This window comes from Lynx canadensis, chromosome B2 (genome assembly GCF_007474595.2).
Source record: "Lynx canadensis isolate LIC74 chromosome B2, mLynCan4.pri.v2, whole genome shotgun sequence".
In the NCBI taxonomy this organism is placed as follows: Eukaryota; Metazoa; Chordata; class Mammalia; order Carnivora; family Felidae; genus Lynx; species Lynx canadensis.
Window position 1 is genome coordinate 71,799,619 of NC_044307.1, and position 72,089 is coordinate 71,871,707.

Sequence of the window (72,089 nt, forward strand, 5' to 3'; positions counted from 1 at the left end):
ATTCTTTTATTTGAAGCATATACATCTGTTTCCTCATTTTGACTAAATTTTTGGATTTGTTTCTATGAATTAGGCAAACAACTACTTCTATATTTGAAGGGATGTTCTTACGTATGGTCATCCCCTATATAGACTGTGTGTGCTGGTGATTTTGGTTGGCTGGCTGGAGCCATGGCTGGTGTGAACTGGGGAGTCCCCAGACACTTCATGCTGGGCCTGCTCTGGTAGGACAGCCAGAGCTAAAGTGGGTGTGTGTGTGTGGGGGGGGTGGTTTTGGTGTTCTCTGCACAGAGGATGCCCTGGCAATATGGCTAAAGCTGAAGCAGGCACAGGCTGGGAAAGGCTCAGGGTTCTCTATGCAGAGGGCATCATGGTGGTGTGGCAGGAATTGAGGCAGAGCACAGTCCAGGTGGTCCTGGGCACTCCTCACCAGTGACACTGGTGGGGCAACTGGAACTGAGGCAGCACAAGGTGGGGTTTTCTGGGTGTTCCATCCAGGGTGCACCCTGGCATAACAGCTGGAGTTGAGGCAGGCTGGGGTTTCCAGGGTGCTCTGCACTGGAAATGCCCTGGCAAGTTGTCTGGAGCTGTGTGTTATGGGCCTGGCATGTTTCAGGATGCTTTGTGCCTGTGTCACCTTGGTGAGATGGTTGGAGCTCACTTGGTGAGCTCACTTGGTGAGATGGTTGAACACTGACCAGGACTGGTATGTGCCGTGCTAGTGCCACATTCGTGGGACAGCTGGGGCTGGTGTGGGCTAGGGATCTTGGGCTCATTGAGCTGGTAGGCTGACTATGGTGCCCAGATCCTGCTCCCAGCTGTACTATCAAGGTGGAGGATGAGCATCAACTATCATGCTTGCCAGCCTCTCCAACCCAGAGAGAGTTCTGGTGCCTCCCTGCTGTTTCTCAGGGCCTTAGGGCTGATTTCTTTATATTCTAGCTGCCCTTTCAAACTGGCTTTGTTTTTTCTGTGACCCAGGGCAGATGAATCTGCTCATGATCCCTCAGTACTATCACTCCCTACTGCGATTTGCAGCATCACGGGTGGGGGTTCTCTTTGTTCCCGTGTCTCCATCTCTCTGGTTCTCTATGTGATCTATCTACTGTTGTGCAGAAGCTCTTCAATCAGCCCTCGGTTCTTTTTCAGAGAAATTCCTCCATAAATAGGTAAAGATTTGGTGTGTCTGAGAAGAAGGTGAGTTCACGGTCTTCTTCCTACATTGCCATCTTGGACCAGAATCTGTTGTGTCCCATTTATGGAAATTAGCTATATGCTACTGCACAGATAGAATCTATCTACTTAATTTAAAAAAGTGCAAGTTAAAATATTGTTGATTAAACATTAAAACAAAAATAATTTTGCTACTCAACAGCAAATGAATATCTGAATAAAAGTTATAAAAATGGTGAAATGTTTATTTAGTTAACACAACTTATTGAAGTGGCGTTATTTAAATTTTTCTTCACCCATAGACAACCAGGTCCTACCTACCAATTCAAGGGTAGGTCAGTCTATTTATTGGTCTGGTTTATCAACATTAGAAAAATACCAGTCTCATGATGAACACATGCTTACTGCATTGACACAGCCAAGTGAATATAGTGAATCTTGCCATGTTATAAACTAGAAATTAGTGAGATGATGTAAGAAAACTCCTGGACTGGGTTTCTAGGCCTGCTTTACCATCTCTTTTCTCTCAGTATAGAAAAGTACTTAAAACTCTACCATAAATATAACAAAAAATGTTGTGACTCATATATCCTGTTCTAGGTACCACCATATTATTCTCTTTTTTACTCTTTATTATTTTGCTAGGGCTGCCATAACAAAATACAAAAGACTGTGTGAACTGAACAAAAGAAATTTATTTTCTCACAATTCTGGAGAGTAGAGTTCAGGATCAAAGATGTTAACAGGTTTGGTTTCTGAGGCCTCTCTGGCCTTGCAGATATTTGCCTTCTTGCTTTGTCGTCATATACTTGTCCCTCTGTCTGTGTCCTAATCTCCTCCTTTTATGAGGACACCAGTCATATTGGATTAGGGCCTACTTACCCTGATGATCTCACTTAATCTTAATTATTAGAGGCATACCTTAGAGTTATTGTGGGTTTGGTTCCAGACCACTGGAATAAAGTGACGACCACAGCAAAGCAAGTCAGATAAATTGTTTGGTTTCTTAGTGCATATAAAGTTATGGTTATACTACGCTGTAGTCTATTAAGTATGCAATGGCATTATGTCTGAAAAATGCACATACTTTAATTTAAAAATTACTGTATTGCTAAAAAATGCTAACCATCATCTGAGCTTTCAGCAAGTCATAACTTTTTGCTGGTGGAGGGACTTGCCTCAATGTTAATTGCTGCCGACTGATCAAGGTGGTGGTTGCTGAAGGTGGGGTGGCTATGGCAATTTCTTAAAATAAGACAACAGTGAAGTTTGCCACATCAATGAACTCTTCTTTTCATGAAGAGTTAATTGATGCTCTTTCTTAGTAGCATTTGATGCTGTTTGATAGCATTTTACCCCCAGTACAACTTCTTTCAAAATTGGAGGCAGTTCTCTCAAACACTGCTGATTTATCAATTAAATTTATGTAATATTATAAATCCTTTATCATTTCAACGATCTTCACAGCATCTTCAGGAGGAGATTCCATCTCAAGAAACCACTTTCTTTAATCATTCATGAGAAGCAATCTCTTGTCCATTCAAGTTTTATCCTGAAATTACAGAAATTCAGTCACATCTTCAAGCTCCACTTCTAATTCTAGTCGTTGTTTTTGTTGTTTTTGCCATTTCCACCATTTGCCATTTCCATCTGTAGTTACTTCCTCCACTAAAGTCTTGAGCCCCTCAAAGTCATCAATGAGGATTGGAATCAACATCTTCCAAACTTATGTTAATGTTGATATTTTGACCTCTTCCCATGAATCACAAATTCTCTTAATGGCATCGGGAATGGTGAATCCTTTCCAGAGGGTTTTCAATTTACTGTGGCCAGTTCCATCAGAGGAATGACTATCTATGGCAACTCTAGCCTTAAAAATGTATTTCTTAAGTAAGACATGAAAGTTGAAATTATTTCTTGATTCATGGGCTGAAGAATGTGTTAGCAGGCATGAAAACAACATTAATCTCATTGCACATCTCTATCAGAGCTCTTGGGTGATCAGGTACATTGTCAATGAGTAGTCAGAATTTAAAAGATGTCTTTTTTTTCTAAGGAGTAGGTCTCATTTGGAAGCTTCAAATATTCAGTAAATCATGCTATAAACATGTGCTGTCATCCAGGCTTTGTTGTTCCATTTGTAGAGCACAGGCAGGGTAGATTTAACATAATTCTTAAGGATTGTAGGCTTTTCAGAGTGGTAAATGAGTATTGATTTCAACCTCAAGTCACCAGCTGCCTTAGCCCGTAACAAGAGAGTCACCTGTCCTTTGAAGCCAGACACTAACTTCTCCTCTCTAGCTATGAAAGTCCTAGATGGCATCTTTTTTCCAATAGAGGACTTTTTCATCTCCATTAAAAATCTGTTGTTTAGTGCAGCCCCCTTCATTAGCTAGAACTTCTGGATAACTTGGTGCAGCTACACCAGCACTTGCTGCTTTGCCTTATACTTTTATGTTACAGACATAGCTTCTTTCCTTAAACCTCATGAACTAACCTCTGCTAGTGTAGTACTTTTCTTCTGCAGCTTCGTCACCTCTCTTAGCCTTCATAGAACTGAAGAGAGTTAGGGTCTTGATATGAATTGGGCTTTGGGTTAAGGGAATGCTGTGGCCGGTTTGATCTTCTATCCAGACTGCTAAAACCTTTTCCATATAAGCGATAGGACTATTATACTTCACTATGTGCGTGTGTTCATTGAAGAAACACGTTTAATTTCCTTCAAGAACTTTTCCTTTGCATTCACAACTTGGCTACCCATTTGGAACAAGAGGTCTAGCTTTCATCCTATCTCAACTTTCAACATGTCTTCCTCACTAAGCTTAATCATTTCTAGCTTTTGACTTAAAGTGAGAGACGTGTGACTCTTTCTTTCACTTGGACACTTAGAGGCCCCTGTAGGGTTATTAATTGGCCTAATTTCAATGCAGTTGTGCCTCAGAGAATAGGAAGCCTGGGCATAGAGAGATAGTTGGGAGAACCGTGGTCAGTGAAGCAGTCACACAACATATATCGATTAAGTTTACTGTCTTATATGGGCATGATTTGTGTTGCCCCAAAACAATTACAATTAGTAACATCAAAGATCATTGATCATAGATCATCATAACAAACACAATAATAATGAAAAATTTGAAATATGACAAAAATTACCAAAATGTGACACAAAGACACAAAGTGAACAAATGTTGAAAAAATGGCACCAATAGACCTGATGCAGGGTTGTGACAAACCTCCAATTTGTGAAAAATGCAGTATCTGAAATGCAGTAAAACATGACATATCTGTAGCTATTTAAAGAGCCTATCTCCAAATACAATCACATTCTGAGACACTGAGGATTAGGATTGCAAAAAGGTCACCACAATACCTTGTTAACATTAGTCACCATACATAATTATAAGATTTTTCTTTTTTTATGATGAGAACCTTTAAGATTAGTCTGTTAGCAACTTTCAAATATGCAATACAGTATTATTAACTACATCCACCATGTTGCACATTGCATCTCCATGACTTATGCATTTTGTAACTGGATATTTGTACCTTTTGACGCCCCCTCACCCATTTCACCCACCCCTCACCTCTGGCAACCACCAGTTGTTGTAAAGCTATAAAGCTACAGACATGCAACCACCAATTTGTTCTCTGTATCTATGAGTTTGATGTTGTTTTTGGTTTTAGATTCCACATATAAGTGAGATTATATGGTATTTGTCTTTATCTGATGTATTTTATTTAGCATAATGCCCTCAAGGTCCATCCACGTTGTTGCAAATGGCAAGATATTATTCTTTTTCATGGTTGAATGATATTTCATACATTTTCTTTATTCATTGATGGACATTTAAATTTTTTCCATGCCTTGGCTATTGTAAATAATGCTACAATGAACATGGAAGTGTTTACCAACACTTATTTCTTGTCTTTTTGATAATAGCCATTCTAATGGATGTGAGATGATATCTCATTGTGGTTTTGACTTGCATTTTTTTGATGATTTTTGATGATGAGAATCTTTTCATGTATCTGTTGGCCATTTGTATGTCTTCTTTAGAAAAATGTCTATTCATATCTCCTGCCCAGTTTTTATTTATTTTTTTTGTATTTATTTTTTTTTATTTTATTTTTTTTTATATATATGAAATTTATTGACAAATTGGTTTCCATACAACATCCAGTGCTCATCCCAAAAGGTGCCCTCCTCAATACCCATCACCCACCCTCCCCTCCCTCCCACCCCCCATCAACCCTCAGTTTGTTCTCAGTTTTTAACAGTCTCTTATGCTTTGGCTCTCTCCCACTCTAACCTCTTTTTGTCCTGCCCAGTTTTTAATCAGATTGGATTTTTTTTGTAACGAGTTCCTTATATGAATTTTTTTGAGTATGACACTATAAAAAGCACACACCAAACAGTAACTGTAATAATAATAACGCATACTAAATAGAACACAAAAATAATGAAAACCTCATATATGAAACTCCAAAAGAGTCAATGGGATCTGGATAAACTGCATTATCCCCTTTGTTATCTTTTGTCTATTTAGAAATCACCCTGACGCTCTGTTTCCATCAAGTCCCACTGAATGAGCTCCTGAAAATGGCACTAATTAAGAACTTATATAGGTAACTTGATCATAGATATAGGGTACAGTAAAGATGGAGCAGGGGTGCCCACAGATCACTCCTAGGTTTGGTGATTGGCTAAAATTACAGACTGGACTCCGTATATCATTGTCTCATAGCTATTATTTATTACAGCACAAGGATACAAAACAAAATCAGCAAAAGGAAGAAGGCATGTGGGGAAAAATCTGGAGGAAGCCAGGTTGTAGTTGCCTTTCCAAGAGTTCTCTCCCAGTAGAGACACACAGGATATAATTAATCCAGCAAAAAGATATAAAAATACATGAAATGGCTACTAGAGAAGCTCATTAGAGACTTAATGCTCAATGTTTTTATTGTGCCTTGGTCATATAGGCACCCTTTGCCTAGCACATACCAAATTTCTGGACTCCCAGAAAGTAAGTCATTGTTCAGTAGAAATGACATTGTTAGTACAAACAATTTAGCCCCATTAAACCACCTTTATCAGTTAAGGAAACATTTCCCAAATTCAAATTCTCAGATGCCAGCCAAGAGCCAACATTGCTAGCATGCTTTTCTAAGGATAGAAGTTTCAAACCTGCTATGTTAACTGTTTTCTGCAGATACAAAACTCAGAAGCCTGCTCCACGGAGACTGCCTAGCTGACTGCTATTTCTAAGTTTACCATACTGTAAGGAATCACAGGTAAAGGACCCCAGTAGGCTCCTTTTAAACATGTCACTTGGCTTGCTATTTTTGTCCCAAGGTTTTACATTTTAGCACCTTGAACACCTCCATGTTCATTATGGCATTATTTACAATAGTCAAGACATGGAAAGATTTTAAATGTCCATCAATGAACAAAGAAAATGTATATACACTCCTTGAGCACTCTCTTCCTTCCCTTCCCTGCCCTTTTTGCCTGCGGAAGCAGGACGAGAGCTTTACAGAGGGAAATCCGTATTGAAACTCACAGGGGGCTAATATAGCAATGGCCATCTCATAGGAGAAAACAGGGTGGATTGCAAAGCTACAGACATGCTTTCCTGGCATTTTTGATAAGCTCACTCTAGAGTCAGTTCCTAGAGAAATTCCCTCCCTGGCCTGGACAGTGGCCTCCTCGTTGGAATTACTTTGGAGGGGTAGACTGTATCAAACAAGGAGCTCCTCTGGCTGCCCAGCTAAATACCAGTTGCATATAGATTCTAACGTTCACTTGAAAAGTCTGCCTCATTATTTTATAATTCCACTTACCCAGTTTTCCACTTTGAGCTAAACGGAACCCAAGTAATGTGTCTTTTCAGAGGTAAAAGGAGAAAACTTTCGTGTTTTATATCTGGACTCTGAGGAAATCAGACACAAATTAAGCTGCTTCTAAAGTCGTATGCGTTACAACTTTTTTTAAGTTTGTTTTCTCATTTTGAGAAGAAAATTGTTGCTCTGTAAGAGGTCCACCAAGTCACTCCTTCCTCCCTTGGCTACTTCCATGATGTCTCTGCGTGTGACTGAAGAGTTTGCCACCAGAGTTTCATGCATTGCTTTGCCAAATGCTGCCACTAGAATTTGACAGCAGAAAATGGTCCCTGGAGTTTATTAGTATAAAGAGCTTCCAATTCTTCATGTTTCTTCAGTCAAAACAGTAAATATTTCATCTGACATCAATTTTATTTCCTTTCTGCAACATGTAGTAAAGAAAGCTACAAGAGGCCCTAGGAACTTTATGCTTCAGTAACTCAGAATTCTCATTACCTTTTTACATTCTCCATTTCTCTTTGTACCTACAACATTGTTTGTTAGAATAACAAAGACTGCCCCTATTTCTTGCTTTCTTATCTTAAAACAAATGAGCAAAGGTCTTTTGCTGTTTCAAAGTTTTCTTGAACCAGGCTCCTTGCTAAGGAGCAAATGTGCGCAGACAGATCATACAGATCAGCTGTATTTTGTGCATGGATGAAATTAAGAAGCTGTCCTGGAAAATAGGGAACAGGGTGATCTTTGCCGTTAGCTACAGAGTCATCTGTTGATTCTTGCTGCTTCCCTTTCTATGGTACTCTCCTGGTCTCTCTGTCTCCCCTAAAGAAAATGCTGAACTGTTCTCCATGATATACAGATGGTGATAAAAATATGTTAAGTTGTGTTCCCTCTATTTGTTCTCACTGTGATACTTTTTCTTCCAACTGAACCAAGTCTGATCTGATTTGGGTAGTTTTATATATCTTGACTATTTGAAGAGCTTAACAGTTGTTCTTCCTTTCCATCCTTCAGCCAACTCTGATGATACCATTACTTGCACAAAAATTGTAGTGGTTTCCCCCTGCCATCAGAATAAGCCAAAGTGCCTTGGTCTGGCATTCACAGCTGTCTATAGTTGAGCACCAGCCTCCCCTCGCCTTTTCATTTCTATATGTACTATTTTTTTTAATCTCATGCTTGATTGTTTATTGGCATATTCATCTATTCAACAAAATTTTTGAATTGTCTATTTTGTTTTGAGTACTAGCCCTAGTAGATAAAAAGAGAAAAGATATTTATTTCCCAAAGACTGATCATCGAATAAGGAAGACAATCACAGTGGAACTTAATAAGTGCTGCTGTGGAGGTGTGCACGTGAATAGTGTGCATTAAATAATTAATGACAATTAGTGGTAACTTAATTTACTTTGTCTAAAATACTCATCAAACACCTAGGACAATACAAGCAATGGGCAAACATAGAAAGGATCCAAATTAAAGGAGGAGGATCATGGAAAGTTTCTCAGAGTTGCTAATGCTTCAGTTCAGTCCTTTGAACCCCTGAGCGCCCAGGCCCTCTGCTAGTTGTCAAAATGCTCCTTGTAGAAGGCACAGCATGCTTTCTTTTCACTCCATTTCGTCATCTGGAATACTTTCTTGTTTTATTTTTAAAAAAAAATTTTTTTTTCAACGTTTATTTATTTTGGGACAGAGAGAGACAGAGCATGAACGGGGGAGGGGCAGAGAGAGAGGGAGACACAGAATCGGAAACAGGCTCCAGGCTCCGAGCCATCAGCCCAGAGCCCGACGCGGGGCTCGAACTCACAGACCGCGAGATCGTGACCTGGCTGAAGTCGGACGCTTAACCGGCTGCGCCACCCAGGCGCCCCAATACTTTCTTGTTTTAAAACACCTCTGATCCTTCGAGGTCTAACATCTAAATGTATCTCTTCATCCTCTGTGATTTCCCTAGGACAGAAGGAATCCATTTATTACCTTTCTGAATTCCTACAGCACACTGTGCTTTTCCAGTGTCACAACTTTGAAGCTATTTTATTTTATTTTATTATTTTATTTTTAAGTTTATTTCTTTATTGTGTGTGTGTGTGTGTGTGTGTGTGTGTGTGTGTGAGTGTGAGAGAGAGAGAGAGAGAGAGAGAGAGAGAGAGAGAGAGAGAAAGGGGGCAGGTAGCAGGGCAGGGGAAGAGAGAGAAGAGAGAGAGAATCCCAAGCAGGCTCAGCACTGCCAGCACAGAGCCTGATGCAGGGCTCAAACCCACAAACCATGAGATCATGACCTGAGCTGAAACCAAGAGTCAGATGCTTAACTGACCGAGCCACCCAGGCGTCCCCTCAAGCTATTTTATTTATTTTCTTTTTTTCCCTCAAGCTATTTTAAATGAATATCCAAGGTGATAAAAAACAATTTAAATTACATAGATCTATGTATAGCAAAAAATGGAAGAACATCTTTACCCCCACTCTCTGTCCCATTCCTGCCTCCAGAAGGAAGTCCTATCAGAAATTTGTTGTGTGTCCACCCAGAACTTTTGCTTGGCATTTACATACATGTGTGCACGTGTATGCAGGCAAACACATGTAATTGAAGGTAATATTTTTCATAAATTAAATCTTATTCTGCATTGTTTTGGGAATTGCATATGAAGATATGAACATATGGACTGTTCATATCAGTACATAAAAATGTAATCTGTTTTCAATGCAATACTTAAGATGGCCATTTATTTTCTGACATTCTATTGTTAAAAAAAATCCTGCTACATTTAAATATATCTTTGCATATGTATGTGAGCACTTCTGTGGATAAACTTATTGATGTGAAATTCCTGTATCAAAGAATGTACATATATAAAATATTGGTAGATACTGCAAAATTGTCATCCAAATAGGCTATCCCAGTTTAAATTCCCACAAAGAGTCCTCAGACCCTCATTTAATGGCACCTTGCACAAATTTGATCTCCCTTGTCACTGAAAACATAATTTTCTTTGGTCAGGGACTACACCTTTTATGTTTTACCATTCTAGGTGACCTCTGTCACAGAGTAGTGCTTGGCACATAATATAAATTTGATAAATATTTGCAGACACAAAATGAACTGCATAGATGTAAAACACCAGGTTTCTTCTGGAGGCAAGGAAGGTGCTATTTATTCTTTGTGGAAGCTCTCTGATCTGGCTCCTATAGATTGAGATCCTATTTCTAGCCCCTACCTAAGTGTTCAGTTTTTAATTAATGGCATAGTCTACTTAGATGTCTTGTTATAATGAAGATCTTAGATAAGATTTTCTGAGGAGTTAACAGGAAGTTCTGAGAGTAAAGCCCCTGGACCAGTAAAATGCAAAGACCTAGTGGTCTGGGGCCTCCTCTTGGCACCATCAGAATGTGGCTGGTAATCCCAAGTGTACAAGAAGGACATGGGTTCATAGTAATCTGCCAATCGAGCCAGGAAGCCCAAACCGGAAATGGTACCTGATGTCTAATTGCTTTTACATTTGTGCACTTGAAGTTAGAAGATGGGGGTTAAACCCCAGTTCCATGACCTTTGGCACTCTGCTTACTCTTTTTGAAAGTCCCCTTGCTTTTCTGTAAAATGGAAAGAACAATCCTCGGGGTTTTTGTGAGGATTAAGAATGATCAAGTGAAGGAAGCTTGCACAGTGCCCACTATGTAGTAACAGCCTTTTCATGCTGAGTGCCGCCTTCCAGGGCACAGGAAAGGACTGCCTCCAGTAAATACACAGGACTTGCTTAGGAACATTGTTTCTGAAGATCTACGTTTGGATAGTTGTTTTGTCAATTCTTTGCATGAGTTTCAAAGCTGCCTCCTCAGGAAAATAAATCCATAAATCCATGTAACTATTTTTTACTTCCCTGTTTTTATAGATTCTTTTCTATAGTTAAAGGCAAACTTTGGTTCTTGACTCAAAAATCCCATATGGATGTCATGCCCAAAGCAATGAAAAGGGCATATGTAACAATTGGAATGAATATAATGTCCCTCTGCATTCAAGATGAGGAGTCACACATCAGGGGATTCTGTGGCCATGAACCATTTGTGGGCCTTTGGGAAGGCAGGCAGTAAGTGCTGAGAGCCAGCTTGGGTTTCTGGTTAAGTGATTCCCCCCAAATCTACACTGGCACAGCGCAGACTGCCAAAGCAAAGGGTACGTGAATGCCACCCAAACATTAACATGATATCTTCTTTTGCTCTGTGTTGCTTTTGTTCATGTTATTCCATCCTTCTCATTTCTACCTGACAAAGTCTTCTTCATCATTTTAGGGCTATTGCAAGTCTTACAATTCATAGCATTCTTCTTGTATGACATTTTTCATATTATGGCTTCCTGCTGATTTGTCTGTTTTTCCCCCATAGACCATAAGCACCTGAAAGCTATCATTTCATATTTCAATTTCTCTTTCCCATGCTCTGAGCTTTATACAATGCATTGTGCTAAGTACTTCTCCAGTAATACTTTTTAAAGAAAGAATAAATGAAAAGGAGGAGAAATACGGGCTCAGGTATAGTGGGTGGATTTGTGGCTGCTAAAATGTCCCCAAAATTGTTGAAGATATTCAAGACCCACTTCTATCATAGGCAAATTCTCGGAAGTTAAAATGGGACTCTTTCACAAATTTGCATTATCTACCAGCCACAAACATACAAGTAAGTGGAACTTCACAGAGTAAGCCCTTAATCGATAATGAAAAGATGCAAAGTTAAGCTATGGTATATTTTCCTAGAAAATTAAATAATCCATGGGTGGGTCTGTAAACAGTGACTCAGGATGCCTCAAAAGAATGTGCAGCCATCATAGTGGCCTTATTTACAGATCGTGGATAGTTTTCCTATCTCAACGTTCAGCTCCTTTTACTCTATGCAATCTTCCTGGAGCAATTTCCTCCATACCTATGGCTTGCCAGTGATTCTCAAATCTATAATTTCAGTCCAGACCTTCTACCTCAGGCCCAAACTTATGTATTATACTCTCTCCTGACTGCATGGCTCTGGGAAGACTACTTAACCTCTCTGTGCCTCTGTTGCCTCTTCTATAAAATGAGATAATAACACTACCCACCACATAGGGTTACTAAATCAGTTCATATGTATAAAGTGCTTTGAACAGCACCTGACATGTAACATGACACGTGTTTGCTGTTTCTAGTCTCAATGTCTTTATTTGGTTGTTTCAGTGGTACCCAAACCCTACATGTCTGAAATCAAACATATTTACTTCCCAAACCTGCTGTACCTCCAGTACTCCCTGTCATAATCAAGAGCACTACTATTCACATAGTTACAAAAATGAAAAGGTAAGGGCCGTCCTTTATACCTCTTCTCCTTATTCCTCATATACAAATTATCAATAAGGCCTACTTATTTTATTCCTAAATAGGAAAAATAGGATTATAATTGGATTGGATTCTTAAATCTATACATTTTTCTCCATCTCTACTACTGACACCCTAGTCCAAACAGCTTTCATCTCTCACCTGAGTTACTACAGTAGCCTCCTGAATGTTCTCCCCATAAACCCTCTTGCCTTCTCTAAACCTCACTCCATGGAGTGATCTTTTAAGAATAAAGCTCTGGGTCATCTGGGTGGCTCAGTCGGTTAAGCATCCAACTCTTTTAAAAAAATTTTTTTTTCAACGTTTATTTATTTTTGGGACAGAGAGAGACAGAGCATGAACGGGGGAGGGGCAGAGAGAGAGGGAGACACAGAATTGGAAACAGGCTCCAGGCTCTGAGCCATCAGCCCAGAGCCTGACACGGGGCTCGAACTCACGGACCGCGAGATCGTGACCTGGCTGAAGTCGGACGCTTAACCAACTGCGCCACCCAGGCGCCCCTAGCATCCAACTCTTGATTTCAGCTCAGGTCATGATCTCATGGTTCATGAGTTCCAGCGCCATGTTGGGATTCTCTCTTGGGATTCTCTCTTTCTCTCTCTTTCAAAATAAATAAATAAACTTAAAAATATAAGAAAATCTTACTGTGCTTTTTCCCTGCTTTGAAACTTTCAAAGCTTTCCACTGCTCCCTCAATAAAGACTCAACTTCTAAACTGGCCCTTGCCTCATGCCACTCCCATGCCTTCTCTTATCTCTTGACCACGCAGGCTCTATCACTAGCCCTTTGCCTGCAGTGCCCTCCCCTCTTCACCTTGTGGCTTTCCAACTTAAATAGCACCTGCTCAAGGAACTCTCTTGAATCCTTACACCAGGTCAGGTGAGGATTCACACCTTCTATTTTTCCTCCCAATATTTATCATCTCTTATAATAATTTATGTATATGACTGTATAATCTATGTCTGTTTTCTCCACTAAACTGTAAGCCCCATGAGGGTAGGGACCATGGCTGTTTCTCTTACTCACTGTATTCCTGCTACCTTGCAAGTAGCCTGAAATTTAGTGTATGCTTAATATGTTGTTGACAATTGAGTTAAAGAATCCAGAGCCCTGTTCAACATAGCTATTAGTGATTTAGATGAAATCATAAAGATAAACGGATCAAAATTATGGAGGTAAAATTTAAAAAAATTAAAAATAGAGTTACCATATAATCCAGTAATACCACTGGATGTATATCCAAAAGAATTTAAATCAGGAACTTTAAGATAGATCTGCCCTCTCATGTTCATTGAAACATTATTCACAGTAGCCAAAATATGGAAACAACCCGAGGGTCCCCTGAAAGATAAATGGGTAAAGAAAGTGTGGTAGGTACATATAATGGAATAGTATTCAGCCTTTAAAAAGAAGGAAATCCTATCATTTGCAACAACATGGATAGACCTGAAAAGAAATTATATTAAGTGAAATAAGTTGGTCACAGAAGGACAAATACTACCTGATTCCACTTATACAAGATATATAAGATAGTCAAATGAATAGAAGCAGAAAAGAGTGGTGCTTTCCAAAAGATGGGGAGAAGAGGGGAAGTGGTGAGCTGTCATTCAGTGGGTATAAAGTTACAGTTATACAAGATGAACACGTTCTAGAGATCTGCTGTCTAACATAGTACCTGTAGTTAACAATTTGGTGTAAAAAATTATAGAGGTTAAGAAAAAAAAACTGGGACAAGTACAACAAACTCAGGATTCCAAAATATCTTAAAAGCATAAAATAATCCTAGTAAGCAGCAAGCTTTAATAAGGATATGATACAACTATGTATTAAATTTTAAGAAAAGTCTCCGGAAGAAATATAGTATCAGGAAGACTACTAGATAACAGTACGTTTGGACACAACTAAGCCAGGGTGGGAGAGTGCATCCTCGGGGGAGTTAACAATGTACTGGACCTGTAGAACGCTTGATTCCATCCTGGGCTGCACTAACAAGCCAGCCGTCCTGAAAGTCAGGGGGAATATGGATGATCTCCCTTGTCCCTGTTGAGATCACAGCTGACAAATAGTGTTAAACTAGACCGTTGATTACAATACAGTAGAAAGAATACAGGATATTTAATCTGAAGACAATGTGAGTTAACAATTATTTTCTTCAGGCCTATAATAGCCAGTATTTATCCAGCACTTACTACAGTGTGCTATAGGCATTACCTTGATCAAGCCTAATAGTGTAGTATGGATATTATTATCCCATTTTATACATAAATGAAAGTGAGACACAGTATAAATAGCTAGAAGTGGTAGAGCCAGGATTTGATGGAGGAAGCCTGCTCTAGAACTTGCTCTGAGGCCCTCTATGGAGGCCACAGCCCCATTAAGCATATGCTTATCAAAGACCTATCTGGACAAGAGACTACATGCTTTATGTGTTGACTCCAAGATCCAAATCCAAGATATATGACAAAGTAAGCAGATTTGTGTGTAATTTAAGAGTTTTCCAACATGAGAACTTTATAAAATGCTTTCTCAAAGATAAAAAAAAAAAAAAGGTCTAGGTTGAGTGACGTGTTAAACTGGGGCTCCACCACCACCTCTCAGAAATGCTGTGGAGGGTATCCCTGTATTGGGGAAGGGAGTTTGTGCTAGATGACAATTAACTCCCAATTCTAAGCTGCTAGGATTCAACAAATTGGTAGTGGGAAACTCACTTGGCTCAATCTGATGTAATAGAATAGATTATTGGTGAGCAGATAGTCCTTTGACTCCCTCTGCTTGGGGTAGAGTATAATCCCTTAGTCCCATTGACTCTAGGTTTGGCCATGTGACTTGCTTTGGTCAGCAAAATGTTGGAGGATGTGGCTCAAGTAGAGTCTTTATGTACTTGCTTCAATTCTGCTTGGCTCTTGAGCCCCTGTGATCAACTATGAGATGCTTCTAGTAGCATCTTTAGCCTTGGCTCTAGACTCAACACATGTAGAACAGGCCTGAACCCAGCCTGCAGCCAAGATCAGCAGACCCCAACTGATCTCCAGATCCATGAGTGTGAGAATAAATGCTTCTTACTGTAAGCCACTGAGCTGTGGTTTACTCAGGATTTTATGACAAAATCTGACTTGCAAATACCTGGTTCTCCCTAAACTGAGACAGTCCCTTTATCAGGCCCTTTATAGGTAGTGGTTCTCCTTGCCACTCTCCCGCCTTGGGATTCCACCTTGTATAGTTGTATAGGGGCAGAGAAGGAAGGTGAGTGAGTGCTGGAGTTTACAACATAACATAGCCTTGAGGAGAAGGGCCTTCAAGGAACTACCAGGTTGGTTTGTTTTCCACGTCCTTGAAACAACAGAAGGAGAAACTGTGCTATAGTCCTGTACTCTGCCCTTCTCTTTGTGGTCTGCCAGTAGTCTTGTACCATCTTGCTCTATCCTTACTTAGGTAATAGTACTTGGGTAAATCTATCCAATTATGGAATGGGCTTCTTCCTTTCCTGGGCCCCAAGTTTTGAGTCTATGTTATATTGTTCTCTGAGAACTCATTCAGGAAGAATTTAACAGGAAGGTGAAATCCACTTCTGCCCTCAACCTGCCTTCTGGACAAGTGGAAACCAGCCCGGGCTTCTAAGAGCCAGAGCTGGCATAGGAGGATCAAGGGGAGAGATACTGGAGCATGGGCTTGGTAGAAAGGTAGAAACTGGGCACAAAACAGGAGGTAAGCCCAGAGAGATCCCCAAAGGTAGTCACTGGTGCTTTCTCTATGTTATCTGTAGCCTTTCCAGAACTGGATGGTCCTTTCAGATACTTTTCCTTTAAAGCCTTAAATTCTGAAACTGCTTGTGCCAGCTTTCTTTGGTAACCTTTCATTTCTGGGTTCCATATGGTATGTGAAAGAAGAAGAGGAAAGAAAGGGTGGATGTGAGTGACAGTACAAGAAACATTTCCTTTACATTTGGACAGAAGAAACAAGTGGCCACCCTCAGCTGTGCAGGAATCCAGCCTTATTTTTTAGCACTGCCTTGTTTTTTCCCTCCCAAGTCTCCAGAATAAGGTATTTTCACAAAAGAAACAAGTATACTTACAAGAGTAATGAAGGGTGTGAGTTAATGGGAAATGAGAGAGAGAGTGCAAACTATGTGCATAAGGAAGACAGGAAAGAAAGAAGAACAGAATATTTGCCAGACACCATACCCGGTAGCTGACATATGGTTTCTCACTCTCTTCTTATAGTAGTCCTTTATTAACCTCTCTGACATAGAAATAAGGAAACTGAGACAAAGAGAAGTCTAGTAATTTGCTCAAGATCCCACAGCTAGTTGGAGAGTTGGGAAAAGAACCCAGGTAGAGCTAGGATTAGAAGCTATATGTACATCTAGAAAGTGGAACAAAGGACGAATATCATTCAGACTCAACCCTACACACCGATGTTCAAATGTTATGTGATCTGAGAGACCAAAGCAAAGGTCTTCTAGTCCAAAATCTATCTTCTACTCAATTATCTTAATGCCTAGATTTCTACTATTATGTTTCCCTTTTACTGAGCTAAATCCACATTTGTCCAACTAGGTTATACATAGCATGAGGCGGTGTGCTTGGAGATAGTTACAGGAGAATCATGGTATGTTGTTCAAGAACAGTGGTTTCATGCCAAATTATGAGGGAAAAGTTTTACCAGAACAAACATCGATATTTTATAAAATGCAAATTTGAACTGAGTTTAAAAGCTAAAATGTGAGAAACTTCATGTTTGCTTTACATTATAATCCCAGAAGTCCAAGCGTATGAATTCTTTCTATGTGTCCTTATAGGCTACTACTCTGTTGGAAAAGTCTGAGGTGCACTAGTTGAAGGTACCTTGTCTCTGGGAAAACGAAAACATGCTGACTGGTAGTGGTAAGGGAACATTAACATTCCCTGCCAAATATGAGCACTTGAGGACAGACGAATTTATTATTTTAAATTCACCAGGCCAAAGAAAATACTTGAAGTAATGAGACCCCAGAAGCATAAGTTTGATTGAATTCTGGAAGCACAGAAATAATTTCTGTTGAGCAAGAGTAGGTATGTGCCTTGGTGGGATGTCAGAATAATATATGTAAGGGATGGAGTTACTGGAGAGGTCAACTTTTCCTCCATCAACCATTTATTCTCCATCCTACACTCTTTGTTAGAGAACCTTCCCGGGCTCCCTTTGCAGAGAGAATGTTCACAGAGACCTGTTAAATAGGGGGGCTGACCATGTGACACACTCTTTCCTCTGCAGTCACAGCTGACTTGGCTATAGGCAGATACTAGACCCAAAGCAATGCACTTGGAATGTATTTGTGTATATGAAAAAAATCCAGGAATCCTTTTATTCAGGAATATGGAAGTCAGGGTTCAAGATCTGACTTTAGTCAGTGTGAGCTGAAGATGATATAAAACTGGAGATAATGGTAGCCATATGCGTGCTAAAGCAAGGAAAGCCAGTGCGCCAAAGAGAAAAGACAAAACCAGATGTGTAAGGAGAAGCAATCAAGGGAACATGCACCTCTGGAAAGAGAAAAGCAGAGACTCAATATCGGAGTTCTGGCTCCTGATAAAGTCCGGCCATTTGGTGAACTACCTCTGTACCATACCTGTCAATTCCCCTTCTTGCTTAAGCTGGCTAGAGCGGGTTTCATTCTTTGCCACTAAAGTTCCCTGACAAAGACAGAGGGATGTGATCAAATCTCCTTTACTTGGGTATAGAGTTACTATGTAATTTATCATCCTAACTGGGACACTTGGGGCACTGTTAATAATTATACTGACAAAACAGGAAACCAGAATGTACAGCCATCCTTCCTATGTGGTCAAGAAGGGAAATGAGATATTAACTGCTTGTATTTCCCAGGCACTGTTAGCTGTGTAAATACGGGCCATCTTGTCTGATCATCACAACAATCCTACCAAGCTTGGCCTCTCTCAGACCAGGAACTAGAGCTAGAAGGATTACATGTATAGGGAAACAGGTGGAAGAGCCAAGATAGGAGCCCAGGTCGAGCTGACCACAGGTTCTATGCTCTTCTCAGCGGGCTCTCTTCCTCCGTAACAGTTTTGCATGAGGCTCAAGCTGTACTAGCCCAGAGTCCTCAGATTAGCATTCTGGAGTGTTGACAGCAATGACCAGTAAAGAGAAACACATGCAATTATGCTAATCTCTCAGAAAACCCATGCCCCCTCTATGATACCAGGACGATGTCTGTCTAGCCTCCTTCTTGCCTGAAACACCTTTCAGCTGAAAAAGCACAATACAACAAAATCTCCCCTAGCAAAGCAGGAAATTGAAGCAATTTTGAGACAATTTGGAAGCCCCCATCTCCACCTGAGTTATCTGAGCAGTGCAGAACACAAAAGATTAGGGGTCAGAATTTTTCAGATAATTGCTTGTTTTCCTGACCCAGCAGGTTTAACTCGCAGGCTCTCTTTTGTGAGCATGTATTGTCCTCACCACACAGTGAATACGCACCAATTTCTAGGTAAGAGCTGTATAGCAAAAGAAAGGTGATGAGAGAGTAGAACCTGATATTCTAATTAAGACTCAGCTGAATAATCTCTTCATTAAAATTCTAATGTGATTCCAGTTTTATTTCTACTAAAATGCCAAATATAACAGGAAAATATTCCAATTTCTATATCCCTTTTCCTATCTGTCACTTCTAGCCCCCAGGACTAATCCAGTCACAATCAAGCAATTATCTGATGTTGGGGCTTCTGGGACTTGCCAGCCATTGTGGGGAGTGTGCCAGGTTCTTTCTGAGTCAGAAAAAGAGATCAGTTACTGCCAACTGCACCCACCTGTTTATCCTTGGTAAGGGGTAGACTGCCAGGATAGTAATTACATCTTAATTGAAGGCGACATGACCTAGATAGGCAGCGAGCTCTCCTACCACATTGATCTAGCTTGAAGAAGAGGTTCCAGCACCAGGCTGAGAGGCAGGGCTTTTTATTCCATTAGAATCTCAGCTGTTTCTCCCGACACTACTTTTAGAACCACTGATGAGTCTGCCCTTGTGTGGTTTGTTTGCAGCATGTATTTCCAATGTCATCCCTGACCTTGTGAGGAGGTAGAAGACTGAAAGAATTTGGAAGAAGCTGTAGTGTGGACAAGAGAACACAATTTGGGTTAAAGAATGATTACAACCACATAGTACTATGCATTCTGAGGTCTGACCTCATAAACTGCGATTCTGATCACCTATGGCTGAGACCATGTAAGAAACGTGACTGGCATTTCACAAGTTATTTGGAAGCCACAAAAATATGTCTGACACGAGGTAGCTCTTACTGAACCTTGTAAAATGGAAATGCAAAGTTTTTATACTACAATGATAATGTAATTGAGAAAAAAATCTTTTTAAAGTAAAGGAGTATAAAACATCATTTTTTGAAGAACTTAATGGACTATTGTGGCGCTCTGGGTGCTAGGTCACAGCTACACAGTCTTTTACTGACTTTTTCAAGTACACTGAATTCTATCACCACAGTTAAGGGACCTCATGGTCTCTCTTTTGAATGATTTAAATCCTTGCGAATTATTCAAGTGCTTATATTATTCTCCTTACTCTTTCCTCACCCACCTTCCAACTGAGAGAATTCTTTTAAATTACCCAGATGCATACCCTCAATGCACGTATGCACACAAAGTGTCTTCTAGTGGTTTGCACTTAGAAAACTATTCCTCTACAAATGAATGGCTCTCGTTGGTGCTAAATAATCAGATAGCATCATTCATTCTAGCCCCATAAAAATGACCAAATAAGGAATTGAGTGACATAAAACAACAGTTGAACGTGGAGGTTCACGAGTGTGAAGCACAACTCCTAACTGGGAAATGAATCCCATCACCTCACATAGGATTGTTCTGTGTTACTTTCTTAGCAATAGTTTTAGTTTTTTCCTCTAATAACTCACTGCCTTAATTACTTCTAATAGACCTTAAAGAACACCCGTATTTTTATTCAAAGATGCAATAATGACTTCCACACAAAACCATCATTAAATAATTTTTCCTGAGGACCTTGAATTTCATTTTCCTAGAAATCATTGTTTTGAAACTAGTTTTCTTTCTAGTGGCCAGAATGCAGATGTTACAGAAATGTTTGTCTTCGCTTCCAGTTTTCTACCCTAATATTAACTTTGCCCTTCAACTTGGGTAAAAATCATAGAATAGTAATGACGCTTAAAAAAAAGATATTTATTGGTTATAATGGCATAGTTTTATAATGGTACTAGTTTTCCTGGAGGGCCTGAATTTTATTTTGAAATCATATGTAATGATTTCCTAAAAGTGCCATGTCATTGCATTTTTCTGGATCTTAAAGGTATTCTTTTTATGCACTAATTACATATAGTACCTCAAATTTTAAATTTTGGTCATAGAACTGAACTGATTCCTACTGGGAAAAGTGGGAGAATGGGGGAAAAATAATTAGAGCAAAAATATGATTATAAATATTTGATATAGTTACATTAGGAATTAAAGACAGGTTCAAGTTGAGGTTAAGTAGTTTTAACAAGCCATCCTTTAAGTTTTATGATAGCATTTGGGTGTTGATCTGTTACACCTATTTATTATACTCTGGTCTTTCCTCGACTGTTAACAGCTGGTCAGCAACTCACTTTTGCCCTGGGATTTTTAGCCATGCAGGCATGGTTACCATCAATGCCTTTAAAAAGATTTAGGCTTAAAAAAATATTTTACAAACCTTTTGTAAAACAGAGGCTGTCAAATAAATTGGATGACATTTCTGTCCCATTTGATTCCTGGCATTAGGCCAAGACCTCTATTAAAATCAAAGAATGCAGTCAGCTCTTCAAGCACTGTCTCTTTCTGCAACTGTGGTTTTGCAAAGACCCTGCAGATTCTGTAGCCCAGAAGGCTGCATGTCATGAGTGGGTGCTTTCCTTTTTAGCAGTAGCAGAATAACAGGACACTGAGCATCACGCAGAGGCCTCAACCCAGCCTTGTGCCTTCCACTCAGACACATTGTCTAATGTGGGAATTGCACCCTGGGGAACCAGACATCAAGGTTTCAGTCATTCATTGAAATACTGCCCCATAAAACACGACTCCATTTTGTTGCACCAGACACAGGGGCAGCTATGTGTGCACATGCCTCTCTGGGCTAGGAAATTGCTAAGGAAAAGCAGAGCAGAGCTGGTAGAAGCAAGTTCCAGGTTCCAAGGTTTCTAAGAAGCCATGTTTGACAGCACACCACATTTTCTGTTTCATTGGTTTCCATTAATTTTTAAAATGTTATTCTAAGTCAGATAAGCGATTTTTCAACCAGGATGGGGTTATATTTCTGAGAATGCAGATAAAATCAAACTTTAAATTTTGGTAAGGGAATGCAACTTGAATTCTACGTTAGAAAACTTAAGTTTTGTGTTCTTGTTCAGTAAGCTTGGCTAGTAGCCTGGATGTGGGAAGTCGGAACGTAGAACCAAGCTCAGAGATGGGGTGAAGGGCTTACTCTTGAAGCTAGGACTAACAAGTCTTGTCAATCCAAGGACAGAGGCCAAAACTGGCTCTGGGAAAGGATGGCCTAACTTCTGGGCTTTTCAGGGTGAACTCGGGGCCTCAAAGAAGAAATGATATAAATGAATAGCTGGCTTCCTAGACCAAAGAGAAGGAGGGCCATGCACATAAATTCATGGATTTTTAAGAGTTGGAGGGTGCATCCTAATGTTACAGATGAGGAAACAGAGATCCAAGGGGACAGCTGTCTCTATCAGGCTCATTTATGTGATGGGGGTTGGGAGTGGTGGGAAGCAAATGGACAAAAGGTAGGCAGGGAATCGTTTTTCTCTTTGTTTCACAAGTTTGATTGCATCTTCCCAGCTTCATGGGCCATTTTCTGCCCTACAAGTGATGTATTCCAGTGTGCAGATAGGTATCATTGTGCACTGTAAGAACCAGGCATCTTAATCCGGGCCTTCACAGTGCACAACAGCATACCACAAGCAGGGTGTGAGACACTGTTTTCCTATAGACATTAGAAAAAGCACATTAGTCCTGAAGCTACTCAAATAGTTAGAAGAGCTAGTTCAAATTGCTGTTCTGCCTCTGCTGCTATGGCTCAGTAGAGAAAATTTCATTTAAAAAGCAAAACAGAAGGATTTCAAATCTGATGTTTGAAAATAGGTCCTTACAGAACAGTATTTACCTGGTTCAAAAGACAACCCACAAAGGAATTATGCACTCATAAAGAAGGCTCAAAACTGTTACAATAAGCCAGCACCGTTTCTCATTTCTAAAGTGGTAGATTTAAAGTGGTAGAAGTGTTGGGAATCTTCGTCATCTGTGCTGGCAGACACAGGCAAGGAAATGTGTATTCTGAGGTGAGGATGATTTTGCAATAGAGTTTGGGTTCAGAAACCAAACAGGTATTGGGGAATTTTCTTCAAATAGAGTTTCTGCAAGAGTGAGCAGAAGAATGAGAGAAAGTTCTAACCTACACATTGGACTTTGCCCTAGCTTGCACGGTGCATAATGACACTGTAGAAGCCACAGAGAGGAAGAATTTAACCTTCTTCTGAATGATTAAAAAAAAGAACTATTGAATATTATTGAACGAAGAGATTTTCTTACATAAATTACCAAGCTGTATGTCTCTTGGTATTTCCAGGCTAACAATTCTTTTCAACTGCTATGTGTTCTAGGCATGCCAAAGTCAATGTGGGGCAAAGAGGAGGGAAGGGGGAGATTCCAGTCACCCTTCCCTATTCTTCCTTCATTGTTGAAAGTTAATTTCTTTGGCCTTTCCAGTTCAATATTTTGTTCCATGATGTGTGTGGTAGACAGAATAATGGCTCCCCAAAGATCTGAATCCCCAGAACCTGTGAGTGTATACCTAACACAGCAGAAGGGACTTGGCAGTGTAATAAAGTTAAGGATTTTTTTGTGGAGAATTATCCTGGAATATCAGGGTGGGTGTAGTGTAAACATGAAGGCCCTTAAAAGGAATAGAGGGAGGCAGGAGAGTCAGACAAAGATATGTGACAGTGGAAGCAGAGGTCTGGGTGATGCAATTCCTGGCTTGGAAGATAGGAAGAGGGTCACAATCCTAGGAGTGCAAGCAGGTTCTAGGAGCTGGAAAAGGCAAGGAAATGGATTCTCCTCTAAAGTTTCTAGATAGAATGTGGCCATGCCAATACCTTGATTTTAGCCCATAAGACCCATTTTGTGACTTCTGACTTCTAGAACTATAAGAGAACAAATTTGTGTTGTGTTAAGCCACTAAGCTTATGGTAATTTGAAATAACAGTCATAGAAAACTAATTTAATGCCTCACCACAAATCTGTGAATAGAGAAAGACAATCATAGAATTCTTTTCAGCATCTTTGGTGGTTGGTGCCTGGCTGTTTCTCATACAAAAGTGCTAGGGAATCAGGTACTGACCACTGAGGCTTTGTTCAGAGCCCAAGATGCAGCCATTTCCTTCTGAGCTGCACCAGCCTTGTCTTGGACTTTGTGAGACACTTGTGTTTCTGAACCTGTAGCTCTTGGGAATTGCACAGAGGACTTTGCATTCCTAATTTCCTCACGGCCTGTTTCTGTCCCCCAGGCATCGGTGTCATCAGAGCACATGGCATGTTTTTTGCAATTTCTTCTGTGTCAGAGAAGACCCAAGAAAGTTTCTTGGTGCCAAAATAGGGGTTTTGCATCAGCATTGGTGATGTTTGCCATGGTGGCATTCTGAACTTGGTCACAGACCACATTGTCCACACAAGTTGTCATTGAATCCTTGGTAAATTTCTTCTCAGGCGGAATAACCTGTGAAATAGTGTCTACTTGGATCAAGCAATCACTCATTGCAAGAAAAAGAATAAATCAGGTTCTTTGGCTCTTCCTTAAAAATTGTGACTCAATCTAAAGAATATAGTTCTTTCGTATTCTTCTAGGATAATTACACACATTTTATTGCTATGGGGAAAGTTATGATGGGCCAAAATCCATCTGCAAGGTTACAGCCTGTACAGGGCAGATTTTAATCCTAAGCACACTGCAGAATCCCTGTTATTCAACCAATAACCTGTTGGACAGGTAAATGAAGAAATAAGTAAATGACAACAACTCTTTGTGAAATAGGTTTTCAATTAAACTATTGATGGGTGTGGGTCTAGTATTCTTTTAGTTTTTTTTAAAAATATTCATTTTTGAGAGACAGAGCATGCACGTGTGCGCACACTCGCGCGGGGGAGGGGCAGAGAGCAAGAGAGAGACACTCAGAATTTGAATCGGGTTCCAGGCTTTGAGCTGTCAGCACAGAGCCCAACACAGGACTCAAACCCACGAACTGTGAGATCATAACCTGAGCTGAAGTCAGTTGCTTAACCAACTGAGCCACCCAGGTGCCCCATTTTTTAAGCTTTTTTTTTAAGTTTGTTTATTTTGAAAGAGACAGAAACAGCTTGAGTGGGGAAGGGGCAGAGAGAGGGAGAGAGAAAGGATTCCAAGCAGGCTCTGTGCTGCCAATGCAGAGCCTGACGTGGGGCTCACACTCACAAAACTGTGAGATCATGACCTGAGCCAAAACAAAGAATCGGATGCTTAACCGATTGAGCCACCCAGGTGCCCCGGGTCTAGTATTCACAATTTATGAAGTGTTTATGAATTTATGAAGTGTTTTCACACATTGATTTACTTGCTTATTTGTGAAATTTTTTCTGTACACCTTAACTTTTCATTTTTACTTAAAACAAGAGTCTATAAGTAAAAAATAAAATACTAAGAAAAAATAACATTTTCATCCAAACCCATGAAAAATTATCATTTTTGTGTGTGCCTATATTTTAGGATCCTTAGGTTAAGTTCCAAATTCATGGTTTTATTTTAAATAGCTATATTGCTTATATTAAGAAATTCATCTTTAGATAGCCCAGCAGCTAAATTATCTGAAGTGATTAAAATATATAAATTTCATTTGATTCCACTTTTTTCTGAATGTTTATTTATTTATTTTTGAGAGGGAGGGAGAGAGAGAGAGAGAGAGAGAGAGAGAGGAGGGAGGAGAGAAAGAGAGAGAGAAGCAGTGAGAGAGGGAGACACAGAAACCGAAGCAGGCTCCAGGCTCTGTCTGAGCTGTCAGCACAGAGCCTGACACGGAGCTCAAACCCAGGAACCGGACTATGAGATCATGACCTGAGCTGAAGTTGGACGCTTAACCAACTGACCCAACCAGGCACCCCTGATTCCACTTTTAAAATACTTATTTGCCTTAAAAAGGCAAATTTTTACTTTTATAATGTAATATACAGTAAATTTTACCCCTAGAATGTTTAAAATAGTGACAATGTCAACTGCCTGATTATTTAACAATAGAAGAGAATTTGCTCTTCATTCTATATAAATCTGAAACTCCCTTTAATACTAGCGGATACAGGGAGGCCAGAAATGAGACTAATTCATTTAAATTTAGAGCAATTTGTTATACGGTGGCATTTCTTTTCTGTAAAAATATAAAAAATTCAGGAGATGCAAAAGCAGGTTTTGCTGCAAACTGTGCACTAAAATAAGAATGGAAAGTGGACAAAAACTAGAACAGTAGTTGTGAATTGCCTTTTTTGTTATGGTTAAGGGCACTTTTCTGCTCAATAGTTTTAATAAAGAAATCCCCCTAGCTATCCCCCCAATCAGTTTGAACATAACTCAAGCATTATACACATTGTTCCCTGGATTTATGCCTTCGTGATTTCAAATTATGTCCAGCATCCTGCCAAGACTTAGATTGTTGTACCGTAGTTAAAAATCAGATTCCAAAGCAACTAGAAATCCATGTTTTTCCTGTTTCAAAATAAAATTCTATTTACAGTAAACCTAAAAAAAATGGTTTTTGTAGTTGAGCAAGTCGTCAGTAGAATTATAGACCGCTCAGAGAGATGAAGTTCAAATGAACTTCGTGATACTTTCTTTTCCAAATTCTCAGCTAAATATCTTCAGGCATTGGTTCCCAAGCTACAGGATGTCAGTCTCTGAGGTTCGAAGATGTTACTGCAAGGGCTTCTCAGCTTCCTAGATGGCTGTTCACGGAATAGTTTAGATGTTACACACATAAATGTGCTACCAGCTTCCAAACGTATGTGCTAGATGTTAATGTGATTCATACAACTCCAATTCATTAGCTAAGTCACTATAACTGTTTTTCGTAATATATCTCCTCTGTCAATGGGCAATTGCTTTGGGGGAAGGATAGTATTAGGTAATATTTCTTAAAATTAAGAAGTCTTTGGGGGCGCCTGGGTGGCGCAGTCGGTTAAGCGTCCGACTTCAGCCAGGTCACGATCTCGCGGTCCGTGAGTTCGAGCCCCGCGTCGGGCTCTGGGCTGATGGCTCAGAGCCTGGAGCCTGTTTCCGATTCTGTATCTCCCTCTCTCTCTGCCCCTCCCCCATTCATGCTCTGTCTCTCTCTGTCCCAAAAATAAATAAACGTTGAAAAAAAAAAAATTTAAAAAAAAAAAATTAAGAAGTCTTTGGTTAAAAATTAGAGCAGTGGCTCCTGGGTGGCTCAGCCAGTTGAGTGTCCGACTTCAGCTCAGGTCATGATCTCACGGTGCATGGGTTCAAGCCCCCCGTGGGTCTCTGTGCTGACAGCTCAGAGCCTGGATTCTGCTTGGGATTCTGTATTTTCTTCTCTCTCTGCCCCCTCCCCTGCTCACACTCCGTCTCTCTCGCTCAAAAATAAACATTTAAAAATATTAGAGCAGATACATAACTAGAGAAAATAGCCATGCCAATGGTCATCTGTATTGACAAAAATATATAAAGACAGAAATAAACACCTACCCAACTAATTGTCAGAGATCTATGCTTCTCTCAGCTCATAATGATAGCCTTGGGCAAATAACCCCAGATACGTTAACACAAAAAAGAATACAATTTAGGTAAAACAAAGAAACTTTATTTAACACTTCATGAAGTAGACCGTCTCCTTTCAGAGAACTGCAAAATGGGGGCAGAAGGACCAGGGGCTTTTATAGGATAAAGAATAAAGAACAAAGAGGAGAAAAATAGTAACTATCAGGTTGGCTGAGGCCACACAGTCAACCTTGTTTGGGGTGAGAAGGTCCAGAGGTGGCTAGGCGTTTGCAGATTGGCTGACTGGATACAGGGCGTCTTAGGCCTTCATCTTGGGCTTAGAAAATTATTTCAACATATATCAAGCTTCAAATGTATTGCCAGACAATTTGGAAAATATGTTTTAAACCCTCTTATGTTTGAGGGGTTGTGCTCCCACAAAAAGGAAGGTGCACAGGCCCAATAATCCACCACAAAGCTGTGCATCCTTCCTCTGGGCAGTTGTGATTGAATTCTTCATGGCTAGCAAAGCCGTTTCAGGCATTGACATTTGAGATCTCACTGTACATCTAGGAACATTGGCAAGGAACAAGAAGTATTTTGAAATAGAATAGAAGTGCACTGTGGTGTTGTAACTGAACTCAAGAGATTCACCACTTGGGGTGTATTTAGTTGAACACAAGGAAGTGTTGAAAGCAAAGAACTTTTATTGTTGTAAGTAAGGAGATGGGCAGATAGCTCTCAAAGCACTGTCTTCTTGTGGGGTTAGTACAGGAAGCTGTTACTCAGTATATTAGGGGGGCAGGGGCAGGGATCTGGCGTATACATGAAGGGACTTGTACATTTTCTATTGAGCACTTCTGCACAACTGCATTTGCCTGGTATGTCAACGTGCTAGTGCATACACTGTATGTTAAAAAAATGATGGGAAACCCCACCCATAGGAGAAGATCTGAGCATGAAAATGAGCTAAATGTAGAAACTAACTCCTAGATGACCCAGATGTAGACTTCAGCAGACAAAGACTATAAAGAACCTATGATAAATGTGTTAAAAAAATATATTCAAAGAAAAAAATACATGCGATTATTAAATTTCTCATAGAGATGTTTAAATTTAATGCCACATTAAATGTGCATCTCTAAAACAATGGTTAAAAGAGAGAATCCCTTTCAAAAAAAAAAGGGAAAGGAAAGAAAAGGAAAGGAAAGGAAAGGAGCTAAAAAGGTAACTGGGGCAAGGGGGGAGGGGTGCGGGATGGGGCTTCTGCAGGGTCCTCAGCTTCAAACCAGCTCAAACTGGTTCACCTAAGGGGCTGTCAGGTGAAACACTTAGCTGGATGTCTTCTAGGTGGGAACTGCTGGTTCTGCAAAACAAAACACATTCCTTCCCTGCTTTTGTCCCTTCGCCTCCTCCCTTCTGCAAATAGCTTTCAACCCTCTTATTTGAGTGACTTCCTGTTGCATCCTGGCTCGAGGTATCAGCAAATGGCTGACCAACAACCCTGGCTCAAAGCCAGCCTAAAGCAGTCTGGAGGCAGAGGGGAGTCTAGCTGTTTCCTTGTGTTATGACTAATTTCTCTCCTCGGGAGCACTACTACTGTTTATTTCAAATTCACCAGGAGTCAGCAATTGTTCTAAATTCTTTGCCATTAATTCTTTGCCATTATTTCACTTAAATCTTGTAACACTTAGGACACAGCAAATGAAGAAACAGAGATTGTGAGAAATTCGGTGGACTTGAGGTCATTTGAGTGAGGAGTGGTAGATTTAACAGATTTAATTTCAAACCCTTTAGCTTTAGCAGATACCGGTGACAGGCTAAACCCTGACAGAGATGTGAATTGGGCAAAGTCCTCCCTCTTCTTTGTCTCCTGTTGTTTACTGATAAATGTTTCAGGGCAGCCCCTCCTTCTGTATAACTGGTATAACTTGGTGGCTCAAAGTGAGTCACATACAGCTGGATTCACACCCCTATTCTGTTACTTGCTGCATGTCTTGCTGTTCCTTGCTTGTTGTCTTGTGCAACTGACTTAACCGGTAGCCGGGTGCAAGAGCACCTGGCTCTGGGGATCCCACACAGACCAGGTTTGGCCACTCATCACTGACAAAATCCAAAGGCAGAGAGAGGAGTGGTGATGAAACAAGAAATTTATTTTAGTGAGGCCAACACCAGGAAGACAGCAGACTCACATCTCAAAGACTGTCTCCAAAATGCTGAAAATACTTCCAGGTTTATATAAGGAAAACATGGGGCAAAGGTGGGTGGGGTACTTGCAGGTGATCCATGAAGGTCAAATTGATCATTGTCTTGCAGTCCTTATTGCATGAGGGGGTAGTTTCAGTTCCCATCAGGGGACGCTTTGTTCTAGGGATCTTCCCCCAGAGCCAAGAGGAAAACTGGAAAGAAGAACCCAACCAGAAAGTTCAAGGCCAAAATGGAGGCAGCCAAATGAAATTCTCTTTCAAATCGGCCAACTTTTTCCCATAAGGATCTTGTGATGAAATTAGACAGCACTATCATTCATTCAAATTTTAGCTGAAAACTCATGGCCTTCCAGCAATCTAGGTACAGACTACTGACAGAGTTCTGTCCTCACAGCTGAAAGTTTAGTTTGGCAGTGTGATGTTATGGTTAATAATAAATATATATTGGGTCTTCATCTGTTTCTGGCACAGAGCCCCTAACCCCTTCCCCCGCCCCCAATGGCCTAAGTTATTAGCATGACAAAGGTATGTTTTGACATTTTAATGAGGTAACTTTTGGAAGGCACCTAAGGATGGCCTTTGGAGCCAACCACATGATTAGGAGATTAGTAATTTTAGTCTCCTTTCTATCCTCCTCCGACCTCTGGGGACCTGGGAGGGGGACTGGAGGTTGGGTTCAACCTCCAACTGCAAAAGATTTAATCAATCATGCCAATGTAATGAAGCCATAAAAACCCAAAAGGATGTTTGTAGAGCTTTTAGGTAGGTGAACAGGTGGAAGTGCTGGGAAAGTGGTGTTACTCTTCCCACATACCTCGCCCTATGCATCTCTTCCATCTGGATGTTCCTCTGCATCCTTCATCATTCTTTTATAATACATTGATAGGGGCACCTGGGTGGCGCAGTCGGTTAAGCGTCCGACTTCAGCCAGGTCACGATCTCGCGGTCCGTGAGTTCGAGCCCCGCGTCGGGCTCTGGGCTGATGGCTTGGAGCCTGGAGCCTGTTTCCGATTCTGTGTCTCCCTCTCTCTCTGTCCCTCCCCCGTTCATGCTCTGTCTCTCTCTGTCCCAAAAATAAATAAACGTTGAAAAAAAATTAAAAAAAATATATATATAATACATTGATAAATGTAAGTGTTTCCCTGGGTTCTGTGAGCTGCTCTAGCAAATAATCAAATCCAAGGGGAGGAGATGGGCACCTCCAATTTGTAGCCAAGTCAACCAGAAGTTGTGGGTAACTTGGGGACCTACTAGTTGCCATTGGCATCTGAAGTGGGGACGGTCTTGTGGCACTGAGCACTTAACTTATGGGATCTGATGCTTACTCCAAGTAGACCATGTCAGCATTGAGTTAAAATATAGCATCCCTAGCTGGTGCCACAGAGAACTGCTTGGTGGGGAAAAACCCCTACACACGTGATCAGAATTGTCAGAAGTGAAGTGTTCTGCATAAAACTAAAGGAGACATGTAGGAGGGAAAGACTGTTTTTTTCAATACAAGGTGTCAGGAAATTAAAAAAATATATGTAATTCATAGCATGTAATGCTATGAAGAAACATAAAACACGGTTAGAGAATGAGGAGATGGAGTGATAGGGCTGCTGTTTTAGATAAAGTTGTAATGTATGTTAATGTCAAACTCTTAACATTAGGACCTGACACATAGACTCAAGAGCTGTTGTCCATTATTGTCATTAGGCCATCCTGTTAATTCTAGCAGAAGAATTCTGGGGGACAACACTGAGGGGCCTTGTTTGGGTCTCATGTATGTATCTCCGAACCAATCACTATGACCAGGTTAATAGGTCATCCTGAGTCACATGACTTTTCTTGTGGTCAGGGACGAAGGAGACCCTGACCTGATAAGCCCTCTCTCTACCTGGATTGGAGTCAGGGTGGCACAGTTCTCCAAAGAATAGACAAGGCTATTACTGGGGTGGGGGTGGGGGAACACTGTTAATAAATACTTGTTAATCCAAGTTTCTTGGGAGAATACAACTAAAAGATATTCAGTGGAGAAACATTTTGTATCAGGATTAGGTTCTGAATTCAAAATGCCCTCTTAGTTAGAACCCAGCCTACTGGGAAGTCCTAATTCCAGCACCAGAATGAATTACTCTTTTCTTCCCCCTCAGCGTTCACTGTAAGTGTAATCACCGTCTGTCACCATACAATGTTATTACAATGTTATTGACTATGTTCCACATGCTGTACTCTTCATCTACATGACTAATTTATTTTATAACTGCAAGTTTGTACTTCATAGTTCCCTTTATTTATTTTGTCCATCCCTCCATCCACCTCCCCTCTGGCAACCACCAGTTCTCTATATTTAGAAGTCTATTTTTGGTTTGTGTCTTCATTTGTTTTGTCCTTCTTCATATAAGTGAAATCATATATTTGTCTTTCTGTCTGACTTTTCTCTCTTAGCATTATACCATCTAAGTCCATCCTTATCAAATTGGTAGGATCATTCTTTCTTATGGCTGAGTAATATTCCATTGTATACATCCATTGCAGACACATCCTCTTTCTCCATTTATCCCATGGACACTTGGGTTTCCATATTTTGGCTATTGTAAATAGTGCTACAATAAACATAGGGGAGCATGCCTTTTTGATTTAGTGTTTTTGGGTTCCTTGGGGAAATAGCCAGTAGTGGAATTATTAGATCATGTGGTATTTCCATATTTAATTTTTTGAGGAATCTCTATATATTTTCCACCGTGGCTGCACTAGTTTGCATTCCCACCAACAGTGCACAAATGTTCACTTTTCTCCACTTCCTCACCAACATTTGAGGTTGTCTTTTTGAATTTTTTTGTCTTTTTGAATCTAGCCATTCTAACTAGTGTCAGGTTATATCTCATTGTGGTTTTGACTTGCATTTTCCTGACGGATAAGTGATGTTGAGCATCTTCTCATGTGTCTGTTGGCCATCAGTATGTAGTCTTTGAACAAAAGATCTATTCAGGTCCACTGTCCATTTTTAGTCAGATGATGATGATTATGATTAGTGTTGAGTTGTATAATTCTTTATATATTTTGAATATTAAACCCTAATTGTATATACCATTTGCAAATATCTTCTGCCACTCACTAGGTTGCCTTTTGTAATGGTTTCCTTTGCTGTGCAAAAGTTTTGTATTTTAGTGTAGTCCCAATAGTTTATTTTTGCTTTCGTTTCCCTTGTCTAAAGAGATATATCCATCAATATGCTGCTAAGGCTTGTTCAAGAGACTACTGACTATGTTTTAGGAGTTTTATGGTTTCAGGTCTCACATTTAGGTCTTTACTGCATTTTTAATTTACTTTTGTGTATGGTGTAATAAAGTGGTCCAGTTTCATTCTTTTGTATGTAGCTGTCCAGTTTTCCCAGCATTATTTATTAAAGAGACTGTCTTTTCCCCATTGTATATTCTTGACTCCTCTGTTAGAGATTAATTGATCATGTAAACATGGATTTGTTTCTGGACTCTCTATTCTATTCTGTTGATCTATGTGTCTATTTTGTGCCAGTATCATACTGTTTTGATTACTATAGCTTTGTAGTATAGTTTGAAATCTGGGACTGTGGTACCTCCAGCTTTGTTCTTTTTCAAGTTTGCTTTGGCTCTTTGGGGTGCTTTGTGGTTCCATATAACCCTTAGGACTATTCTAGTTCTGTGAAAAATGTTGGTATTTTGGTAGGGAATGCATTGAATCTGTAGATTGCTTTGGGTAGTATGGACATTTTAACGGTATTAATATTTCCAATCTGTTAGCACAGAATATCTTTCCATTTGTGTCATTTTCAGTTTCTTTTATCAGGGTCTTATAATTTTCAGAGTATAGGTCTTTCATCTCTTTGGTTAAATTTATTCCTAGGTATTTTATGCTTTTCAGTGTAATTATAAATGGGATTATTTTCTTAATTTGTCTCTCTACTACTTCATTATTGGTGATAGAAATGCAAATATTGGTGTATATTAATTTTTTACTCTGTAACTTTACTGAACTCATTTATCACTTATAATAGTTTTTTGGTTGAGTCTTTAGGGTTTTCTAAATATAATATGTCATCAGCAAATAGTGACAGTTTTCCTTCTTCCTTACCAATTCAAATGCCTTTTATTTCTTTTTCCTCCCTGATTGCTGTGGGTAGGACTTCAATGCTATGTTGACTAAAAGTGATGAGAGTGGACATCTTTGTCTTTTTTTTCTGATCTTAAAGGAAGTTTTCTGTTTTTCACCACTGAGGATATTAGGTGTGGGTTTTTCATATGTGACCTTTATTTTGTTAAGTTATGTTCCCTCTAAACCATTTTGTTGAGAATTTGTATCATGAACAGATGTTGTATTTTGTCAAATGCCTTTTCAGCATCTGTTGGGGTGATCTTATGGTTTTTATTCTTCCTCTTGTTAATGTGATTTATTGCCTTGGTTGATTGCAAATATTGAACCACCCTTGTATACCGGAATAAATCCCACTTGATTGTGTTGAATGATTATTTTAATGTATTGTTGAATTTGGTTTGCTAATACTTTATAGAGTGTCTTTGCATCTATATTCCTCAGGGATACTGGCCTGTAGTTTTCTTTTTTGGTAGTGCCTTTTTCTGGTTTTTGTATCAAAGTAATGCTGACCTTGTAGTGAATTTAAAAGTTTTCCTTTTTCCTTGATGTTTTGGAATAGCTTGTGAAGAATAGACATTAACTCCTATTTAAAGGTTTGGTAGAGGGGCGCCTGGGTGGCTGTCAGTTAAGCATCTGACTCTTGATTTAGGTTCAGGTCATGATCTCACAGTTCATGTGTGAGAACTGTGTTGGGCTCTGTAATGTTAGCACAGAGCCTGCTTGGGATTCTCTCTCTCTCTCTCTCTCTCTCTCTCTTCCCCCCCACCCTCCCCTGTTCACACTCTCTGTCTTTGCCCCGCCCCCCCTCCCCTGCTCACATGCTCTCTCTCTCTCAAGATAAATAAATAAACTTAATAAAAAAGTTTGGTAGAATTCACCTGTGATTCCTTCTGATTCTGGACTTTTGGTTGTTGGGGTTTTTTTTTTTATTATGAATTCAGTGTCACTACTAGTAATTGGTCTGTTCAAATTTTCCATTTCTTATTCGGTTTTGGAAGGTTGTATGTTTCTAGGAATTTATTAATTTCTCCTAGCTTTCCAATTAGTTGGCATATAATTTTTCATAATATTCTCCTATAATTCTTTATATTTCTGTGGTATTAGTTGTTATTTCTCCTCCTTCGTTTCTGATTTTGAGTTCTCTTTTTCTTGATGGGTCTGGCTAAAGATTTATCAATTTTGTTTATCTTTTCAAAGAACCAGCTTTTAATTTTATTGATCTTTTCCATTGTTTTTTTTAGTCTCTATTTTATTTATTTCTTCACTCATCTTATTTCCTTCTACTGGCTTTGGGCTTTGTCCCTCTTTTTTCTAGCTCCTTTAGGTATAAGCTTAGGTTGTTTGAGATATTTCTTGAGGAAGATCTGCATTGCTATAAACTTCCCTTCTTAGAAGGGATGCTTTGGTTGCATCCCAAAATTTTGGACCATTATGTTTTCATTTTCATTTATTTCCATGTATTTTTAAAATTTTTCTCTTGATTTCTTTGTTGACTCATTGGTTGTTTAGTAGTGTTTGTTTGGCCTTCGTGTGTGTGCATTTTTTCATGTTTTTTTTTCTTGTGATTGATTTCTAGGTTTATACTGTTGTCAGAAAAGATGCTTGATAAGATTTTAGTTTTCTTGAATTTATTGAGACTTGTTTTGTGGCCTACCTAACATGTGATTTATCCTGAAAAATGCTCCATGTGTACTTGAAAAAAAAAATGTGTATACTGATATTTTGGGATGGAATATTCTGTATATATCTGTTATGCCCATCTGGTCTAATATGTGGTTCAAATAACGGTTTCCTTATTGATTTTCTGTCTGGATGATCTATCCATTGATGTAAGTAGTGTGTTAATGTCCCATACTATTATCGTATTACTGTCTCTTTCTCCCTTATGTCTGTTAATATTTGTTTTATGTATTAAAGTGTGCCTATGTTGGGTTTATAGATATTTACAATTGTTATATTCTCTTGTTGGATTGATCCCTTTATCATTGTGTGGTGCCCTTCTTTGCCTCTTGCTACAGTCTTTGTTTTAAAGTCTGTTTTGGAGCTTGGGCAGCAGCAGTAGTGGCAACAGTGAAGCAGCACAGCTTCATGAAGGCTCTTGTTTCACCATGGCACGTAGGCACCTGGTACAAACGTGCCCCACTTCCATGAAGCCCAAAAGTAAGGTCAGTTCTGCCAAGGAAGTGGTGAAGGAGGAGCCTAAGGGGAGGTAAGCAAGGTTGTTAGTTAAATCTGCTCCTGCAAAAGTGGAAATGAAGCCAAAAAAGGTAACAGGAAAGGATAACTTCTCAAACAAAAAAGTGCAAACAAAAGGGAAAAGGGGAGCAAATAGGCTGGAGGAAAATAGGCTGGAGTGGCTAACCAGGAAACAAAAGAATACTTACCTGCAGAAAATGGAGAAACTAAAAATGAGGAGAGTCCAGCCTCTGGTGAAGCAGGAAAGAAAGAAGCCACGTTTGATTAATATCAAATAACATGTCTTATCAGTGGTCACTGTCTTCCTTCTTGTACAATCCACAGGAATATTTTTATCAACTATTTTGTAAATGCAAGTTTTTTAGTAGCTCTAGAAACATTTTTAAGAAGGAGAGAATCCCACCTCATCCCATTTTTTAAGTGTAAAAGCTTTTATTAAGAGGTGAAATCATTTGCTTGTTGTTTATTTTTAGGTACAACCAGAAAATAGTGGGGTATTGAATATGGGAGGCTTTGACTATCTTGGATGTCAGATAAACATTCCATAGATGAGGTAGATTTTGTATCATATAATACCAAGCAAATGGTGATTTGGAGTCAGTCATGCATTTAATATGTCTTGAACATTTTAAATTACTTTTATTCCCATGTTATTTTTGGTAGAATTGTTGCCTAAAGAAAACTATTCCTTGATCTTGGCTCTTCACGTCAGAATTTTGTGCACTCTGTAACATCTTGGTAATAGTAGTCAAGTTTTCCTAGTAAATTTGTGAATGTGCTATGCAAGATTGAAAATTTGAGTATGTACAGTATATGGTATTAAATTATGAATTAATGGGACTTAACAATGTTACAGCATATCAACATTTGAAGGTATTGGTACTTGATATACTGTTAAGAAAAATTTGTATCCAAATTTTAAACTAGAAGTTCACTGGAATAACTTTTAGAAAAGAATCACAATTACATGATTTTTTAGATTTTTGGTATATAGGTTAAGAATTGTGTACAAATTGAAATATCTATATTGATCCTCAGAACAACCAATAAAAACTCAATTACGAAAGAAAAAAAGTAAAGTCTATTTTGCCCAGTATAAGTAATGCCAGCCTGGATTTAATTTTTTTTTTCATGTCAATTGGCATGGTATATGTTTTACCATCACTTTCGGTCTGTATGTGTCTTTAGGTCTGAAGTCAGTCTCTAGTAGGCAGCATATAGATGGGTCTTTTTTATCCACTCATTTCTCTGTTCTTTTCTTCTTTTACTCTTTCCGTGTGAGTGACTTTCTTTACTGCTATTTTTGGCTTTATTTTCGTGTATCTATTATAGGTTTTGGTTTGTGGTTACTATAAGGTTCATTTAAAACATCCTAAGTATATAGTAGTCTGTATTAAGTTGATGGCCCTTTAAGAAGAAGGAACATAGAAGAATTATAACAGCAACCAGAAAACAAACAAAAATACTAATTAGTAAATATCTGTCAATAATTACTCTAAATGTAAATAGACTAACGGGTCCAATCAAAAGACATAGGGTGACTGACTGGCTTTTCTTTCCAGTTAAAGAATTCCCTTTAACATTTCTTGTAGGGCTGGTTTAGTGATAATGAATTCCTTTAACTTTTGTTTGTCTGGGAAACTCTTTTTATCTCCTTTTGAATGGAAACCTTACTGGATGACAACCTTGCTGGGTAAAATATTACTGGTTTAGGTCTTTCCCATTCATCACTTTGGTTGTATCATGTCACTCCCTTCGGACCTGCAAAGTTTGTGATGAAAAATCAGCTGATATCTATATGTTTCCCTCATATGTAACTGTGTTATTTTCCCTTGCTGTTTTTAAAATTCTCTATCATTACTTTTTGCCATTTTAATTATTGTGTGTCTTGATGTGGAGCTCTTAGGTTCATCTTGTTAGGAGTTCTTTGTGCTTCCTGGATCTGGATGTCTATGTCTTTCTCCAGATTAGGGAAGTTTTCAGCTATGATGTCTTCAAAGTTTTCTGCCTTCTTCTTTTCTACTAGAATCCCCTATAATGTGAATGTTATTATGCTTGGTGATGTCAGAATTCCCTTAGCTTATTCTCATCTTTTTAAATTTTTTTTTTTTTACTATTCAACTTTGTTACTTTCTGTCTTCTAGTTACTGATTCTTCTGCAATTTTATCTACTGCTGATTTCCTCTAGAGTAGTTTGTACTTCAGTTATTGAATTCTCCACTCTGGTTTTTATGTTTTCTATCTTTTTGTTGAAGTTTTCATGGAGTTTATCCACTCTTTTCTCAAGTCCAGTGAATATCTTTATGACCATTACTTTGAACTCTTTATCAGGCATATTGCTTATCTATGTTTCATTTAGCTATTTTTCTGTGGTTTTGTCTTGTTCTTTCACTTGGGACATATTCCTCCTTCTCCTCATTTTGTCTAATGCTCTGCATTTATTCCTATGTATTAGGTATGTCAGCTACATTTTCTGGTCTTGAAAGTAATGGCATTGTTAAAAGAGGTGCTGTGTATAATCCCCCTCCCAGCCCCCCACCTGGTCACCAGAACCAGCTGCTCTAGGGGTTTTCCCTGTGGGGACTGCTTGCCCTCCTGTTGTGGCTGAGCCATGATTGCCTTCAGCCCAGCTGGTTGCAATCACCCACTTGGCCTGCTATGAGTGTACAAGCAGGGTTTGCTCCCTGCACTGTTGAGAGGTCTGTCTATAGTGTCCATAGGCTCAGTTGTGGGTGGGCTGGCTGTCACCCTAGCTAATTGCAGTTACCCCTCTGCCATAGTTGCAGGTGCATCAAAGGGCAGGGCAGGCTCCTTGTGCAGCCAGCTAAGGGCCTCCGCTGCAGGAAATGTGGGTGCAATGGTGTGTGGCCTTATCTCCTCCCTTCCTCAGGGCAGGAGTCACTTTGGAATGACCAGGTCTGCCTACCAGGTGTCGTGGGGAAGGACTTGCTTGGAAGCATGCCTGCTGAGGCAGCCTGCTTGGATGGGGCAGGCGTGTTAGAGCAAAATAAATGGATAGTGTTAACATTCCCTCTCACAAGCTACTGGCTATCTAGGCTGGAGGAGGGGAAGAGAAGTGGCACCTGCAAGCATTTTTGTTCCAGGAGACATCTCCTGCCAATCCCTGTGCTCTGGTGAATTCTAGGGTTAGTCAGTAAATCTTCCATGTACACCCCAGGTGCTTTTCCAACTATTGCTTCTCTAATGGGTCTCCAGTGAGTTATTTAGTATGCTGAATCTTTAAGGGTAGAGACTCCATTTCCTAGAACTCTCTAGCTCTCCCAGAGTTAAGCATCTGACTTTAAAGCTCTAAGAGTTAAATCCTGTTGGTTTTCAAAGCCAGATATTATGTGGACTAATCTTCCCAGTGCAGATCCTCAGTGCCAGGGATGCCCACTGTGGGATGTGACCCTCTCACTTTTTTATGCTTGTAATATTTCTCCCATTTGTGGCTAATCATGCTGGGGATTTGGTTCCCAACTGTATCTCTGCCCTTCCTTCCCCTTTCGATGTAGCCTTCTCTCTGTGATTAGCTGTGGAAAGTCCATTCTGCCAGTCTTCAGGTCATTCTAAAAGTTCTTTTTATAGTTGTAACTGCTCTCTCCATGTGTCTGTTGGACAAGGTAGGCTCAGGATCCTCCCACTCTGCCATCTTCACTAATTCTTTAGTAATTACTAATTCTTTAGTAAAGAATATGAGGGGAATTTGGCTGGTGTTGAGGCATTATTTTACATGACAAAATGTTTTTCTTTAAAAAAAATTTTTTTTAACCTTTATTCATTTTTGAGAGACAGAGAGAGACAGAGCATGAGCGGGGAAGGGGCAGAGAGAGGGAGACACAGAATCTGAAACAGGCTCTAGGCTCTGAGCTGTCAGCACAGAGCCCGACGTGGGGCTCGAACTCACAAACTGCAAGATCCTGACCTGAGCCCAAGTGGGACACTTAACCGACTGAGCCACCCAGGCTCCCCCAAAATGTTTTTCTTTAAAACCAGGATCACCTTGTCCATCGTGAGATGATCAACTATGAGAGGTATTTGGGAACTGAGTAGCCAAGGTAGAAGGACTCATCTATACTAAGCCTATTACAGACATAATCTCTGTAGGAGCATTTACTTGTTCATTAAAATGATGGGTGAATCACTGGAATTGTTAAATGAATATATACATAAATATTTATGGATATACATATATAGTTTACATACATAACTATACATAATAAACTACATAACAGTACACAGTAGTATGTTACTCTTTGAGAAAGCACCAACCATTATATCTGGAACTTATCAGGTGCACCCTAACCGTTAGTTGAATTAGAATCTAAATGTTTCTCCCTTCTAAAGGATGACTTTTACTCATATGGCTAGCTGGGAATGATGGGGCTGTTTAAAAGATAATCAGAGGAGCTATCCAAATTCTCAGAGTCTGAAAAAAATCAGAGAAGGATTTTTTTAACGTGTTTTTCTACTCATGATTTGGCCCTGCCTCAAACCCATTTTGAATCTGTTCTTATTTTTTCTGCAGTTGAATCTTTTCTCAAGCTAAATTTTCAGTTATTACTAGTGGCATCTCCCACATTTTATGCACATATATATTACCCACTTGAATGAAAATAAAGGCACACCCAACATTCCATTCTGTGGGAGGGAAAGCACTTAAATACACTGAGTGGAAAACATGCATTTCCTGTTTGTATTGAATTAAGATTCAGGCAGCTTCAGAACAGGATATATTTTAATATAACCATTGCATGTCTAAAAATGCCCCTGTGAACATTTAATCTACTTCTAATTCCTTTATTTAGTCTGGAGTCTTTGAAGAGAAGTTAAAACTGATATGTACAGGGAAATAGTGTATATTTAATACAAAAAGGAGTCTTGTCAGCAATTAGTAGACTACTAATTTTGCTAGAAAAATGTGGGACCTAACTTGTCCATGAGAGAATCTTTACAAGCTGTGCTTTTTTCCAAAGGCGTTTAGTTATCAAAAATATCATTCAGATATTTGTACACATTTCAGCTCTCAGGCTGAGCATTTTCAGGAGAGCTTGGGGACTTAATGAAATAAACTTTTTAAATTTTAATTTACCATTTCATGGAGGTGGGAATTCATTTACTGAATAACAAACATGTCCTATTCCACTTAATTACTTTTCCTGACTCTCCTATCTCACTCCTGAATCACATTTTTTCAGAAGTGTATTTAAAACATTCAGAGTATATGGCAAGGGGGAAAATAGGATTGGGACATGTTTAACTCCTAAAATTATAGAACTGAATATTGATACTTTAAAACTACATTTCAGGAACTGGGCTTGGACCTAGCACACCACATTGGATTTAGCATCTTGGTGGTAAACAACCTTGGCAGGAACAGTTTTAATATAATGTTAAGGATGGGAGCTGGATAGCTATGGGGTAAGAATGAATAGAAAATGGGGTGCCTGGGTGGCTCAATGGGTTGAGTGTCTGACTCTTGATTTTAGCTCAGGTTATAATCCCAGGGTCATGGGATCTAGCCCTAAGATATTCATTCTCTCTCTCTCTCCCACTCCCTCTCCCTCTCTCCCTCTGCCTCCCCCACTCAGCTCTCTCTTTAAAATAAATTTTAAAAGAAGAATGAATAGGAGACCAAGAGGACATGCTAAATATAGTCCTGTTTCCAGTAGCTTGACTTTTTAAAGGAACAATGTTATGTGGTCGGTGATTTACTTTAAAATCCTTCAGCAGACATGATGTGTGCAAATATGTGTTTTAGTTTGTTTTCACCCAGATCCTAGGGCAGGCAGTTATGGCAACTGGAAATACATACTCCTATGGTGGTTACTGGTAGCAAACTTCAGAGACAGTTACAGATGCCTTAGCTCTTTTTTACCTCTAACACCGGAGGTTTTGCTAATTAGCCTAATGAATGTCAGAAGTTGGTTTTCATTTGTGTAATGCCAGGTATCAGAGGTGTGCAGATTAGTTAGAAATGATTTAGAAGTATTCTCAACTTTGTATGAACAAGATAAAAGAATGTGGTGAATGAAGCTCCTTAGGCTTAATTTTTATGTAGCCATAGTCCAGGACAAGTGGAATAAGGTCCCAAAGGAGGAAGAGATAGGATCCAGAATGGAAATAGTAAGTCAAGTCCTGGACAAGAGGAGGATGCCTGAATGATTGGACATGAAATCTGATTTGCCTTAAGCCTTTCCAAATTTTAGTCATTAGTAGCTCTGGGATCTGTGACTAACCCATTGTGGTCTTCTCACCTTCTCTCCCTGTCCCTGAGGCAAGTGCCTGGTTTCTGGATATTCAGTCCCCCTTTTGTTTTTGTTTTTTTTTGAAACTGTGATAGGCCTTTTCTCTCTCTGAAGCAGATTCAGAGACTTTTAAGACTATTAATGGACTTCATCTTTCCAGGGAATGAAAAACATATCTAGAATGGAGCTAGAAATTATCCCAGTTTATAAATTATCCTCATTTATAATTGCTAATTAATATATATAACCATTAATAGTATATGTTTTAATTGGTGTATAAATATTTTCAGAGTTGTGTCTGTTTGGTGAATATGAATCTTTACATTAGCAGATTTTTCTTTCTTAAAATGATAATATAGCAAATTTAAGGGGTGAAAGAAGATGGCAATTAACAACAACAACAAAAAAGAGGTCAGCTACTGTGTTAATGCTAAGATAAAGCTGTCAGTAAGGTCAATGGGCTAAGATAGATTGTGATAAAATTAACATTATGCAATGACATTTCACTGGGAAATTGACACTAAAATTTTGCTTATTTCTTGAACCCCCCTCTATTCACCACAAACTGACTTTTTCTAAACACACGCTGATCAAAAGTCACTGAAAGAATTGTACTGTGGAAGGTGAATAAATGGTTTAATTTTTGTTCTCATATCTAGAAAGGTTTAAAGGTATTCTAAAGACCAATATTCTTTTGCATGAAGCAGTACTGCTAAAGAAAATTTCTACCTGGTATAAACAGTAAAATGGAGATATCATGCTGCTAAGTAAACTGCATAAAAATCAATTTTTTTTTCACTCTGGGAGATTAAATTCACATTTTTCAGAGAGGACCATCATGGAATGGATTTCCTTATGGTCCAACAAATTGGGGTTATTAGTACACTCTTCCAGTCTAGCCGCACTGAATGGTGTATATCACAAGCAAAACACAGGATGCTAGAAGTGCTAGACATGTAAGAGGAGTTGTAGAAGTAGAGGAAAGGAAATCCATAAAATCCCATGAATGCTCCTATTTGGATGCAAGGGGTCCTTTCAATGTTGAAGAGAAAGGCAGAGCCAGTGCCTGAAAGAAAGGCCAAGAGTTCCCAGTATAAGGAAACATCAATTCTGGAGATCCTTATTTGGAGTAAAACCAGAATGTGACTTTCTGTGCTATCAGGAGCCCCATTCCAGGTAGCACTAAATTCATAGGCATTGATTAAAACAGAACAAAACAAAACCAACAGATCCTTAAGTATGGAAAACAAACACTGAAAAAATTACATTTGGAAAGCAGAATATGCTATGCAACCTTTAGGATTTGAACATTACTTACAAAATCAGAGATTCCAAATGGATCATGACTTAGCAGTTTAGAACTAAATATTAGGCCAAAGGATATGCTTTGGGAACTTTAACCAAATCACAGAAATGAAGAGGTCCTAACATTTGCTGCAGTTTCATAGATAACAGCTCAATTTTGTGTATTGGTCCTCTCTTTACCCTTTGCGGATGTAGGAGTCTTTGGCTTTGAAAAATGTATTCATTTAGAGGCCAGAAGTGGGATGGGGCAGATACATGGACACATACAAATCCAAAAACCATTACTAGTCTGCAATGAAGTAAGCACAGAAATTAAAGTTAGCATTTAGAAACTTCTATAGCAATTTGGCATAGTAATTTTATATCTGTTAAATCTAATAAAAAATTTGGCTTCTATTTTTGTATATACTTTTCATTTTCATTTAATTTTTCTAGTAATTCATTTTTATATTTTCAAAAATGTTCCTTTGCAGATTAGAAAAAAAAAGTGGGTTTTTACCATAGAGTCTGAGGAGCATTGGCGCACACCATCACTGTGCCATATTTTTTAAGAATTAAGTATTAAAGTGCTAGGTCTTTAGCTCTGTTAACAAGATTTTTTGAATTAAAAAAAGACATGGTGGCATCTGAGGTTCTTTAAGCTCCTCACTCATAGAATGCTAAGGCTCAAGCCCTCCATGGCAAGAAAAATTTTTGTGGGAAAAAGTTTTGTGAGCTGTTGATTGACTAATCCTAAATCTCTAAGTCAAAAATCTTTTGCCTACCCTGGATGACTTACCTCTGCCAAACTTCCTTTAATTCCCTTTTGTCTTCTGATTCCTATTCTATAAAATCATATCAGAGTCCCCGATTCAGAGAAAAAACATGTGGATTTCATTTTTTTTTTCAAATATACTATTTAGCTTTCCATTACTTGTAATCGTTCAAGAGCATGATGCATAGATAACTAGATAGTGGAAATTTCAAGAGTCACTTGTAATTAGCTTTGTAAGATGTTTATATACTTTTATTTTTATTTTTTGTAATGTTTACTTAATTTTGAGAGAGACAGAAAGTGAGAGAAAGCAGGGGAGGGGCAGAGAGAGGGAGACATAGAATCTGAAGCAGGCTCCAAGCTCTGAGCTGTCAGCACAGAGCCCAATGCAGAGCTCGAACCCATGAGCAGAGAGATCATGACCTGAGCCGAAGTCTCACACTTAACTGACTGAGCCACCCAGGCGCCCCTGTTTATATGCCTTTAAAAAAAAAAAAAGTTCTTCCAAGCTGACTAAGGTAATGTTAGCTGTCATTTCTGAGCGAAGCCCAAAGGAAAGCAGTGTGTGGAGCCCAGGCTGAGATTTGTTTTTCAGTGTTTCGTTTTTGTTTTTTGGTTTGTTTTTTTGCTTGTTTTTTATTGATCTCCTAAGTTGCATATGTATGAAATGGTAATTAAGAGTTGACTGTACACACAGACCTCTTTCTCTTAAGTGGCTTTATAACAAGAAGGGGCGTGGCTTCAGTCCAGTCAAGCTTCAGTGTGGCACATACCAATCCTCAATGGATCTCTTTAATCAGACTATAGAAAAGAATAAATGGTGTTGGATAGCTAGCAAACAATTAGAAAAAAATTCTCTCTCTACCTGTATCAATTCTTGATTAATAAACTGTAAATGGATGGCAAAGCCTTTTCTAAGCAAAACCAATGTAGAAAATTTGATAAAAAAAGAATGATAACTTTTACTTTAGCCAAACAATCACCAAAAACTTTACTCTCAATCGAAAAAAAACATAAATTAGAAAAACATATATGTGACATGGATGACATGAAAGAAATTAAGGAGATAGACCTCATAAGACACATCTGGAAATACAGAAGCTATAAAGGAAAGGTTAGACATGTTTTACTGCATAAAAACATTTCAAAGTCTGTATGGAAAACAGTACCATAAATAAAACCAGAAGACAAATAGGCAGGAGAAAATATTCATAACATATGATAGATTAATAATAGCAAATCATTATACTACATACCACATGCTGTTCCAAGACACTGCATGGGTTAACTCCTTTAATCCTCACAGGAATTAATAGTACTTAATGAGGTAGGTACTATTATTATCCCATTTTACAGGTAAGCAAACTGAGACAAAGATAGGTCATAACAGCAAATACATGGACAAAGTGAAATTCAGACCAAATCAGTGTGGCTCTAGGGTCTGTGTTTTCAATTACCATGCTGTAGTTCCTTCTCAAGTCAGGCCTGAGTAAAGTAATGCAATTAGGGCCATCAATAGGAAAGCATGAGACCCTGGAATGCAGGGAGGGAAGAAAGAAGGAAGGGAAAAGGGAGGGAGGAGCTAAAGAAACAAACAAAAACAACACAAAAAGAAACAGAACAAGAGAAGAGGAATATTCACAATTTTTAAAACAAGTGTAATCTTTTTTTGTGGACTATATCTGTATAGAGAGTTATATGAAAAAACAGTCAACAAAAGATTAGTGGTGATTACCTCTGGTGATTTATATATATATATAGCTATATATATGTATGTATATATATATATATACATATATATAGCTCAGTCATCTTTTCTCTATTGTTTGAATACTTCTATATACGAAAGCTTTAAGATGTTAATACCGTGTACAGTGTTAGCAATGCTGTAGATTTGGAGGCATGGAGGTGAGTGAATAAACTGGATGATTTCTCAAGGTCAATTTAATGCTATTTAATGCTATTTAATGAAAAACTTCAGAATTTTGTATGTCATTTGACCCAGATATTCTATTTTTTTAAAACACTTATTTATTTATTTTGAGAGAGAGAGAGCACCAGTAGGGGAGCAGGGCAGAGAGAGGGAATCTCAAACTGACTCCATGCTGTTGGCACAGAGCTAGACGCAGGGCTCTATCCCAGGAACTGTGAGATCATGACGTGAGCCGAAATCAAGAGTCGGGTGCTTAATTGACTGAGCCACCCAGGGGCTCCCTACTTGTTTTTATGTCACCAATTTGAAGTGAATCTTTATTCATTGAGACATGAATTTTATTTTTCGCTCATTTCCAGCACAACTAGAGCACAATGAGAACTCACTCAAGTGTTCAAAATGTGACCAAATTTAAACAACTGCAAGCTATGCTTAGCTAGTCCCTCTTCTTCCCACAGGTACATTTTCTCATTTTGGGCACACAGCTGAACTGCCTGTGCCAGCCTCCCTAAAGTTAGATCACATGACTGAATTCTAGTGATGAATATCCTTTTGAGACAAGGCTTTAAAGAAGCAGGTGTGCTCCCTCTATCCTCTAATTTTTCCTCCATTGATTGGAGGCAGAGGAGGAGGAGTAAGAAACACTGGTGGAAGAAAGACAAAATGAGCGTAGGTCCCTGAGTCACTGTATGGAGAACCATCCACCAACCAGGAACTCTGCCTTAGACAGTTAAGCAAACTTCTATTTTGTTTGCGCTATGTTATGTGTCTAAATCTTTTTATCTCTACTGCTTAATTCACAGGGTTTTTTTTTATTTTTAAAAAAAAATTTTTTTTTCAACGTTTATTTATTTTTGGGACAGAGAGAGAGCATGAACGGGGGAGGGGCAGAGAGAGAGGGAGACACAGAATCGGAAACAGGCTCCAGGCTCCGAGCCATCAGCCCAGAGCCTGACGCGGGGCTCGAACTCACGGACCGCGAGACCGTGACCTGGCTGAAGTCGGACGCTTAACCGACTGCGCCACCCAGGCGCCCCAAAATTCACAGTTTAAATACAATATGTTACTTAAGGTTTATTAAAACATTTTATTGAATAATTGACATACAATATTGTATTAGTTTCAGGTGTACATAGTGTGATTCGATATTTACATGCATTACAAGGTGGCATCACAGTAAGGTTAGGCACCATCTGTCATACAAAGTTGTTCCATGAGACAGATGGTAGCCACACTTGTGGTGAACATAGCATAATGTATAAACTGGTCCAATCACTAAGTTGTACACCTGAAACTAATGTAACTTTGTGTGTCAAATATACTCAAAAAATGGGGTTCATTAAAAATAAATTTTAAAAACCTCACAAGTTGTTACAATATTACTGACTATAGTCCCTGTGCTATACATCACATCCCTTTATCTTGTTTATAACTGGAAGGCTGCTGCTTAATCCCCTTCACCTATTTCGTACCTCCTCCCTACCACCTCCCTTTGGGCAACCATCAGTTCTCTGTATTTATGAGTCTGTGTTGTTTTGTTTTGTTTTGCTTTTTAGATTTCACATATAAGTGAAGTCATGTGGTTATTGTCTTTCTCTGACTTATTTCACCTAGCATAGTACTCTCTAGGTCCATTCATGTTGTCACAAAATATTTCAATTTTTTATGACTTAGTAATATTCCATACATACCATTTATCTATCAGTGGGCATTTAGTTTGTTTCCATATCTTGTCTACTATGAATAATACTGCAATAAACATAGTTGTGCGTATATCTTTTTGAATTAATGTTTTCATTTTTTTCAGATAAATACCCAGAAGTAGAATTACTGAATCATATGATAGTTGTATTTTTAATTTTTGGATGAACCTCGTACTGTTTTCCACAGTGGCTGCGCCAATATATATTCCCACCAACAGTACATGAGGGTTCCCTTTTCTTCACATCCTGCCAACACTTGTTATTTTTTCTCTCTTTTGATAATAGCCGTCCTGACTGGTATGAGGTGATATCTCATTGTGGTTTTGACTTGTATTTCCCTCATGGTTGGTGATGTGGAACATCTTTTCATGTGCCTATTGGCCATCTGCAGGTCTTCTATGGAGAATCGGCTATTCAGGTCCTCTGCCTGAATAATTGGCTTGTTTTTTGTGTTGAATTGTATGAGTTATTTATATATTTTGGATGTTAACCTCTTATCAGATATATCATTTGCAAATATCTTCTCTCATTTGGTAGGTTGCCTTTTCTTTTTGTGATGATTTCTTTTGTTTTGCAAAAGCGTTTTACTTTAATATAATCTCATTTGTTTATTTTCACTTTTGTTGTCCCTGCATGGGGAGACATATTCAAAAAAATATTGCTAAAACCAATGTCAAAAAGCTATTGCCTATGTTTCCTTCTAATAGTTTTATGTTTTCTGGTCTTGTATTAAGCCTTTAGTGCATTTGAATTTATTTTCTATGTGGTATAAGAAAATGTCAGTTTATAGCAGCACTTTCAACAATAGCCAAACTATGGAAAGAGCCTAAATGTCCATCAACTGATGAATGGATAAAGAAGTTGTGCTTTACATATACAATGGAATACTACTTCGCAATGAGAAAGAATGAAATGTGGCCTTTCATAGCAACGTGGATGGAACTGGAGAGTGTTATGCTAAGTGAAATAAGTCAGGCAAAGAAAGACAGATACCATATGTTTACACTCTTATGTGGATCCTGAGAAACTTAACAGAAGACCATGGGGGAGGGGAAGGAAAAAAAAAAGAGGGAGGGAGGCAAACCATAAGAGACTCTTAAAAACTGAGAATAAACTGAGGGTTGATGGGTGGTGGGAGGGAGGGGAAAGTGGGTGATGGGCATCGAGGAGGGCACCTGTTGGGATGAGCACTGGGTGTTGTATGGAAACCAATTTGACAATAAGTTTCATATTAAAAAAAAAAAAGAAAATGTCAGTTTCCTTCTTTTGCACGTAATGTCAAGTTTTTCTGACATTTTTTACTGAAGAGACTCTTTTTCCCATTGTATATTCTTGCCTCCTTTGTCATAGATTGACCATAGGTCTCTCTATCCTCTTCTATTGATTTATTTTGTCTATTTATGTGCCAGTACCATTTTGATTACTGTTTTGATTACTATAGCTTTGCAGTATATTTAAAATCAGGGAAGATAGTATCTCCAGCTTTGTGCTTTCTCAAGATTGTTTTGCCTATTCAAGGTCTTTTGTGGTTCCATACAAATTTTAGGATTATTTGTTGTAGCTCTGTATTGTATTTAACTAGTGTTTTAAACTGCCACTGAACTGACTTGCCACATATTTAAGTTTTGCAACAAATCTGTAGAACGTGCTTTCTTTCTGGTCAGCACAGTCACACTTTTTGATAGTGGGTTCAGATGAGGCACATTTTGACAGAGGAGTCCTGTTCCTTGTGATGATAAACTTGCACAATATTGGAATTCTCCAATATTCCTGCTGATACTCAAATTCTTTTTTCTCAGCAGGCTAGTTCTTGTTTAGCCAGCTGATCATTTTACTGAGTCTTCAAGAACCTTTTCTGTTTGTCCTCTATTATTGTTTTTGCCTTTAATTTTCCTGTTTTCCATTTTGTCCTTAGTTAAGGCAGTGGATTTAAGTGAGTTCTCAGATGTCAATTATGTTTCTCTGCTTCTCATTTTTCTGTTTTGAACTTCTCAGCCTTGTGTACCAAGTCACCAATAGTTTTCTTAACTAATATATTTTTCTACATTGTACATGAATACTGTTCTTTTGGCCTGTCCTCTTTGTCCACTGTAGCTATCTTTTTTTTTTTAATTTTTTTTTAACGTTTATTGATTTTTGAGACAGAGAGCATGAACAGGGGTGGGTCAGAGAGAGAGAGGGAGACACAGAATATGAAACGGGCTCCAGGCTCTGAGCTGTCAGCACAGAGCCTGATGCGGGGCTCAAACCCATGAACTGCGAGATCATGACCTGAGCCGAAGTCGGACGCCCAACCGACTGAGCCACCCAGGCGCCCCTATAGCTATCTTGAAGATGCTGTGGACATAGATGTCCATGGTTACTTCACTCTGAGGACCATTATGATGTGCAGGACGATGCCAAGAATATTGCTATCTTTGGCTATTCTCTCTCAAATTATTATGCCTGCATGCTTACAGTAAGTAGTGTCTAAGTAGCAAAGGTCTGTATATGGTGGTAAAAATGGTAGAATTACACAGGATCCAAATAGTTGAGACCCTACTGTCACAATAATCAGAGAAATGTGTGACATCCAAGCAGAAAATCTTGAACATATTCAGATTTCATCAGCACCATAATATTATTCTCATCTGGGGAGATGCTTGTTTTTGGTTCCTGAATATTACAAAAGTTTTACAAGGCAACAACTATGTGTCCTATAATAATGAAACTATTAAAATAATGTTAAAGAATATTTAATAACATAAAAATATGATAAATTAATGAACAAAAAACAGGTTGTAAAAGTGTATACATTATGATCCCGTATATGTAAATAAAATATATATTCACCAAATAAATATTGAGCCCCTACGATGCATGCACCAGGCATTAGATATTGATATTTGTATTTACATGTGATGTAGCAGATTTCATATTTTCTAATTTCTCTACAATAAATATTTATGAATTTTCTAACAAAATATCACTATTAAATTGAAATTTTTTGAATTATAAGAAAAGGCTAACATCATAATAAGGTTGTATAAAATAAACTGACAACACAGAAGTTATTTTGGCCTTGTGTTCCATAGTGACTCACCAAATATACCCTGAAGTGTTTATTTTATTTTTTTCTATTTCACTGTTAAAGCGAGCAGATGCATTTCACATCACATGGATCTCGTGGAAACATGCCAACCATTTTCTTAGCAACCAAACTCCTGTCTTCTGCACTGTGCATGATTAACTACAACAGCCTGTTGACGGCTTAAAATAAACCTGCCTTTTTCCATTTAGCATTTTATCAAATGAATGTAATTTCATTTGCTGATGAATTTAGTTCAGCTTCAAGGGAATTTTTCTCTTCTTCATGGGGAGGCTGAAGAATCAGAACTGTCATGCCAAAGAAAGAAAAGCAAGCCTAGGGAGAAAAACAGTCTGATGTTTACATGGGTAAAGTAAAAGTATTTTTGTCAATTTCACTCCCACCTCCCTGTTTTTTATGGGGTAGAATGTTGATTTAAATTTAAATTCTATTCTACTTTTGCATTATGATGTTTAGGTTGCTTGATTAAAGGTGTTAATTTAAATGGCTGTTCTGACGATTGCTGTTGTTATTATGGGTGGGCTCTTATTTTGTTTATTGCTGGCACTCGAATATGCCCTAAAACATAATTAGACTCATCTCACAGGATTGTAGACCCTTTGCTGGGGTTCAGAAGTAAAGGGCTAGACCAGAATGTCATCTGGCAAGAGAGGAAGTGTGTACGTTATCAATAATGAGAGGAGTCAATATTTCCTTAGAGGGGGTGACTCTGCAGCTTGGAATAAATTGCTATCCTGATTGGTAAAAATATCTTTGTATCTAAAAGCACATGTAGACATTTTGCTTCCAAGAACTACAGAAATATTTGCTAAATAGGAAAAATTTAGACTAACAGCTTAATAACAAAGCCATCTATGCAGTTAAAGCAGCATGTATCTACGGAAGCAATAAGGGAAGAGGATTTGACTGAATACAATACGTACGAGCAGGTGCCCCCCCATCATTTTCCGCTTGTGTCCTCATTTGGAAATAGAGAAACCCTGCAGTAATGGCAAGTTGCAACATTATTTAAATTTCCACTTTATTTCCCCCAGAGCAAATTCTTAAATGTTAACTATCATTAAGCAATCAAGTTGATGCTTTAGCTGCACAGTTTTACATTTTTTCCCTTGGGAATAAAGATACAACAAATATGTAACCTATTCCTGATAAATCCATGTTCTGATTTCTGCTCCATTTATATCTTGAGAAATAATCTTTTTTTTAAGTAAAGTTTATGCCCAACATAGAGTTCAAACTCATGACACTCAGACCGAGTTGCATGCTCTACCCACTGAGCCAGCCAGGTGCCCCAAGAAATAAATAATCTGGATTTGTATGCTATATTAGAAACGAGTAATATAAGATTGATAGTTTACATTAAATATTGCAAAATATCTACTCCCATGTTTTAGTATTGTCTTGCTATAAATTTGAATTCTTCATTGCTTAAATCAGGTGCTGATGCTGGTCAGCCACTTTGGATATCTTTTTCAGGATAGTGTTTGAAAGAGTTAATACATTTTTAATACTGTCTTAGTTTCCAAGTTAAGAAAATCTGACTCAAATGTGTTATCTGGTATATTTGAGGCTAATCCTACTGGTGGCATGACTTCTCTATTGTGAGAAGACTTGATGACTAGCACTCTCTGCCTCTGGTCTTCAGAGAGGATCTCTGAGACCACACAGGGAGCTTCCTGTGGGACCCACTGCTCATGGGGGCAAGTACCTTAGAGGTTTATGAATATACCCTAATTGAGCTGAGGGAACTCGAGACATAATCTGAGAGAAATTTTATGTTCTGCCACATGAACAACCACAAACATATGGAAACCTCAGTGCCTCAACTTTCCTTCTTTATATTCTTTCATTAATTTCCTATCCTCAGATGGATAAAAGTCAAGGTTGGTAATGCCTGGCTTGTCTGTAGAAAGGATCCTGATTAACTTAGTCATTTCATATTTCTTTTTATGTTTTTATTTATTTATTTTGAGAGAGAGAGAGAGAGAGCACACACGAGCGAGCTTGAGTGGGGGAGGAGCAGAGAGAGGGAGAGAGAATCCCAAGCTGACTCAGCACTGTCAGCAGAGAGCCCAACATGGGGCTCAAAATCACAAAACGTGAGGTCATAATCTGAGCCAAAGTCAAGAGTGGGATGCTCAACCAATTCAAACACCCAGATGTCCCACATCATATTTTGTTTTTTAATAGAAAACTATAAAACTTTACATTTGGTAATACTTTTGGTATCAATATGCTTGGTGTAGCTTTATCTCTTTCTATCTAATAGTCTTTTACTTTATTCCAAAAGATATTATGCTCCTTAGAAGTTTTGTCGTTGTTCTTTGAGTAAAATTACATTCAATTTTAAAATTCAATAAAAACAAAACAACATCAATCACCGATTATTGGGAGAATGATATTAGTTATTTGCTATGCTAAGTCCTATAGATGAATTAATTCTCATATTGTGATTAAGAAGTAGAGCCAGGTCTTTCTGGTGCTCTATAATTAAAAGGGAAAGAACACACCACACCCTCATTAAGAATAGATTAAATGTCTTAGTTAATTAGCCAAGGATAAAGAACCTCTCCAGGCAGTGACCAGCACGGCCTGTCTTGAAGAGGATTTCCTTACCTCTAGCCCCTAAGAGAGTTCACCAAGTAAGGCAAAGCCATAGAAAGTGAAAAGAATCAGTGTCCAAGTGTCCCTAATAATACATGAGCCTCCAGTCTTCACAAATAATTATATCAAGAATTACTATTCCAAACCCCATGGTCTTAACCATTATAGTAGACCCCAGAGTATTATACCTTTGCAGTGAGGTGAATCTTTTGAAAATGGGGCACAGCTTCTTATTTAATTGTATAGTGAGATGGAACTATAGTTCAGTTTCAATTCAGTGACTGGGGCAAACCAAATCTGCTTGTTTGAGGAAATTGGGAATCTAATTTCCAGTATAAAGATAAAAAGCTAAAGTATAGAGATTTAGAAGTACAATATTGGAAGTTGTCAGGATAATTTGGGAGTATTTCTTTCTAGGTCAATGGATGAACCAAATAAGAATGTCTTTGACTTACGATTCTAGGATGTGGGACTATCTGCTTGCATATTAGGACTATCGGGAAAAGCTTTATTATAACATTTGCTCCATGAAGCTGATTAGCTCTGAATTGAGAGTACCCATTTGAGTCTGAAACAGATCAGGCAATATTTTCTTGCATCTATGGTGATATGAGTGCCTGAATATAAAAGGGTATACTTGCATAGAGAGATAACTAGAAAGATACAGATATGTACATATATATACACATGCACGCATATATACACATACATATGTTTCTTAGTGCCAAATATAGTAACATGAAAGAGTTTTTCAATTATTAGGAAAAGATAATGTTCCAATGTAAGGTCTAGGGTGGAATGCCCAATTCAGTAGCTATTAACTATAAGTGATTATTTAAATTTAAGTATAAGTTTAATTAAAGTTCAGTTCCTCAGTTGTACTAGCATATTTCCAATGCTCAACTGCCACATGTGGCTAGTGGATACCATATTGGGCAGTAGAAATAGAGGATTCTTCTCTCATTATGAAAAGTTCTATCGGACAGTGCTGGTCTGGCAGTTAAGGAGATAGATCTTAAAATAAATTTAATTAGAGCTTTTAAATCTTATCCTTTCAGTAAAGTCTTCTGTGAACCAATTTCTATTGTAGATTACTAAAAGTAGGCTATTTTATTATGCTATTCACATAGTGATTCAATTTCTAATTAGAAGTTGATGAAGTTCTTTCATTTACTACAGTATCATTTGCACCACATTTTCCAACTGCATTAAGAAGTCAAATTATCTCACATAAGATAACAAAAGGCAGGGAAATTTACTCAATGGTCTAGAAAAAATAAATGTATATGAGGCATATGTGTGTGTACACATACACTTGTGTACAAGTTTGTGTTGACTGAAAACAGAGTGTTTCTCCGTTCTAAAGTGAAGTGCTAGATATACTGTACTGATCTTTGCAGCATTGCTTAGAAGAGACCAATCAAGTCCAGTGACCATCACGTACTTCTGACCCACATAAAGGAACCATTAGGATTCTTTGAAGGAATTCTCAAGAGCAAAGAATTAGCAGAGGCTCTTAAAGCTTCTGTTTGGAAGGGGCGTACTGCTCACATTTCATTGGCCAGATCAAGCTAAATGAAACCTGATATTAATGGAAATGCAAACGTATAGTCACCTCACTGAGAGCAGCAGCAAATGGGGACAGTCATACAACCTACGACAAGGCCCTTTGCTAATGGTAAAATAAATAGCTTACTTGTTCTTTTTTATATAGCCTGTTAAAATGTAGTTGGTTCCTAAGTAGTATTTTTATATCTACATAGAAAAAGGAATCCTGTTTTTAGAACATCTGAAGCATCTAGTTCTTCAACATTATCAACAATAGGCCACTGTGGTTTCTGGAATCTGTTATCAGCCTCAACCTAAGCTCAGCTATACTGGTTTCCTTCCTATTATAATCTGCATCTGTAGAGTGAATACAAAGCAAGAAAACTCTACCTATTCTAATCACAGAGAACCTCACGTAAAGTAAAAAAATCTGTTACTGAATGATTTGAAAAGAAGGTGATAGTTATGGCCATGGGATACAAGAGTAACTGCCCCTGGAAACCTTTACAAGATGATAGTCATGTTTCATTCTCATTATCAGGGTATTTCAGAGGAAGATGTATGATGGTCACTTTATTCTATATGTACAAAGCCTGATACTGTATAGCCTGATACTGATCTTTTAGTAAGAAGCTTGTATTAATCAACATAGATCCTAGAAATTATTCCTATGAGACAGGTGTTTTTATTCCCCTTTTGCAAAAGAGACAACAGAGCAAAGAGAAATTAATCAATTTGACCAAGGTCTTGTAACTCTCAGGAGCCAGATCTGAATTTGAACTCAAGTCATGCTGATTCCAGATGTACAGATAGATCTGATGAGCATGCTTTTACTTCCATCAATAAGTAGCATTTGTCAGGTGACCTTATAGAATTTGGCAGTCTTTTGCCAAGGGCATGACCTATATTAGTTTATTTATTCTTAAAACCAGCCTGTGAAATAAATGTGATTTCTTCCTGTTTTGTGACTTAGGAAATGGAAGCTTAGAAACGTAAATACTGTGTGCAAGCTATACTATTACTAAGTGTTGGAGTCAGAATTTGAAACTAAGTCTAACTCTAAAGTCACCACGTACTAGTTTCTACGTACTGACCTCTAAAGTTAGGGCTTCTCTGCAGTGCTTAGCATCTGCATCTAAAACTTGGGATGCCCTGAAGTGGGGAGTCAGTAAACCCAAAGTGATGTGAGAAAGGTAAATAAAAGACAATTAAAAAGGGAACTGAATTACTTAATACATAACGTATGGGATTGGAGGGTAGTATAGGTTTATGGTGGAAGCGAGAGTATTAAAATAAGAATTAGAAAAGAAAATCACTAATCATTAAATAGAAGTCCATTTTTATCTCAGAAGTTCAATTACTAATTTTGCCTTTCAGATACAGTTTTTGTCTTAAGCATGCTTATTTTGATTCTAATCCAGTTGGAACAAGCTTATAATTAAAGTGGCATTTACTATGTTGGATGTTTTTCATACTGATTAGACTGGAGAGAGAAAGGCCCTTGGATCTGGACACATCCAATGTCTTGATCACACAATAGAAACAGAGCTGAAAACCAGTATTAATGGAAGACTATCTGAGTCACAGGCATTTTTAGATGGTAAGCCAAGGCAAAAGCCAAGGAACTGAGTTCCCCAGGACATATTTATTGCTAGGAGCTCTGTGTTTATTATGTTTTCATTAGTGACCATTAAATGAGAGCTGGAAAAAATGAATAAAGGATTATTAGGATGACTGAATCATAATAACTGTATGCAGCTCCAACACATCTAGTACTAAAATATGTGATACTATGACTAAAGTTATCATGCAGATAACTGATGTTGGTTATCATTACTGAGTGTCTTACAGTCAATTTTTTAAAAGGAACTGCTACCCAAAATGATAGTATCTAGAAGTGAGGCCCTTGGTAGGCCAAGTTTAAGAGGAGTTGGTATATAATGTCTTACTATTTCAACTAGAAATAAGTATCAGGATATATAGCTGATGTCCAAATGATACCTGCAATACTTAGAAATCTCTCCTCAAGAGAATCATTCCCAATTTCTATGTTTTTGGAATAGTGCCCAGAATTGAAAATAGTCTTGTGTCTTGCTACTCATTTTAACTCAGAAGGCAAATGTCCTTGATATTGGCTAGCTGGAAAAATGGCAAAAAGACTGATAAAGTTTTCACTGTAAGACAAATAGTCCAATAGACCTCAAGCTATGCCAGAATGGAGATAATTCTTGGTGAAGCAGTTGGAGCTGTAGTTCTGGGCTTACGGAAGATCTTTTTTGTCCTCATGAGAACTTAGAAAGTGCCCCTTAGAAAAACAGATTTTCCAGGATACTCACCATACTCTGCAACAACTGAAAAAATATGTAGGCTTCTGGGTGTCAGATTCTACATGGAAGGACTCTGTTCTCCCTGAGAAGAAGAAATGACCAAGTTCCAGAATGCTGTCACCAACATGGCAGAATAGGATACCCCAGACTCCATCTTCCCAACAAAGACCAATTAAAAAGCTATATCTCAAAATCCAGCTTTGGGAGAGCTCTGGATTCCACTTAAGAAACTTTGGCAACATAGCAGAGCAAAAACCTTGAAAATAACAGCACACGAAGAGAAGGACGAATAGCTTCATTTTGCCTGCATCATCTCAGCCACCAAGCCAGCCTTGATGAGCACCAAGAGGAACTCCCTAACGAGAAAGATTTCCTCTTTTGTGGAAAGGAAGAACATGATGAGCAACCAGTTTCCCCAGATTTTCAAGATACTACATGAAGGTCCCACTTCAGTTTCACTCCAACCAGAGATTAGCAAAACTGAAACAGAGACAGCTAGGAATGAAGAAAAGCAGGATCTACCAGTATTGACCATACTGAGGGAATAACTGAGTTTCACAGTGATGTGCTCTGCAAATGACCTCAGCATCTTTTGCCACGGAAGAAACTCAACAGTCCACAAGGCTGCCATAGACCCCCTGCAGATTTCACGAGCTTTTACCCCACAGGTATTTGTGTTTGCTGACACCAGCCACCTGAGTCCACCCTGCTCCCTCCCCATTCCCACTCTCATCAGAGACTGGGAACCACACTGGAAGCCCAGGCCTCTGTGGCTATGTGAGTGTAGGACATTATACTACACCTCCACAGCTGACTTTCACAACAGTGTGCATACCCAGGGCTGATCCCTCCAGCTATGCATTTGCTTGCCACCAGCCTGGCAACTGTCACTGGCTTCCGCTGTGATGGGCTCACCCAGGGAAGACCGAAGTCACAGTAGTACCTACCAACAGCCAGTACCACCACAGCCACCAGTGTGCTTATAGTTGGCCCTGACCCTTGCTAGTTGCTCTGGCCCTCATCACTACATGTGTTTGCTCTTAGCCCCTACCACTACACAGGCACCTGTAGATGGCCCCTACTACCAAACATGTGCATAGCTCCAGCTCCAGGTACTACTCCTGCTTGCCCTCATTCCTAGCCACTATACCTGGAGGCACTGCTGAGGATCCTGACAGCCCCCACCACTAAAGTGCTCAATAAAGACCATCTAATTGTTGTGGACTGCAAAAGGCTGGTCAATACATCCTCCCCAATCTGGTGCTACAACACACCCCAGCTCTTGGTGGCCTGCATCAGTAGACCCAGGGTCACAGAATGCTCCAACATGCCCCAACCTATCGGTAAAAGTCATTCCTTACCAAACTTAGTCCAGAAAGCCTAGAAGGAGTGACTGCTTTTTCAAATACACAGACATCTATACAAGACTACTGGGATCATGAAGAATCAGGTAAAAATGACTCCACCAAAGGAATACAGTAAACCTCCAATAACTGGCCCCAAAGAAATGGAGATACAGGAATTTCCCAACAAAGAATTCAAAATAATTGTTCTAAAGATATTCAGAAAGTTACAAGAGAAAACATAAACAACTTAATGATGTTAAGAAAACAATATAAGAACAAAATGGGAATTTCAACAAAGAGAGAGAACAGAACCAAACAAACTTTGGAGCTGAAGAATACAGTCACTGAACTAAATTATTCGATTGAAAGCCTCAGCAGCAGACTACTAGATTAAGCAGAAGAACCACTGAGCTCAAAGACAAGTCATTTGAAATTATCTAATCAAAGAAGAGAAAAGAATGAAAAGGAATGAAGAAAGCCTACAGGTCTTATAGACACTATTAAGAAAAAACAATCTACATATCATTGGAGTCCAGAAAAAGAGTTGGAGAAAGAGATGAAAAGCTTATTTAAAAAATTAATGGCTAAGGGGCACATGGATGACTCAGTCGGTTAAGCTTCTGGCCAGCTCTGGTCATGATCTCACACTCTGTGAGTTTGAATCCCATGTCGGGCTCTGTGCTAACAGCTCAGTTCCTGGAGCCTGCTTCAGATTCTGTGCACCCCCCACTCTCTCTCTCAAATAAATAAATATTTTTTAAAAAAAGAATTAATGGCTAAGAACATAAACTTGAGGAGAGATTTGGACATCCAAGTTTATGAAGCTATTAAGTCACCTCAAAGTTTCAAATCAAAATTTTTTCCAAGATACATTATAACAAAAGCATTTAAAATCAAAGAAAAGAAATAATTTTAAAAGCAGCAGGAGAAAACAAAATTATCTTATACATGGGGACGCCCATAAGCAGATTTCTCAGCTGAGCCTTTGCAGGCCAGAAGAGAATGGAATGATATATTCAAAGTGTTGAAAGGAAGAAATTTCCAACCAAGAATATGTTACCCATCAAATTTGTCCTTCAGAAATAAGGGTGAGAGAAACAGTTTCCAAACAAGGGTTGAAGGAATTCATCATCACTAAATCTGCCTAAGAAATGCTGAAAGAAGTTCTTCAAGTTGAAACAAAAGGGCACCAATAGTAATGTGAAAACATAAAAATTTTTAAAAGCACTGGCAAAGGCAAGTATATAGATTCAGTTACTCTAATGTTATCTAATGTTATATGGTGATGTCTTAACCACTTTAGTATAAAGGCTTAAGCACAAAAGTATTAGGAACAGATATAATTACAATTATTAATGGATACATAATATAAAAAGATGTGAAGTGTGACATCAAGAACACAAAATGTGGGGAAGGAAATAAAAGAGTTTTTGTATGTGCTCAAAGTTAAACTGTTATCAGTTTAAGACGTCTCAAATAAGCTGAAGGGTAATCACAGAATAAAAACCTATAGTAAATAAACACAAAATAAAAAGGGAATCTAAGTATACCACTATAGAAAAAGCGTTATTTCATAAAGGAACACAGCAATCACAGAAGAAAGGAACAAAAGAACTACAAACTAGCCAGAAAACAATTAACAAGATGGCAATAGTGAGTTCTTATCTACCCATAATTATTTAAAATGTACATGGGTAAAGTTCTCCAATCAAATGGCATAGAGTCGATGAATGGTTTAAAAAAAAAAAGATTCATCTATATGCTGCTTACAACAGACTCACTTCAGCTTCAGGGACACACATAAGCTCAAAGTGAACAGATGAAAAATCTATTCCATGCAAAGGGAAACCAAAAAGGAGCAGGGTAGCCATACTTTTATTAGGTAAAAAAGGCTTTGTTAACACACGTAACAAGAGTCCTAGGTCATTTTGTAATGATAAAGGGGTCAATTCATCAAAAAGAGAAAACAATTGTAAATATATATACACTGAACATCAGAGCACATAAATACATTGAACAAATACTAATAGATCTGAAAGGAGTAATAGACAACAATACAGTAATAGTAGGGACTTTAATACTCCACTTTCAACAGTGGATAGATCATCTAGACAGAAAATCGATAAGGAAACAACTAAATTGAACAACACTATAAAACAAATGGACCTAAAAGACATATATAGACTATCCCATAAAATAGCAGCAGAATATATATTCTTTTCAAGAACACACAGAATATTCTCCAGGATAGATCACATATTTGGACACATAACAAGTCTTAGCAAATTTTTAAAAATTGGAAAAGATATTTGGTATAATTTCAACCACAGTGGTATGAAGCTAGAAATTAGTAACAGGGAAAAAGACGAAAAAATCATAAATATGTGGAAATTAAACTCACTCCTGAACAACCAATGAGTCAAAGATTAAATTAAAAGGGAAATCAACACATTAAAAAAAACAAAAATGGAAACACAGCATACCAAAACTTATATAGCAAGAGCAATGCTGAGGGAAGTTTATAGTGATAAATAACTACGTTAAGAAAAAAAACAACAAATATCTCAAATACACAACGAAGTTAGCAGAAGGAAGAAGATAATAAAGACCAGAGAAGAAATAAGATAGAGAATAGAATAATGATAGAAAGATTAGGGGCACCTGGATGGCTCAGTTGGTTAAGCATCCAAATTTGGCTCAGGTCGTGATCTCGCAGTTTGTGAGTTCAAGCCCCACATCGGGCTCTGTGCTGACAGCTCGGAGCCTAGCGCCTGCTTCAGATCCTGTGTCTCCCTCTCTCTCTTCCCCTCCCCCACTCATGCTCTTTCTTTCTCTCTCTCTCACTCTATCTCTCTCTCAAAAATAAACATTAAAAAAAATTTTTTAAAGAAAAGGTCAACAAACTGAGTTGATTTTCTTTAATATAAACAAAATTGACAAATCGTTAACTAGACTTTCCAACAGAAAAAGAGGATTCAAATACAATTATAAATGGAGGAGGCATTGCAACTGATATCACAGAAATATAGAGGATAATAATAGACTACTAAAGGGGTGTCTGGGTGGCTCAGTTGGTTAAGTGTCCAACTCTTGATTTCAGCTCAGCTCATAGTTTGTGGGACTGAGCCCTGCATCAGGCTCTACACTGACAGCCTGAACCCTGCTTGGGATTCTCTCTCTCCTCCCCTCTCTCTGCTTTTCCCTTGTTTGTGTATACCCTTTCTCTGAATAAATAAACATTAAAAAAAATGATATGCTTGCCAATTGGACAATGTAGAAGAAATAATAAATTTCTAGAAACATAAATCTACCAAGTCTGAATCATGAAGAAACAAAGTTTGAATATACCAATAATAAATAAGGAGATTGACTCAGTAATCAAAAACCTCCCAACAAGGAAAAGCTCAGGACAGATGCCTTCAGTTGAATCCTACTGAACATTTAAAAAAGAATGTATGCCAGTTATTCTCAAACTCTTCCAAAAATTGAAGGGGAAAAAGCCCTCCCAAATTTATTTTATGAGGACAGAATTACCTTGATACCAAAGCCAGATAAGGGTACTAAGAGAAAAGAAAACTATAAGCCAATATCCTTGAGGAATATAGATGCAAAACTTAAAAAAAAAATATTAGGAAACCAAATTCAGCAGTACATTGAAAGGATCATACATCATGATCAAGTGAGATTTATCCCTGAGATGGCAAGGATGATTCAACATATGGAAGTCAGTAAATGTGATACCCCAGATTAACAAAATTATGGACAAAAATCATATAATCATCTCAACAGATGCAGAAAAAGCATTTGACAAAATTCAACATCCTTTCATGGTGAAAATTCTCAACAAACTTGGGTATATAAGGAACATAGCTCAACATAATAAAGGCCATATATGATCTCACAACTAACATATTCAGTTTAAAAGGTTAAAATGCTTCCCTCTAAAGTCAAGAACAAGACAAAGGTGCCCACTCTCATCACTCTTCTTCAACATAATACTGTAAGTCCTAGCCAGAGCAATTAGGCAAGAAAAAGAAATAAAAGGCAACCAGATCAGAAAGAAAACATTAAAATTATCTCTGCTGATGACACGATTCTGTATATAAAAAATCCTAAGGACTCTCAAAAAACGATTAGACCTAATAAATGAATTGGGTAAAGTTTTAGGATACAAAATCAACATACAAAAATCAGTTGCATTTCTATACTAACAATTAACTATCTTGAAAAAAAATGAGTGGATGAGCCCATTTACAATACCATGCAAAAAAATAAAATACGTAGCAATAAATTTAACCAAGGAAATGAAAGATCTATACATAAAACTATAAGACGTCAATTAAAGAGATTGACATAAGTTTATATCCCATAGATAACCCATGTTCATGGATCAGAAGAGTTCATATTAAAATGTCCATTTTATGGATAAAGGACCTGAATGTGAGACAGGAAACCATCAAAACCCTAGAGGAGAAAGCAGGAAAAGACCTCTCTGACCTCAGCCTCAGCAATTTCTTACTCGACACATCCCCAAAGGCAAGGGAATTAAAAGCAAAAATGAACTATTGGGACCTCGTGAAGATAAAAACCTTCTGCACAGCAAAGGAAACAATCAACAAAACTAAAAGGCAACCAACGGAATGGGACAAGATATTTGCAAATGACATATCGGACAAAGGGCTAGTATCCAAAATCTATAAAGAACTCACCAAACGCCACACCCGAAAAACAATCCAGTGAAGAAATGGGCAGAAAACATGAATAGACACTTCTCTAAAGAAGACATCCAGATGGCCAACAGGCACATGAAAAGATGCTCAACGTCGCTCCTCATCAGGGAAATACAAATCAAAACCACACCTCATGCCAGTTAGAGTGGCCAAAATGAACAAATCAGTAGACTATAGATGCTGGAGAGGATGTGGAGAAACAGGAACCCTCCTGCACTGTTGGTGGGAATGCAAACTGGTACAGCCACTCTGGAAAACAGTGTGGAGGTTCCTCAAAAAATTAAAAATAGATCTACCCTATGACCCAGCAGTAGCACTGCTAGGAATTTACCCAAGGGATACAGGAGTACTGATGCATAGGGGCACTTGTACCCCAATGTTTATAGCAGCACTCTCAACAATAGCCAAATTATGGAAAGAGCCTAAATGTCCATCAACTGATGAATGGATAAAGAAATTGTGGTTTATGTACACAATGGAGTACTACGTGGCAATGAGAAAGAATGAAATATGGCCCTTTGTAGCAACGTGGATGGAACTGGAGAGTGTGATGCTAAGTGAAATAAGCCATACAGAGAAAGACAGATACTATATGTTTTCACTCTTATGTGGATCCTGAGAAACTTAACAGAAGTCCATGGGGGAGGGGAAGAAAAAACAAAAGAGGTTAGAGTGGGAGACAGCCAAAGCATAAGAGACTCTTAAAAACTGAGAACAAACTGAGGGTTGATGGGGGGTGGGAGGGAGGGGAGGGTGGCTGATGGGTATTGAAGAGGGCATCTTTTGGGATGAGCACTGGATGTTGTATGGAAACCAATCTGACTATAAATTTCATATATTAAAAATAAAATAAAATAAAATAAAAAAATAAAATGTCCATTTTACCCAAAGTGGTCTATAGATTCAATGAAACTCCTATCAAAATTCCAATGGCATTTTTCACAGAAAGAGAAAAAAATCCTAAAATTTGTATGGAATCATAAACAATCCTGAGTAGCCAAAGAAATCTTGAGAAAGAACAAAGTTGGAGGGATCACACTTCCTAATTTCAAGCTATGTTACAAAGCTACAGTAATTGAAACAGTATGGTGATAGCATACAGATACATATACCAATGGAACAGAACAGAGATCCCAGAAATAAATCCATATATATATATGGTCAAATAATATTTGATAAGGAAGCCAAGAATACTCAATAGGGAAAAGACAGTCTCTTCGATAAATGGTATTGGGAAAACTGAATATCCACATGCAAAGAATGAAATTGGAACCCTATCTTACACAACTACTAAAAATTAACTCAAAATTGATTAAGGACTTAAATGTAAGACTTGAAACCATAAAACTCCTAGAACAAAAGCTAAAGAAAAATCTCCTCGACAACAGTCTTGACTATGATTTTTGGATATGACAAAAGCACAGGCAACAAAAGCAGCAATCAAAAAGTGAGATTACATCAAACTACAGGCTTCTGCACAACAAAATAAACAATTAACTGAATGAAAAGGCAATCTGTGGAATGGAAGAAAATATTTGCAAAACCATATACCTGAGTTGGTTATTATCAACAATATATGAGGATCTTCTAACCAATAGCAACAACAACAACAACAAAAAACTCAATCCAATTTAAAAATTGGCAGAAAACTTGAATAGACATTTTTCCAAAGAAGACATACAAATGGCCAACAAGTATAGAAAAAGGTACTCAACATCACTAATCATTAGGGAAATACAAACCAAAACCATAATGAAATATCAACTCACACCTGTTAGAATGACTATTGTAAAAAAGATAAGAGATAATAAATTCTGGGGAGGATGTGGAGAAAAGGAAACCATGGTGCACTGTTGGTGGGAATGTAAACTGGTGCAGCCATTATAGAAAACAATATGGAGGTTCCTCAAAAAATTAAAAATAAAACTATAATATGATCCAGTAATCCCACTTCTGGGTATATACTGAAGGAAATGAAATTACTTGGAAGAGATACCTGTACCCTTTTGTGCACAGCAGCATTATTCACATAGCTAAGATGTGGAAACAACCTAAGTGTCTACCAACAGATGGATGGATAAAGAAAATGTGATATATACCTCCCTCTCTGTTCCTCCCCCACTCGCACTCTGTCTCTCTCTGAAAAATAAAGATTACTAAAAAATTTTAAAGAAAATGTGGTGTGTATATATGTATATATGTATATGTGTATATATATATATCATATACATATGAATAAAATGTAATATTCATAAAGATGAAAATACTGCCATTGGTGACAACATGGATGGACCTTAAGGGCATTATGCTAAGTGAAATAAGTCAGAGAAAGAAATACTGACTGACTTAAATGTGATCTCACTTAAATGTGGAATCTAAAAACATGGAACTGATAGAAACAGAGAATAGAATGGTGGTTGCCAGGGCTGAGTGGCAGGAGGGAATAGAGAGATGTTGGTCAAAGGGTACAACTTTGAGTTGTAAGATGAGTAAGTCTGGAGAGCTAATGTCTGTACATGGTGACTAGAGCTAACAATATATACTGTTTTGTATGTTTGACAGTTGCTATCCTAGGGTACATTATACACTTCAAATTTACATGATGTTATATGTCAATTATAGCTTGATAACACCCCCCAATATATGTGGGATTTGGGGCTTAATTTTTAAGGTAGAGTGAATATTCACACTCATTTATTACTCCAAATTAGAGTACCAAGTAGTAAATTAAAGGCTCTTCTCTAATCCTTATTCCTCTCTATTCCAATCTTGGAACCTGATTGTAAAACTTGGTACCATGTACATATGAGCATGGATTGGGTCATTGAGAATTTCTCCTCCTGTAATATGCTACTATTTGATATAAAGTATGACCTCAATCATAGATTCTTATAGGTATTTAGAAGAAAACTTTAAACTAAAGGGAATGCACAGTCATTTTGTCCCACCACAAACAAATCAATCTGTGATTTGTATATTGAGACTTCCCCAGAGAGATTTAGGTAATTAAGAATTGGAAGCCCTTAATTAGGATAAAAAAGACTCTGCCATGGTGGATGGAAATGCTGATGAGTTCCAGAAGGGCTCTCTGTATTGGAAGAGCTAGGTAGTCAGGGCAATGTAGTATCTAAAGTGGTGTGGAGCATTTTATTACCAAACATTTTAATCATGCCTAGACCTTCCCTGGAGTGGCTCCTCATGCACCCTGGTTTCTGGGGCCTGTTTCTTCCGTGTGGTTTTGGGTGTGTTAGGTGAGGAAGTGACACTGCTTTCCCCAGGTGGAACTAAAGAAGGTGTGTCGAATACAACACCTCCTAGAGCTTGCACTGGACTTTGTCAGCAGGATGGCATTTATGGTCATCGATCCTAAGCAAAGAAAACTTGCTTCTCCTTCTCTCTCTGCCAGGCATCCCTCTAGTGTCCCCTCTGCAGCTGAGTGGTCTACCTATCAAACTTTCTATTTGGAATAGTCTCCTCTGTCCTCTACACCTAAATCTCTCCTGTTCTTTAACAGGGAGCTTGAAGGTCACCGCCTCCAGGCAAGTATCTGCATGTTAGCCTCAAATTTTTTTGTAATTTAATTGTGAATTCCTTGATTGTATGGTACTGGGACTCCCTGGGTACTGAACACGATACTAACAAGGAGCCTTCAATTAAATGGAGTAATGGTGAGGCATGTGTGAGATGCTTGCTGTTTTGAATCTAGGAAAGCAAATGTAGGAAAGTAGGATTCAGCATTTAGATTTTTTAATGATAAAGACTCCAAATAAAGGACGGAATTTAGGAAACTTAAAATACTGTTAATCACCAGTAGAAATCTAAAAAGTTCAGATGAGTATATGTCGGAAAGAGAGAGAATAGGAATTAAGATTTCTGCAAAGTGACACAGGAAAGAATAATAACCTGAATATTTTAGGCCAAGAACAACAAAACACCTAACAATTATTTTCAGTATATTGGAAAAAGAAACAGAAATCTTCCATTCCTGGGCAATATTAACAAAATTTATCCTACTGTTAGATATTTTCTCTGCCAACTTCCTAAAATCATCTAGAAATATTACTGACTTTTGTAACTTTATTTTCCCTGCTCCTGTTATTTTATATGTTACTCCATAGGCATCTTACTTATTTTCTTGCCTATAGGGAATAATTTCAGTTAACTATTAACATTAGTCACTTGAGCATAGTATTTCAGGAACATTTTTATCCCTCTGTTTTTTAAAGACCATCCATTACTTTTATTCTGTTTCCTGCATTGACATTTTTCATGCTGTTTGCAATAATTTTCAGTAGGAAGAAAAAGCTTAAATGTATACAGTGATGCTTCTGTAAAATGGAATTTTCAAAGACATTTGTTTCTTGGATCTGTTCCTACAATTTTAAAATAGGAATGTTATACCCAGGAAAATAAGCAATGTGGGAGCGGGACATATTTTACCATTGTGGTTATGTTTAAATATCCCAAAATATTTTTGTTTGTTTTTTTTTTAGTTTGACAAGAAAATATTTTGTGCATTCAAAGTTCCTTCCTGTTTATTGAGATGGTTTGTCTCTTATTGTTCCTTGATGTTGGCTCACCTACATGTATGATTTCCACATGTTTTCTGGTTGGATTCCTGAGACATGGCGACATCAAACAGGTTGATTTAGCTGCGGATGAACAGAACTGTAGGAAGCAAGCAAAGGCTGTTAGCGGAAGCCAGGAGGAAATCTTGAAAAGCATGATGAGCTATATACTAAAGACACAAAGAAACTGCATTTTGCCCCCTCCAAGGAGCTATTGATGGTAGATAGTAGGATGTTGAGGAGCCAGAGTGCTTACTGGGATCAATGTGGCAGCATGCAAGTGAGAGGGAGCCGAGGAGTCTGGGAGCTGCCGGGTCCCTACGGCTGACCAAGCGGGACCGCCGCCCGAGCCTCAAGCTGTTCCTGCAGCTTGGAAACCCTGAAGCTAGCCTCAAGTAAGAGAATTTTTTTTTTTTTTTTTAAAGCTGAAGGGCGACAGATCCTTTAGTGCATCGGTACCTTAGTTATTAGATCCATAGACGGGCTCAGCTGCTATTTCAAAAAGAATTACAGATCACTGATCGCAGATCGCTGCAGGGTTAGCTCTTCTCCCTGAAAGCTGTTCACATCGATTTGCTTCATAGATTGATTGCTTTTGGCATTTGCAACCCCCTTGAATAACAGGAGGAAAAAATATCCGGTGGATGGGCCAAATTCACACATAATGAATGAACGTGGAAGACACATTTGGTGTCACATTGACTTGCTGTGGATAACAGCACTTAAAAGTAGTAACAGCTGGATTTGAGTTTTTAAAATTAGGGCTGTATTATTAATGAGGAACTGAGACGATGGGAATCTGAAGGAGATCAAAAGCTTATTTGAAATGAATGGTTTTTATGCTGTACCTTGGGGTGGGGGCCACCAGATGGACCGGGGGCCCAGCTCTAGGGCCTTGTTGGATGGCTTTTACTCACCTGGACTTGAGCATTGTGCCTTAGCTGCAACAAGGGCACTCTAATAAGGGGCAGCACAGAACCTCTTTTGTGTTTATTGTGGGGATTTTGCAAAGTATATTGTCCGATAAATCTCATACTGCCTTCTTCATGAAGATAACCAGGAGAATTTTCTCACAAACCTTAGAAAGAGGAAAAACTAGGTTCTCCAGAGCAATAGTGATATTTCCCCATTATCTACCCTGAATCTGGTGACTGCTAGAGTTTCCCTCCTGCTGGCCCCTGTGAAGCAGGGGTTGAATTTATGGTTAGGATAGGACCTTCCATATACCTTATTTTATTTTACCTTTATCTTCTTTTTAGTTTTAGCACTTCATATTCATACTGAATGAATAATCATATTCATATTTGCAATGCAGCAAATTTTAAACTTACTCACAGGGGTGCCTGGGTGGCTCAGTGGGTTAAGTGTCCTACTTCAACTCAGGTCATGATCTCACAGTTGGTGAGTTTGAGCCCCGCATTGGGCTCTGTGCTGACAGCTCAGAGCCTGGAGTCTGATTTGGATTCTGTGTCTCCCTCTTTCTCTGCCCTCCCCCTGCTTCTCAAAAAGAAATAGTAAAAAAATAAATTTAAACAGTAAATACAAGTTTTATTTTTTAGAGATAGATTGTCATTTAAAATTTTGCCCAAGTAGCGCTTTAGTTATGAAACTATCTTTAATTCTTAGGAGATGCATACTGAAGTATATATGAAGTAGAATGAAATGGGACTGTGATTTGCTTTAAAATACTTCAACAAGGGGCACCTGGGTGGCTCAGTTGATTGGGTGTCCATCTTCGGCTCAGGTCATGATCTCACCGTCCACGGTTTGAGCCCCACATCGGGCTCTGTGCTGAGAACTTGGAGCCTGGAGCCTGCTTCGGATTCTGTGTCTTCCTCTCTGTCTGCCCCTCCCTCACTCGAGCTCTGTGTCTGTCTCTCTCAAAAATACATGAAATATTAAAAACATAAAAATATAAATAATTTAATATTTTTATAATTTTATATTTTATATTTTAATATATTTTAAATATAAAATATAAAAATATAAAAAGGTAAAGCAAGGATGGAAGGTTTTTGAAAATTGTCGAATCTAGGTAGTTTACTATTCTCTCAATTTCTGTGTATGCTTAATATTTTAAGTTAGAAAATGTTTTCCATTTGGATCAAATTTCTGATGACATGTGAAGCCAAACTACTTGTGAGCTTGACAGTTAGGTTTCCCTTAGAAAAACTTTAATGTTCATATGTCCTTCTGAACTTGGTTTGGTTGTTTTGTTTTTCTCTGCCTACTCAGTTGAAACTTCAAGTTATAAAATTTAAGACAGAGTGAAGGCAGCAAATCTGAAATTCAAGGCTATATAAGGTATACCAAACTAAGTGCAGAAACACTCATGTGTGCTTGGGAACATTCTGCTTTCCTCAGTTACCCAAACACATACATCTGAGCTTCCGTTTCTCTTTTCCTCACAATCCAGATCCAGATCTGGGAATTTAAAATGTAAAGAAGCAGGTAGGGATGACTCATGACAAAAGTCTTGACTTGCAACATAACTTTCAGAGTTTAAAGCCTAAATCATGCTTGTGTTCTTCATAGATCATTGATGTTGTTGAGTTTGGTCACTCTCTCTGTCTCTGGGTGGTTCCACCCATGCATATGACTTAAGATTTGAGATAAAGACTGGGCTTTAAGTGAGTGTTAGTAAAGAGTACATCTTGTCTTAAATAAAGGAGTCTGAAAACTCTGCCATGGACACTAAGCTGCCTACCAAGGGAAATGGTGATGCTAAGAGAAATTCATCATATAGCTGCAGAGAATCATCTGGCAATTGATGATAGCAGAGGAGGAGTAAAACAACATCTGCTTTCTTTCCATCTCATACTGATAAAGTGGTTAAATAAATGCACTTTGCTTATGGCCATAAAGAGCACAGGGGACGTCTTCTTTCCAAGTACTTTTGTGCAACGCTCAAGGTTTATTCTTCTGGTCCTGATGTTTTATTTCTTAACACCTGCTGGATCAACAAGCACCCACAGGATTGCTTCTCAGAATTGTCTGAAAGGATTCTATCAACCATGATCACAATGCAACCCCATAGGCTACAAAAAATAAAATGTTCTAATTGTTTTAAGCATTATCCACTAACTTTTACTTTCTATTTCCACATTCTTCATCCTGCGTGTACTTTTTTTAAAGAATCTGAAAGTGTTTTTCTTATGATTTACAGTTATAATATTTCACTTAAAAAACAGTGCTATGCACATTGTTGGTTAATAAGCTTTGGGGAAATATTAGGTTGAACCATAGAAACTGCTACTTTTATATTTCAAAAACGGACAAATATTAAACATTTTATATACTTCAACTTAACAGTGATCTCTTACACAAAAATTACTCTGTTTATTTTACTTCTCATGACTTTATTTCTTGAATCAACCACAAGCAGTTTCTGTCAGTCACAGCCTGGTGGGCATGTGCAGATTTCTGTGGCTACAGGAGCCAAGACATGCACTTAGTCACCTACCAGGTGGGAGGAAATAAATGGAGTTCTCTAAAATTTCCATGAATTCTTTCGTGTCCCTATCTCCTAACTTTAATCCATCTCTGTGTTTGAGAAAGATCTAACAGCCACATAGAACTCCAAGGCTATTCATCTCTAAGGAGATAACTGCCTCGCATTTTATCTTATTTCCTAAATGTTTGTTTGTTTATTTTCAAGCAGGGGCAGAGGGAAGGGGCCGAGAGAGGGAGAGAGACAGAATCTCAAGCAGGCTCCTTGCTCGGCCCAAGCCGACATCAGAGTCAAGTGTCGGACGCTCAACCCACTGAGCCACCCAGGCGTCCCTACCTCACATTTTAAGTTCCTGTCATCACAGGCCACATTTCTCAAACTGGTATAAATGTACATGTCATGAAAAACCAGATACTTGGTAAACATCTTACTCAATGACAAATGATTTAAACCACCATTTTTAGTTTTAAAGGAAACACATACTATGGAGTACAATGCAAAATTCACATGAATTTTTTAGATTAAATATGACACTTGAAAGACATGCTCTACTTTTAGAGTTATTGCCAGCTTAAGAACAATGACATGGGAATTGACTGCCCTCTGCATTTAGAAGGACTTTAATGGAAGGTTAGAGACGCTGAGTTAGGAAATGCATATATGTGACAGCAGAGCCTACATAACACTCTGAGAGCTATACTGTAAAATTAGCCATAATAAGGTTTTTAGTCCTTTGTGGAATGAGGGTATACATATAATGAGGAGGAGGATGACAATTTCAAAAAGTA

General features: G+C 38.4%; 2 pseudogenes; one reads left to right on the forward strand and one right to left on the reverse strand.

The window, feature by feature from the left end:
* Nucleotides 1-368: 368 nt before the first annotated feature.
* On the reverse strand, nucleotides 369-23,970 carry LOC115514944 (annotated as a pseudogene).
* An 11,638-nt stretch (nucleotides 23,971-35,608) lies between these two features.
* On the forward strand, nucleotides 35,609-35,964 carry LOC115514945 (annotated as a pseudogene).
* The last annotated feature ends 36,125 nt before the right edge of the window (nucleotides 35,965-72,089 follow it).